Below are 60948 nucleotides of genomic sequence, written 5' to 3'. Positions count from 1 at the left end.
GGTGATGATACCATGAAGAAAAAGACCTAATGATAAAAAATATCATCGGTCGCATTGCCACCATTCATCATTACAGACAGTCATTACAAGGACAACTATGCTGAGAACTCCGTGATAATATTTTGATCATAACTGCGGCATATTATCTCCACCATGCTCAACAATCAAAAAGGACTTTGCTCCTTCGACGATAAACTTTACACCACGGATGGTATTCGCATACTCGCACGTGGATATTATCGCACGTCAAAGTAAGCCAGTAGAAAAGGGGCAACTGTTTTATCACGAAGTGAGCCTATCTATGTCAGAGCACGCATTTGTTCTGCGCTGGAGACAGCCAGTAGAAAGGGAGAACTCTCGATAACGCAGTAACCTCATAACTCAAGAGTAGGTATATCATGGGAGACACTCTTTTATCAACAAGTGATAACTGTGAGCCAGAACCATCTCTAGATCAGAGTGAAACAAAGCACCCATTTTGTTATGCGCTAGTCAGAACTCTCAGGAAAGAGGTGATCCAGAGACTTCACAACACACTAGTAAACAGACCATGTGGACACTCTCGCTCCCTCTTTGTATCACATAGTGATAAAAGTAAGCAAGAACCCTCATTTATAGCAAGTACTTGAGTGTGTCAGCTGCGTAAGAACACTGTTATAGATATACTATGAATACAGAGATAGTTCTGGTGGTTGGTATCCGTTAGTCCCGAGGGACAATGGAAATGCGCCCATGAGAGATGTCAAGGTTGGTGGTTGTTCAACGTCTGATATGACCTTGGAGCCCAACATGGGAACTGCAGTCCTTGCTGCACCTGCTGCATTTAAAGGTTGGTACTAGTGTGTGTTGGAGCTGCTTGTTTTTCCTCTGAGATCGCTTTCAATCAGCTAGCAAGCCTAGCGTGTCCTCGCCGGCTTTCATACCAGTGATATGAGCGTGTCGATAGCTGGACCTTTCTAGAGCATGCGCTTCCCAGGTGTTGACTTCGATGTCAAAGGCGTTCATGTCACGTTTGAAGAAACCCTTGAAGTGGATATGTGGCCGTCCGATCGACATTTTGCCAGAGACAAGGTTCGATTAAGAAGGTCTTTGAGATCTGTTCGTCTTCCATCCGACTTGCATGGCCCAGCCATCTGATGCGATGTTGGTGGAGGAGTTTGACATGCTGGGAATCGTGGCACGTTCAAGCACCTCGCTGTTTGTTACTAGATCGCGCCAGGTGATCCCGAGTATACATTGGAGGCATCGCATGTGAAGGAGGCTCAGTCTTTTATGTTGTACAGATTCCAGGTTTCACTGGCATACAGAAGAGTGGTTAGAACGCTGGCATGTTACCATGAAATCTTAGTGTTCAGGGCCAGCATGCTGTTGTTTCTTACTCTCTGCGACAACCTGGATACAGTTGTTATGCCTTTCCAATCCTCTTTTTGAGTTCAGCATCGAGCGAGAGGTGTTTGGTGGTTGATGGTATAAACGGGTCACGTGAACTGAATGACTCATAGTTGTTGATGATGATGCTTGGGAGGCCCGCGTTCATAGTCATCACGCTTTTCTTCTTTTCCTGTTGTCAGCCCAAACATATCGCATGCTTTAGCAAAGCATTTCATCAGGCGTTGTAGCTCAGATTCTGTATAAGTGGCTTGAGCAGTATCGTCTGCAAAGAGCATGTCCCGGATGTTTGCTTCAAGCAAGTTGGTCTTTTACTTAAATCGTGCCAGGTTAAACAGCATATCGTCTTAATCTGTGTGCAGGTAGATCCCTTCTACGGACGTCCCAAAGGCGTGCTGGTGCAGGTCAGCGTAGAAGATGACGAAGAGCGCGGGGACAAGCACTCAGCCCTGTTTCACTCCGCTGCGGATGTCGAAGGGGCCTGACATTTAGCTATCGTACTGCACTGTACCCTTCATGTCATCGTGAAATGAATGGATCATGAGTAGCAGCTTCAGATGGCATCCACCATTTGCCAGGATAGTGAAAATTCCGTCTTTGTTGACCAGATCAAACGCCTTCTTGAAGTCTATAAAGACCAAGAAGTTTGGTCTGTAATGTTCTCAGCATTTCTTTTTTAGTTCTGCCATAGTAGATTTCTCATTCAGTTCGGCCATGAGATGGAGGCTTTCAATGAGGGCATCGTTGGCCACGAGGTTCTCTCTGGAGTACAGTTCAGAGTAGTACTCCAACCAAGACTTCATCAGCTTGACATTGTCGTGGATGGCACTTTATATGTGGGACTCATTGCTTTCTTAATGCAATCATACATGCCACTGACGTTTTCGATATATACAGCTGACTTCGGCTGATGCTTCATTTTTCAGCACGACAGCGAGTGCTCGTAGTCACAGTCGGCGCTGTTGAAGGTACGGGTAAGACGTACACCCTTTATGGCAGACGTCTCGTAACGATCAAGTCCAGATATTGCTATTGTTTTGACACTTTATGCTGTGGTTATGGTGATGCTGAGGGTCTTGGACGAGCACATCTCTAGGACACGCTGCCCCTTCTCATTCCTCTTCCCAATGTCAAACTTGCCAAGACAGGAAGACCAAGAGTCATGTTTGGCATCCACCCTAGCTTTGAAGATGCCCAATAATATTGTTCTCTTCCTTAGGAATTATGTCGTTGAGCGAATCTAACGCGTCGTAGAACTCATCTTTGGTATCTGGTGTGACACTTAATGTGTTGAGCGTAAACGCTGATCATCTTTACAGGCCCGATTATGGTGTGGAGCGGAATGATAGCAGTCTTCCATGGTCTTGTTTATAAATTTTTATCATCCCCAGCAGAACTTTCATGACGGCGAATCCTACACCACATCCTCTGGCTTCGTAGGCGCTCTTTCCGTACCAGAAGAACATGTAGTTCTTTTCTCTGAGGGACCCGGAATCTTTCAACCGTGTCTCCTGTATCTTCATCGTCGATGATGAAATCTTTTGAACATCACTTATTGCCTGGAAATCATCTGAGAGCCCAATCAGCATGGTCTGGATATTCCTGGTACCTAGCAGAACGACTGCCAAATTAAGGTGACAAGGTTCGATTTCGTATATTGGCCCCTGCCATATTTTCTGAACTTAAGGCTATGCTGTTAGTTTTAAGCTATTATTGTTTACTAATTAAAGATATGGAAATAATTGTGAACTAGGTGTTTCGGGCTTGTGCTGTTCTTGAAATTGATGTCAGGTCTCACTGGAGAGTTTATCGGGTGAACTTTCATCCGACCATGTCCTATCGTAGAAAACGGAGAATAATTTTAAAGTGAAGATACTAATAAAAACAAACTAATAGTGGAATAAATGCACGTGATATTTTGACTGTGGTAGAATAATTCCTGATACATTTGGTGGCTTTTGTACAGAACCAACACTACTACAAACCCTTCAACTTGACTTTCATTTTTGGCCGAAAAGAACTATTTTCAATATTTCCTGTCACAAGGCAGGTAAAAGACTCAGTATGTGCCTTATGCATGAATAAAGTGCACTAGTACTAAAACAAATTATCATATTTAAAATCACCCTTCAACCATCTCGATGTTTACATATTTACTTCTATAGCAGATATACGTAACCACGTTCATTTGCAAACCCAAGTTACGCATTTGATCTCCAGTGCTAGTCTAGCTTTACAGGCAGTCACCAAGCGAGCCAACCCATTTTCAAGCCTAACTCAAAGTAAATCTAAACCTTATTACATATATATATATATATATATATATATATATATATATATATATATATATATATATATATATATATATATATATATTCTGTGTAATTTTATTAATGCTAGGCGTATGATAATTAGGTTCATGCCTTCTACCTTAAAAAATAGGGAGTTGTCAAAGTACGAAACTATCCAGTGAGACCTTAGACATGTACACCTTCAAGAGTTACTCTGCAGTATGTTGCTAGTGAAATATCAATAATCGGCTAAGAAGAAGACTCCCGTAGTTGTAAATGCAAGGGTTTGGGACATGTAGTATGTCTCAAAATCGGCTTGAATGTCAACTATTTTCAATTGCATCAGCCTGTTTAGTACCCACTGTTTTGCAGAATTTGCAATTTTAAAAAAGGTTTGTCTTTGCACTGTGACCCTTACATGGTGTCGAAAATGACCTTCATATATATGACAATTGCGGCTATAAATTTCGGTTGGCCTGAATAAACGTCTTCTGCCATTGACTTCTCTGATCAAGTGGATATTTGTTACGCTTTTTTATATCTAGGTATCTAAAAACAAGGACTATTTTGACCTCACTAGTGTATTTTATTTTCTATAATTTATTAACATCCACACTGGGAACCAATTCAAGAGTAATTTCCCTTTATTAAGAATTGTACAAAGACCAACAGCAACAACAAAATAGCTACTAAATGTGCTACCCGTGTCTTTTCAAGTAAAGTGAAATGACAACATATTTTTTTGCACGGTGTACTCTAACGTAAACTGATTTGTATTCTTTTTTTTCTCACGGCTAAAGCGAAGGCATGTGAAAACATCACACTCTCTCTCCCACTCACTTTCTCTCATATATGACATTACAATACAACATGACAGAACCATTACTTTACGTTCCTACATTTACATAGAAAATGTGTTTGTAAAACATTAAACATCAATTTGAAGCTATAATTGTTCATCTTCAGTTTTCCGTTAGTAGGTAAAAACTTGTTTTCTGTCAATAAATACGACATCAACAGTGCTCATACTCTCTCTATCTCTATCTCTCTCTCAAACACACACACACACACACACATACATATATATACATACACACAAATGCCACGCAGGCACACACAGAGAAACAGTGAATCTCACAAACATTTTTCCCTCTCTCTCTCTCATTTAGACAGATCCTCGATAGGAATTAAATAATCGCACGAGCTACCGTACCTGCCAGAGCGTATTGCGCCTGCACAAAAGTCAGGTGAAATTAAAGGAAATTTTGGAATCCTCGATTAATATGAGTAAACTCTGATATCTAATAAACAATTCCTAGTACAATATACGTAATTATATTTCGTATTGCAGACTTCCTTACACCATCCTCACCTCGAACTAACCCCACTGGATTCCGAATGTTTAAACTTTTTTTATAAGTCTAGCATACAGATCTCAGAAGAAATGTCAAAGTCAAAGATCCCTATCGCCATATACAAATTCAAGACTGTTTTTTTATTTATTTATTTTTTTAAATCCTGTACCCATAATATGTGGCATACAAACATTACAATAGCGATCATAATATTCTCACCAGGAGTCAAAATAATTAAAGGCATTATCTAGTAATTGTCAAAACCATTCCAAAGTTATTTCAAAACAAGCGTCTATGATCAATCGAGGTATGTGCGGGAAGGATAAGGTATTTTACTCAGACATCTAAGAGAAGAAATTGGTTCTGAGTACGGATAACAAAGGTGATACGGTACTTTACAGCGCTTGTCCAGGGATCATTGATGTAGTTTAAACAACATGAAAATTGATGATATATACTGCACACTCAATTTCACATCACTTCGTCAAGATATTAACCATGGCATGGTAATTCATTTGTGAAGTTGTGCTGTTAATAGCGGGTATGTAAATGTTCTTATTCCACGTGTTAGCGGAACATGATTGTGAAATTCTCTGTGGCAATGAAAATATTTGGATTTCCTTTGTAATTTGTTCTGATTGCTGTATAGGAGTCGGACCTCTACTATTTGCAATTTTCTTTCAACAAGGAATGTTGGTTCCAGGCACTGATGCTGTAATGAAACTTGCAGCAATGAATAGGCTTTGGTAGATTGTTACACTATATACTTTAATGATAACCTTTTCGTCTAAAATAAGGACTATTACTTACTTTCATTTAATGATTATTAGTGTCAGATGGTTAATGCCAAAATCAAACTATGCTTATTTTTATTTTGGCATCAACTTGTGTTATAATAGGCAGTGGTAAGAAGGTTGTGGATATGAGCGAAGATTAATCTCTTCAAAGAAACTAGTATAGGTAGCATACATAGGAACCTGCTCTTGTGAGCAATGATTTAAGTATAAAGGAGATAAATTGCAATTCCTAAGGATTAAGAGATATTAAATAATATACATATATATAATTTGACGTCTACAAATGTGAATGTAACCATATATATATATATATATATATATATATATATATATATATATATATAGATATATATATATATATATATATATATATATATATATATATATATATATATATATATATATAAAATCTGGTAGCATTTATATAAAAAAGAAATGTTTTAGTTGGTTCTGAGCACGGATGCTAAAACGTGATACCGTACTGTATAGCAGAGGTCCAGCAATCATTCGTGCAAGTAAAGCACATAATGAAGGAATAGTGTGAAATTTGTTGATTTATACAGCTCACTGGATTTCAAATATCCTAGTGAAGATGGTAAGAATAGTATGATAAAACTTCCGTCAAGATGTTTTGGCTCCCAGCGGGGATGTTATCATTCATGTTGTGAATGTCCGTATTATACATATTGCAGCACAATATTGGGAGTAAGACATGAATTTCAATGTAACAATAAAGATGTTTGTCATTTGTTCTGATAGTAGCATGGGAGTCTGACATGTACTATTTCTAGTTTTCTTTCAGCAAGTAATGTTGGTTGCAGATACGGATGCTATAAGGAAACTTAAAGTGATGAATTGACTTTGGTCACATTTTATCCTTTATACACTCTCATGACAACGTTTTCTTCTAAAATAAGGAATAGTACTAACTTTAATGTACTGGTGGTTGGCATCAGATGGTTAGTCTCCAAAACATAATATACTTATTTTTAGTTTGACATCAACTCGTGAAACAAAATGCAATGTTTTTTCTACATTTAAAGGTAAGCAATTTGAAGAGCTTTTACTATTGTGTCGTGAAGATCAAGTTTAAAAGCAAAAAGAAGAAATACATTGTTAATATAAAAGTAATGCAAAATGAAAACATTATAAATCAACAATGTTGTCGTCATTATGAATTCAATTATATATTCACTTCCCAATCAGGTAATTAGTAGAAACTTTCTGTCAGTTTTAAATAGATGTTGAACTAATTGCAGCCGATTCTATGTAAGTTTATCAGGACTTTTTCAATTTCTTTAAGGCAAATCAATAAGCAGGTAAAGGGTATTTTCTTAAATGTTGAATATGATATCTTTATATATGATGAAAGGGCCTACATCAAAAACATGCTCCCAATAGTTTTGCCATATGAATAATTGGGCAATGTTAATTTGTTTAACTTTAATCAGCAGTGTGGCCATGAATAGCAACTACACTACTACTACTACTGCTACTACTACTACTACTACTACTACTAATAATAATAATAATAATAGTAATAATAATAATAATAATAATAATAATAATCATAATAATAATATAAGTATAATCCAGAATAATGTCATACTTACCGGACTCAATATTGCTTCGACGCGGGGTTTAGGTATGGCCATTAGTTCCAAGCGCATTGGTTCTGAGCAGAGATATTTTGGTTCCTATTACGGATGTAAGCTACATAACCCTACTCGATAGGAAGGGTTTGTAACCGTAATGGTAAAGCTAAAAGTTAATTTGACGGATTGGATTCATGCGATCGTCGTCAGAGAGTTATAAGTTGTTGGTACGTTACTGTGTTTTGAATGTATATTTGTAGTTTTTCAGTCTTCTTGCGATCCTGAAGAGATTAAATACGCGTGAGAAAAGTCGACCCGAGCGGATGATTATGGTCACGCTAGCACTCCTCTTTTTGTTAAGTTATTTCATATCGTCAGAGATTTCGTCGTACTTTACTGATAAAACGTCAGACTCATGTGATTCTGCACATTCAGTGCAACGCTATTCCATTTTCATGCATTAACTCAATATGAATTTATGTTTCATAAATGGAAATAGTAGACTGGTACTTACATAATGTCAATAAATCCATTCAAATGCAACTTTCCCAGACTGTGTTCTCTGTAATAAGTGTACTTGTCTACAAGCAAAGTGTTGTTATCATACACAAAACCAACCAATCATTGCATGACAACAAGCTATGGTATTAAGTGTTGACCTTGTCTTGCAAGTTATAGGCGTGTTCTGACAAATACTACAATAAATATTCAAATCACCTTAGATACGTCATGGCTATTTCGTTCATCAGGCGTACTTGAGCAATAAACATGAATGATATACAGAAACAATCTGACAAATACAATTAGTTAAAAAATGACGTCAATGTTCCGTGCTGGCATCCATGAAAGTTACCTAAGTCCATGGGTTTATTTATCTGACTAGGTAATTACTCACATATGTATGTGCTTCCGTTTATTTGTTTTTTTGAACGTAGGTTTAATAATTTTAATTCTATTGTTACGATGTCTGCAGTGTGGCAATTTACAGTGACGTGTATCACTGAGTCATCATGCCGCATGCACGTAGCATAATGTCCCACCAGGTAATAGTATCCATACACCAAGCTGCCCAGTCCTAGCACTTAGCTCTGAATGTTGAGCGCAAATGCTAGTACCATTTGTTAAGCATACGTGACTAGTTGGCATAACATGCTACATATATATTGAATGTGGTACATTTATTACAAAAAAGTAAGATACTGCAAGTCTTTTGCTGTTTAAATATCACGCTATGAAAGATGGTAACTGTCTGTGAAGAAATACGCCAATTCAACCCTTCTGTGGGTCAATGGTAGTTCAATGTAAATGCTGTCAGAATATACTTTTTGATATGCATATAAACGTCCTTAGAACAAGAATGCATGGTTCCCCGTAGAATGGGATGAATGTGTAAGCTAACAGTAAATGTATATATATATATATATGCAAACTTGCAAAATATATTAAAACACCCGCTCACATAATGAACGTACCTAATTATACATGTGAAACCATAATAAACCTGCGAAACAAAAGAACTAATATTAAGGATTATGAAACAACTATGCATATATGAATATTTTCATCTAACCTTTTATTTGGTAAGTGTCTTGATGAATTATTCGGCTGCATCTTCTGGGAAAACATTTTCCACTTCTATCCATTTTACAAATCCTGTTTAGGATAAGTTTTACCACATTAAAATACATGAGTTTATTTCATACCAAAGATAAATATTATCGTACGTTTTCTACATACATTGTCACTTTACACATCATACAAACTCATTCATCTTTTACGAAATTGTATATTGTTTACTTATCAATTCGTGACTACTCATCATTTTCGCAAGGAGTACTATCCTTTGTTTCTTTCCTATTCAACAAAGCACATGTAAATAATTATTGCATCAAAGAGATTAAAACTGTATGGGTACATAACTGCGTATGCGTCACTGCTTTCACCAGATAAATTGATACTAATGAAAGCGTTTCAGGTGCTAGTCTTATGAATAAATCTAAATTTGTAAAACATGCAACTTTCTTAATCACAAAACACACTACAGCAATGTGTACTTGACTGAAACGTAATAATTAGTATTTCACCAATATTTTAACTACTCTACTGTATGTGTTACTGCTTCTTAAAGTTGAAGTATATACCAAGCGAAATTGTCAGCAACGAAATCATTCAAACTAACAACGGACAAAGACTAACACGCCTTCCATGATGAAGAAACGACTAACATGTAGCAGTGAAAATCAATAAAACTAATCGCACAAGATCATTGATGATACAAGAAAAGGTCCTATTAGTATGATCTTAATGATAAAGTGCAATTATTCGGGATATATATTAAAGTTATCTTCTGATATGTCCGTCACACGGTATCAGGTTAATTTACATATGATGTATTGCATTTGGAAATAATTACAGCCCTAGTACTTCGCTTCTCCACACTAAGAGCACACCTGCATTCACCGATGTCTAAAACGGAGGTGAATGTTCATATTTAGTCACGATGTTTTCTGTACCGTTGTGGGTAAACAGGTACAAAAAATATGTTATCGGCGAGTATTCATATTTCTTTTACTGAAAGGTCCATCATTGTGAAACTCATACATAAAGTAGGATTAATGAACGTTGATGCGTGGTGCCTTGAAACGCCTGGTTATATTAAGGATAGGTCAGTAAGGATCAATGCGGATATTAAAGTAAAATATACGCTCACAGTGCAAAATCGTTACTATGTGTTCAAGCAAAACGATTAATAATGTTTGTTTTACGTAAGAAATATAATACCAGGCTAAGATGATGATTTAAATATATATGGGTACTGTATCTGTAACGCACTTATAAGGGTGACACGATTCTATATTAGCTGTTTGTGTGTATGATTTTGATTTTTAACGTAGTTTTACCAATTTTTAAGTCATATCCCTACGATGTCTGCAGTGTAGCAGTATAGCGTTATCTAGCACTAGGAAAACAGACCTCAGACATTAACATGATGTCCCCCACATTCACATTATTCTGACACAAGGCCGGCTAATCCTAACACTTACCTCGTAATGCTATGCAACCAGCCAGGCTGCTGTTAGTACAATTGTTATGTCTTTCATGTGACTCGATCGGGGTTAGAACCCGCAATCTTCGTCATTCCGGACACTCTAACCACTGGGTGGACTGGATTAGCTGTTTGAGATAAATGCAACGTAAAGAAAAAAATGATAATGACATATTCAAAATACAACATAAATAAAAAATCCAATTATCTAATGATAAGACCTAATATGTCAACGTTTGATCTACAATAATGACAATGATCGTTCCTAAATTTTGTTTCTTCTGTAAGTATCGACTGGTGACAAATACGCTTATGTTATAATTGATGACATTCATAAGTCCTGCCTCAGGAGATGATACATGTAGAAGCCTGCTGTCTCAGGAGGTTGCACTGTTCAGTTTTCGAGCTTTGAGTTGAAGTTTCAGGGCACATAAACTAATATGGTGTTAATAGTAATTGATATACAAAAACAGTTATATATATATTGGTTACGAAATGGGGGAAAGATCATTAATTATATGTCATATAGTATTTTACTAGGTTTGTGAATCAGGCTTTCTATCCATGATTTAGTTCATAATTATGTCGTCAGAATAAGATGGGTTTATTGCTTATGAGACGTATGGTGAATAATTAATTTATTTTTTTTTTGACATTGCACAGTTCCGCTTTATTGTTTTCAGTTGAGGTTTTGTGGTACACAGACTAATTTTATGTTCATATTAATTGATATAGAAACAGTAGTGTATTGATTAAGAAATGGGAAATATGTCTTAAGAATAAATCTTGAGATATATTATGACAAATTAAATAAATATGTATTTATGTTGAGATGTCAAGATGACTTGCTGAAGTAGCATGTAGGCATATTTAAGACCTAAACCTGGTCAAAATCTTTGGGAAAATCATGTTCCTCAAAGGTGAACAATTCGAATACATCAAAGTAATTTGCAAACAGTTTGATATCTTACAAATTTAGGTAAAAGGAGGTGGTTTAAGTATGATATATTTCCATTCCTTTTCTTTTTTACGACACTTTGAATATAGTATTGCGTATATCTTTAGTATATATTTAGGACAAAATGAGAACTAACTACTTTTCTCAAGGACAATCCCATACAAACCTAAATGGGTTACCAGAATGGGTATCAAACCCACGACGTTTGCATTACTAGTCTGATGTTTTACCCGTTGAGTAAACGCTAGGTAAGTAGAGCCACCAGCATCTGAAGTATCGAAAACGGTTGCCTTTATGCGATACGCAAAGCAGCCTTATTCACATGTACCCCGTTCAACGGCACGTTTGTACATGGGAGGCAAAGATATAATGCAATAAATGACAAGACGAATGTATACCGACATGATGCAATTGCAATAGTAGAAGCACCTGTGTGTATAATATGCAAGGATTGACGTAGGTTAAAACTGAAATCAGGAATCTGTCTCTAAATAGACTCAAACTGAAATTGCATATGACACGGTTTCATTTGCGTATTGCTTTTTTTGTGATTAAATATTACGCTTTTCAAAGGAAATGCAAATTAACATGATTAACTATTATTCCAGAGTGGAAAATACGTTGCTTCTCCCTCAAAAAGAAACAACAACTTTACACATGAATACGTGTCATTCAGAAAACTGCATTGGTTTTGTAAATGCTGTTAGAAATTGTTTCTACGATACAAATTGTACATTAGTCTTCAATAATTCTAGTAACAACAGTTATATTTAACATTAGGTGTACAAGCTTTAGATTTCGCAGATACAATCTCTTTTTCATTAGTCACGGTAGAGAGACGAAACTAAAAGGTGGTGTGGACCGGAAGAAAATGAGACAGAGAAAAAGTAAGAGAGAGAGAGAAACATTCATCTCATTAAATGATAACATTTAAATATTTATTTGAAAGATTATAACTTGATGGAGCACATTTGAGACTTAGTACAGTACGGTATATGTACGTATGTATGCGTTGCATGGAAATTCGAATCCAACAAATACCATGCAATAGTTTGACTGTACATCTCGAATGAGAGCTGATTTCTAATTAAGCTTATGTGAAAAGATATTACATTTAAAACAAATACCTTATGCAAAACGAGTATTGTATTCAATTGTATTTTATCAATTTAAACGTTTCCAAGATTCCCGTGCTCAGAAAATCATAGCGAAAAGCATTTACTATGTAAGAAAAGTAAAAAAATTATAATAAAAATGTTTCAAGTTTAAAATTTTCTCAACACCCTATGATGGCTTCACAGATAACTCAAAAGACGTTCAGTTATCATTGTATTGTGTTTAATCCTTAAGCGTCGGTTTGAAGCTGATACATACCACCAACAGCAATACCATCCTTAATATATGATATCTTTTTTAAAATGTTGCACATTCCTCACATTCCAAATTTATAACAAATATTTTGTTTTACAAGTTTTGAGCTGAGGATCTGTTTTGATTTATTAAGCTAAACCTATCTGTAGACTGCAATCCATTGTCCTATAGTGTGGAACAATGTTGATCCTGAAATTGAAAATACGGTCGCTATGCATTTCTTTCCAAGAGAAAATGTTTATTTCGAATATGACCTAATCATAATTAAAGCAATATATCAGCTCAGTTTTGGATTTCTTTTGTCATATTTCACAGGGTTTGTTTAATATGAAAGATATTTTTTTTAATTTACAGTAGTAATTACCTTTATTGCTATTATCTGTCGATGTTGAAGCTTTCGTCTCTAAGTTTTGAAAGCGTGTCTGATAAATAAAATATAACCTTGAAGATTGAGAAAGACATTGCACATATATACTTTAGTTTTGACAGTTATGATTTAAATGGGAAAGGGTTTTTCAAAAATATTCGTAGTTGTTTTCTTTAATGTTTAGGCTCTCAAAATTATCACACTTTCTTCGGGAATGGTTAAATCAAACTTCACACTCTAAATATTATGATGTCTTTAAGTTCACATTTTTTATTCAAGTGCAAGGTACCGTATGCAATTGGGTATTTGCAAAATCAGCATCATGTTTTTTTTTTGTATGACCCCTATTTTCCATGATGCTGTATACAGTTAAAAATGTGATTCTTTGCAGCATTTCTAAATTTAGCTTGAAGCCATGGAAACACAGCAAAATGAATGATCAGAACAGGTATATACAAAAGGATGATACTTTCTTCCTTGAATCGGAATGATTGAATATTCTCCGAAATTAAGTAAATTACGTAGTAGTGGCTCCATTTCACGTAATATATTGAGATTCGTTTCATGCTGTGAACAGGTAAAATTCAAAGAGAGAGACAGAGATAGAGATAGAGATATAAACTGAGATATAAGGAAATATCCACCACTTTAAATTATCATATCTGTACCTTTTATCTTCAAATGTCTAGTCTTTATTAAATTGTCGCCTAATTTTTTGAATTAGTAGATTGCGCTAGATGTACTGATACATATATACATCTGACGGGAATTTGAATTTATCAAAAGTCCGACAATGCTTTGAGTGCACATGGCGAAAGAGTTCTGTCTTTCATTTATGTTTTGTGTTCAGATTCATCACATATAATGCAAATGATTACACTGTCTATAATATAATATTAGTTTATTTAATTTTGCTTTATAAATTTAAAAATGTCAGAGACTCCAAGTTGAAATATCATTGCGAACGGCAAGTATTATATAGGAGACGTAAACCTTTTATGTTAAAATATTTGGAACTTAATGTTTCCTCCTCATGCCATAATGATTTCTTACAACTATTCCCTCAAAATAATGACATATATCAACTACAGTTTGTCATTCCCGATTCATCCATTGGATGCTGAAATATAACTCTAACGTACATTTGAAATTTATATTATAATATCTTTTAATTACGTCTTGTATTCCTTATTGTACCAGGCTCATGGTTTATGTCTTATATAAGTTTTCAGATAAGAGTAATTTTGTTTTAAAGATGCATCTATCTATGGACTGTCCCATCGCATGTAACGATTTAGCTCCTTAAATTAAATATATGGTAGATATGCCTTTCTTTCCTAATGATTTCTCCAGATAAAATTAAAGCTTAATTTCTAAACGATATAACTTCAAACCCAAATATATCAGATCAAACTTAAATTTAATTTCAAATTTTGTTTGCAGTGGTTGAGTAAAATGCAGTATATTATGGGAACGTATGTATCAGTTTCTTTTGATGTGAAATTGTCATTAGTTGATAATTTCTTGGTTACATATTTAAATGCAGATTCCTGAAATGGGTTTGTTAATTTAGAAAACACTTTTTGAATGTGCTGATGTCTTATAAATTCTAATCAATGCTTCCAATGCAATGTACCGCGCTCAGTTTTTCAAAACCATGTCTAAAATTAGGTTTTAGTTCAAGTACCACATTCACGAGGAAGTTGTATAGTATCCTAAGGCCATGGTTCATTTTTATGATTAGATATGAAGTCTCCATGGAAACGTGGAAAAGGCGATGTTTTAAGCAAATATTTACAAACAATGATATTTTCTTGCTTAATCAACATGATGACTGTTCTCCAAAATTAATGACATGAAATAAAAGTTACTACATTATGCACAGACTATAAGGATGGAATAGTTATATGTGAAGAGTAAACTTGTGATCGTACAGTGTAATAGAAATACATTCAAATATATTCAAATTTACCAATCAGTATAAATTTTTGTTTTATGGATTGTTTCAATTACTGTCTGAATGAAAGATGAGAATTTGAAAATTAGAGACCACAACCAAAAAAATGTACGTGGCCCTTGTAGAAGAAAATTAATGTTATGTGTGCTCAACTCAAAATTTGTATCATATATAACCCATACATGTCGTGCAAGGAGGAATGTGAGATTTATTTACAAGATATTATAGATAAATGTTGGCATTGCTGTTGACACTATGTTTCAGCGCACAACAACGTTTAAGGAAGGAACACAGTGCGGTGGATAGATGAAAGTCTTTGGACTGAATATTCTGTCAAATCATGCTATTGTGCTGAGGGAATATTAGCCTTAAAATATTTAATTTCAAGGGATTGCGTTTCTTACATAATAGCTGCCTTTCCAAATGATTTTTTCAGCATGGTTTTCTTATAAACCTATAACATGATATTAAATAAAACAATCGTTTTGCTTAGGCTGTCTAACAGTCTGCTTTAAATATGAAATAGTTTCACATACGCTACATTAAAAGTCAACTCTCTTTCATCCTGGGCAATCAGACTATTGTAGGATGATTCAAAACGTCAAAAATATATGTTTCTTCCTCTCTTACGTTCTCTCTCACTCGCTTGCTTCCTGGTCTCTACCGTAAATAATGTAAACATAACCTAAAGCTTTCACTCATGTCAGATGCTAAATGTAAGTGTTGGCCATATGCTTATCGAAAACTAAGTTATAATTTGAATGGTATAGACAATTCCATACAAAATGTACAACAATAGTTGTTTTCTGTGTATGTACTATTCATGTCAAAAGTTGTATTAAATTGAGGGAGAAGAAAACATGACACCAAGCCAATGTATTCTTAACGCGCGTTAAGCAATACTTGTAATTGGCATTTCCGTTAACAATCACATGCTTTGGTCAAAGAAAATAGCAAATAGGTAACTTAAACCTCATGATACCCACATCAAATTTATTTAGAGGTAGTTTTCTATACGTCACTTGATTTCAATTGTATCATCTTCGACCCTATGATGTTATGCATAAAGGAGCTCCTATTATCTGAACTGCATAGTTTCGATCAAATTCTTCTTGACATTTATTGCAGGAAAGCATGCCACGTTATCACATGTAGGATCTAAAAACTCCAGTTAATATATATTTTTATGCCTTAGAGCCTAGTTTTGGGACCATTTACACAATATCATCTCTTCTTTACCGACCATATCAAAGAGTGGTTGTAAACTGAGTGCATGCAAATAAACCTGCTTTAATTATTGCATAATAGCTCAAATCGTGGTAGCTCAGTTCATATAGCTTTAGCTCAACCGGTAGAACGACATAATCGTAACTCACAGGTCGAGGATATAACACCCTCCTTGGTAACCCCAGATAGTCTGCATGGGTGTCTTTGGAAAGCGCGATTAGTCATCATTTTGTCCTCACGAAGTAGCCAATACTATATTCAAAGTGTCGACAAAAGGTTACAAAATCATTTTTCAAACCACAACGATCGACTTAAATTTGTAAGATTCAAAATATTTACAAATTACATGGTTATATTGTCATACAATACCCTGAGAATATTGCCTTTTCAAAATATATCGACCTAGCTTAGATCCTATTCATCCATTAATTCTACCTCAGCAAGTCAACTCAACGAACAGAAAAACAATCATTTTTTAAATTATCCAACATATCTCTCATAAGAGATAAACCCATATTTTTCTTACAAATAGTTATGTACTAAATCGTGGATGCATACAATTATTCTCAAACCAGGTAAAATACCATATGACATATTGGTAATGCTCTATCGCCACCTTCCTAATCAATGTATTGATGTTTGTATACCGATTAATAATGACATAATATTAATTAGATTTATTGCAACACAACCTCAATTAAAAACTGAAGAACTTAACTGTACAAACTCTAAAGACAGCAGTGTGCTAAATATCATTTCCTGAAAGCAGTAATTTTGAATGACATGATTTCTAACGGTAGTGTGTTTGTCATTGTGCAAAAAGTGAATAAGAAACAAAAGTTGAAAATGGTCATTGTTACTGGTCCAATGATTTCATGGAAGAAAATCTTTGAATTAGTTGGTCTTTCCAACTAATATTCTGAGTTGTCGTTAATTGTTTTACTGTCAATATTTCAAATGATTGTCTTCGTCGATTGCTATTCATATAAACAACATGGCAACAATTGACAACATGATAACCGTTAGAATTTTATTCCAAATTTGCATACCCCTATTACATAGCAAAACATTTGGAATGCTAGACAATGTGCCTAACTTCATCAATGTTATAGGTGCATATTATATTTCATTTAGAATATAAATTTTCTTTAACAAGGGCGACGTGACATTATTGCACAACAAACCAGTTAGTATTTCTAATTTTGCAGATTAGCATCTTATTTTTAACCAGTAATTTTTACAATTCGTAAGACACAAAATGTCACAGATTTGTAAAGTAAATATATTGAAGACAGTTTCTATTAATCTGCACGATTAAAATATTACTCCACACATATAAAAAGGAAATCATAATATGATCTGCATAATGGATCATCTATTAGGCTATGCATGTAATGTTGTATAACATTGCTTAGGCTGATGCAAGCAAGTAACAACGTTTTGTAAAGAAATGTTTTGAATATCACTTTCGCTAAGTTTTTATGGCTTAGAGCTGAATCTGTAGACCGTATCCATACAGTGTATTGCCCCATGACCTAATTATATCGGGTCATCAATTTGGGGATCGATGGGCATAACACTATATCTGATGTTAGACAGGCAAACACAAAAAACGCCAATAGTAGCAGAAACGTTGCCGGAAGCTTCGAAATCATCACTATATACAGAGAGAGAGTTTTAATTTAACAGATAAATTTAGGAACTTCCATTTAAGAAAAACAAAACATTTCCTCTTCTACAAACCATATTGCTGCACATGAAATTATATTTATTAATGGTTTCAACAAAGTGTATTTAAAAACTGACTTTTATAGGTTGTACAATAGAGATAAAATATGAACTAAATTACCATTTTAATAATTTCATGAAACAAGTAAAATGTCTGGGTGAAATAATAAACGGGATTTGACGAAGGGTATATAACTGTCTAAACTTATTATGAAGGGGATAAATGGCTACTTTGTGAGCACAAAATGGCATTTTATCAAAATTCTGGTAACCAAATAATCTCAGAAAATAAATCGATACTTACATGATTTCACAAGAATCATGGTCAGCGATGACACGCGTGTTAAGTGAATTTAATTCCTAACAAGCGGCGCTTTAGAAAGGACCTATTTATGAACACAAATACAGGTTTCCATCACCATACTCTGAAATTAGACTTTTACATTACACTTTGATACTCAATGATGGCCTTTGTTCTTCTTAGCTGCTTCATTTCTCATTTTGAATCTTTAATTTTCTTAATCTACGATCAACTGGAAAAGCATATAACAATATAACAAGATGGCAGCAGAGACTCCCCGATCATCGTAAGATGAAGTCCATTTAAAACAATATCGGACATGTAAATAACGTAATACAAGGATTATAATAGTCTGGCAACGTATCTCCGTCTATCCGTGCGTTGAACATATTTAGCTATTCGCCAAAATTATGAAATATTTGCAATATTCAGAATATATCATTCTAGTATGTCAATTTTCCCACCTCTGCAAGTTTATAAATTATCGTCTTGAGACATTAACTCCACAACAAAAACATACACATAGTTAAAAATATTCCATTGCAGAAATTTAAACATTGGAATGAGCACGAAGTATAACTTATGCATTAGAGTCTCCACGTCTACAAAAATATTTATTTATATTAATATTATGCATAATTACTATATTTTCGTTTCCGTCACATATTGACAAAAATAAAAAAGATTGAAGAAGAAACATAAATTAGAAGCAATCAATGTCACCCTTCCAAAGCTTTCATTCAAGAACAAACTTTAACATATACAGTCTTTCCACTAGAACGTTTGATGTGTCAATAATTTTAAATGGGAATATTTAAACGTTTAACTGAATCGATTTATTCCGACTTTAGCACCAAGACATCAAAGGACAACATGCTCATCTTAAGATGCATTGAATGTTAGTCTATACTGAACGGTCTCTGACGCATACCATAGCAGGTGAATTGCTAGACAAGTTTGGTAACTTCTAAAATAATAATTATCTTCTGCGAGAGACAGAGAAATGCAATGTTTAACAATCCTAATATTTTCTATAATTTCGAAATTGTCATCTTACATTTCGACAGTAAATACAAATTATTTTAAAAAAATTGATACGGATCGAACAATTTGAACATATTTGAACATATTGTATATCACACTGTAAGAGCTCAAGTTTACTCTTTACATATAAATATTTCATGCGTATATGTGATGCAAGATGGAGCAACTATTAGGTCATGCAATAAATTTCGGCGAACAATTCTCCTTTTCATTTAAGAAACAATTTGTCATCATTATCTAAATACTTTTATTTAACGTCGCTTTCGCTATGTTTCCATGGTGGATAGTTAAATCTGAAGACGACATATCCAATCACGGTTATGGTATCTCCGTTGATGTAAATTTAGAAGACATCAAAATATTCAGAACGTGTGCTTTAATTTAACGAACCCAGCTCAGAAACGTTTATAATAAAACAAAAGCAAGAAATGATTAACTAACATGCATTCATTTTTCTTATCTCGAAACCATACTGCTCGAGATGTTTCCGTAATATGTTGTTTTTCAACCAAGCGCTGTTGAAACAGAAGCTTGAAATCTACGCTGAGATCTAGTGGATTTATCTAGGTTTGAGCTGATATATTTTAGGAATTAAGATTTAGGTTTATCTAAAGTAAAATATTTTCATTTGGAAACAAATCTATAAATACCATATTTTTATTATAAGGATGAACATAATCCATAAGCTTGGCACTCTAAGAAATGGAAGGAGTATTTAAGAGAAGTAATGCGACGAAAGTTATATTGTCTGTTGAAGTTTTGTTTCAGCGCCTAATCGACGATTAAGGAAGGTACAAAATGCAATGGATATATGAAAACATTTTGAACGAAGTCATTATAGCGTGGTCGAAGAGTCATATGCTCGATACTCATTATGTCCAGCCCGGTTTTTCCTCGTCGGTGTGTATTTGGAAACGTCATTTGGTACCCATTTTCTCCTAATCATGTAGACAATGATATACTTAAAATTTCAACTACATCCCAAGGAGGTACCAGATAGATAGATAGATAGATAGATAGATAGATAGATAGATAGATCGATAGATAGATAGATATACTAACAATAATATAAAATGTTGGCCTACTTGATATAAAAACTAACTTTAACAAGCATTTTATAGACTTAGAGTCTTTGAAATCTCAATATTCATGAAGTAAAATCAATATTATGTAAATCTGGACTTGATCGTAATGTATAGTTAGGTCTCTTACAACACGTTGACCATCAAACTATTGTCAAACTTCTCGTAACTTCAAATTGTGCTGCGACGTATGCATACTCAAATATTACGCAATTATCTAAGTCTAGCAAATCGCGCCAACATGTACGTTTTAAACTATATTTCCATCTCTCTGTGTTTCCCTTCTTCCCCCTCCTCTCTCTCTCTTTCTCTTTTTTATTTCACCGTTCGCAATTCAAAATTGAATACTATCATCTTATACGTAATGATGTCCCTTTTACGTTTATTAATTATTATTGGGAGAACCTTTGTACTACCGGTTGAGCCATGAGAGTATCATCGTTTCATAAAAGATTATTCTGATCGTCCTGTTTACCATGTTGATAAGGATTATAGTTAACTTTGACGATGTTACAACAAATCATATCTCTACGCCACTGTCTTATTAAATGCATAAAGAATCACGTTTACGATGATCGAAAAAATGAACCTGATGTCAATCTTGCAAATAACTTATTGTGTGCTGTACTTCGCACTACCAACGTTAATGTAGATTTAAGAGATTTGTTTGGGAGACTTCCCCGTCAACGTAAAAGAAGAAAGAAGGAACTCAATAATCAACTTACTTTGAACTTAAAAACTCCAATTAAACTTTTAATTTCAAAATATTTCTTCTTACTGCTTTGTTTCTACACTGCAAACCATTAAACGCTTTAATGTGATGAATTCGAAAAGCTTAAGAGGGTAACAGCAAAGACACCAGAACATATTAGGGCTACAATGGCCTGACAACGTGCCTCAGTTTGGCATCCAATTATATAGATCCTGTATCCAGACACAAAATCTAAATCTTTAATATTGAAACAGTATACAATTCAAATGTACCACTTTTCCTACAACCTCATTTTTGAATCTTATTTTGTCACGAAAGTTACTATAAAAGTACAAATATATCTAGGAAAAGATATATGCATGTGTGTAGCTAATCATACACAATGAACAGAAATCATAACACCATGCGTAATTTCAAATTCTTTTGTTTAATCATAATTGTAAAACTCATTGTGGATACATAGTACACTTCAGACACATTATTAAAACAGTCTTAAAGAACATGTGAACCTTTCTTAATATCCAAATCTTCAAGATAATAACTTCGTAATTTCTAGATAGTAAAATAAAATTTAAAGCTACTAAATATTTCGGAAATATATTTCAAACTAAACAGAAATTGTCAAAAATTGAGTTTGAAATATAAAACTGGAATGATATATTTTTTGATTGGAAAGAAATGCATAAAGACTGTAAACTCAAATTCTGGATCAGAGTGGTTCTACATGATTGGCAAGCGGATAACAGTATATAGATTGATTTAGCTTAAGAAATAGGATACAGTGAGGAATGCGGCACATAATTAAAAGATATCACAGATTAAGGTTGCCATGGTTGTTTGGGTCATGTTTCAGCGACAAAGCGACTTTTGGTAGTACCAAAAAAATGTGGCTATGCGAAAGACTTTTGAGTGATTCATAGTGTAAACATGATTGCTTGTGGGGAACATATTAAACTTGAAATATTTTAATTTCAAAAGTTTCTTATATAATTACTGCCATTCGCGATGATTGTGTTACAACTGGAATATATGAAACGATTAAATGGAGAAAGTAAACTTAAATAAAACAATGTTTTCCCCAGTCTGTCTGACAATTTGCTTTCAATATAATAGTTTTTGCACAAAAGCTTTATTAGAAGACAGCTCGGTTTCAACATGAACAGTCAAAATATTGCAATTTGGCGTCACATATATATAGATACATATCGCAGTGTGCTAAGTCTCAAATTCGCGCCATCAAGCTATAATCTGTAAAGTTAATACTCAAATGTTATTACTGTTTGAGGCTGATCTCTCTCTCTCTCTCTCTCTCTCTCTCTCTCTCTCTCTCTCTCATCATGGCCACATCTTCCATAGATCCCAGCAAAACTAATAAAGAAACAAATTGGTACAGACAACTCAGAGCAAAATTTATAAAACCGACAGTTAACCAATATATTCTTCATTCACGTGAGGTAATAAACAATTTTGATCCATATGTCATTTGACAGGCATGTACTTTGATAAAAGACAACAAACACATGCGTACATGAAACCGCATGATACTCACACAGAGCTTGAATTTAGAGACAATTTCCTTTACATTACCTGTAAGATGTCATAACTTTAATCTTCGATGCAACGTAAAGATATAGCGCATTGTACTAAGTCTCAAATTCGTGACAAAATGTTTTAATATTTGAAAATAATATTCCGATGTTTTAGTCAAATAAGTACTCTCTATCTCTCTCAACGTGGCCACAGCGACATTTTCATCTCTCTACTTGACTAATGTATAACATATTGTGCCTGCGGAAAGTCATGCATACCAATAAGCCTGCTTTAATCATTGATAAAATTGACCGCTTCCGAAAATTCGTATCGTGGTATTGTAACTGGTACCGCTCTTACTCAACTGGTATACCGACAGACTGGCAGTGCAAGGTTCCTGGGTTTGATACCCGCCCTGGTAGTTCCGGTTAGTTTGCCCCCGTGTCCTTGGAAAAGACACCCAGTACCCATTTCGTCTTCAGGGTATAGAAAATAATATATTCAAAGTGTTGACAAAACGTAACGAAATCATATTTCAAACCAACAGTTATATAGTTAAGTTCACAAGATATGAAAATTTTGTTAATAACATTGATTTATTGACACATGTGTACTTTGCAAATCATGTAGCCACAGCAAGACCTCCAAGCGAGATAAAAACACATATTGATTAATTATTCATCACATTTGGTATTCGCAAAAAGCCCATTGTGATGTTGCAAAATTATTGTTTTAACTAAACCATGGATGTCTCAGATTATTCGCAGCCCACGTAAAATAGCCAATTACATTTAACATATGCTGTTGATCCTATTACATATTTAATATATCTCTGTCTGGATGTGAATTAATCTTAACATACATTTGTTTTCTGTGATGATAAGCGTCGGTTATCGACTTGAAACTGAACATTACAGCCTCCTCGTGAATCATCTCATGAAAGCAATAGCTATGAATGGCATGGTTTGTAACATTAACGTACCTGTCACCAGCCGAAGATTGAAAAAGAAACAAAGTTTAAAACTCATTGTCACCCTTCTACGTATTCCAATCAAGAACGAGCTTTAAAATGTTTAGTCTTTCCAACTGATATTTAGATTTTTAATCATTTTCATTGTGTTTGTTTCACCATGGACAGTTCAACTATTGTAGGATGTAACATAAATTCAAATATTTTGATGCGATTTTTACATTAAGTAAATATATATTTGTATCATAAGTCTCAAATTGACACCGTCATGTTATAAAAATTAAAAATTGAAGCTAGTATTCAGATGTTATCGTTTAATGAGTTTGATTTTCCTCTCACTTTTTCTCTGTGTCAGTCTGTGTGTGTCCCTCTCTCTTTCATTCTCTCTCTCTCTCTCTCTCTCTCTCTCTCTCTCTCTCAACCTGGTCACAGTCTTAATATATGATTTCAATGGTATACACAGCTCTGTACAAATTTTACAAGAGCAATGAAGCTTTTCGTTCTGCGTATATTATATTCATATAAAAGGTTGTATTAATTTCAGGGAGAAGCAAACACTACAATTAACCAATTTATTCTGCATCCACGTGCGATACGTAATAAGTTTAAATACCTTGTCATTTGAAAAGCATATATTTAGATCACAGGTAAAAACAAAAATACGTAAATGAAATGCATTATATTCACACTGCGTTTGAGTTTATTTCGAGGTAGTTTGCTACACATTACCTGGTTTATATGTTCTTTAACTTCATTCCTTGTATGCAATACATAAAGGACCTCTTATTTTCTGATCTACATAATGTCGGTCAACATTCCTCTTGTAAATTATTGCAGGCAATCATGATCTTTTATCACATGTACATTCAGAATCATCCAGTTCTTATCGGTTTCCAAAGGGCATTGAGATCATAACTACAATTACACGTTTTCTTTACCGCCCATATAAAAAGCAAACGGGTTTACGGGGTGCTTGCAAACTATCCTGCTTTAATTATTGCATCCAGAGAACCGCTTCAGATACTTCAGATCATGGCAGCTCGGCTGATAGAGATCGTGGGTTTGATATCCATCCTGATAACCCAGGCAAGTCTATATGGGTATGTCTTTGATAAAGGCAATTAGTCATGCTTATGCCCTCAATACATACACAATAATATAGTCAAAGTGTCGTCTAAACATCACGAAACCATATTTCACTTCTTATCTCTGTTCTTAAGTATTTACGGCACCACAATATTTGCAAATGACCTTGATTTATTGTTATAACTGAACTATGAAATTCCTGAGCTAATAGCAAAACAACCCCGCGAGAGAAGAAAAACATAGCAATTATTCATCACATCTCTCAATCACAAGGATCCAGGTGTATTCTTACAAATTTTGTTATGAACTAAATCATAAAATGTAATGCTTTAATTAAGTAAATGTCAAGAAAAATGTCGACCGAATTTTTTCAGATCAGACGCTAGGAGTGCCTTTATGCACAGCATACTCGGATAGAATTAAACTAAACTTGTAATCAGGCAATGTATAGGAAGCTCCCTCTAATTAACTGAAATAAAAAGTGAGTATCATGAGGTTTTATATGCGTATTTGTTTTGTTATTATGATTGGATGGTTTTGAAAGGACGTGAACATACAAAATTAATAATGATCGCACCTGAATGAAGAATATATTACTTTAGTGTAGTCTTTGATTCTCCCTCAAATTAACAATAACTTTAGATATGGATTGAGCACAAGCAGGTAAACAATTCATTGCTATTGTAAATTGTTTTAGGCGTAGTCTACACTATTCAACGATATATAAACGTCAGGATGTGTACGGGAACACTTATATTTAATATTAGGAGTGTACCGAAAATCGGCAAGGGGAATACAAATAGCACATACCGTAGTAGGGGCGCCAAAAAATTTAAGATATCCGGGTTTAAGTTTTGTGTGAACAGTAAAATTCAAAGAGAGAGAGAGAGGGAAAGACCAATACAGAATTAGACCGAGAGTAAAAAACGGAAATATCCATTTTAATAAACGATTAGTTCGCATATTTTGCTACAAGGATCTACTCTTTTTTACATGATGGCACGAATATTTATATTTAATACCTCGCGCTATTTGTCCTTATATATTTGTCTCATCGAAATTTGAATTTATGTAACGTCGGACGAAACTGATGGTCCATGTTGAAATAATTCTGACTCAATGAAGTTTTGCGTCCAGATTCGTTACATTTAAACCACGTGCAAGACAAGACTGCAAAGTTCGTGGGTTTGATACCCTCCTTGGCAACCAAGTCGGCTTTCAGTAAATCATGCATGTAGTAGCCTGCTGTCTCAGGAGCTTGTACTGTTTAGCTTAGAAATATTGTTTACGAAAAAAATAGTTGTTATGTGTTCATATTTCATTGGATAAAACATTTTTTCTTAATATTCTTTGCCACGTTCGCTCAGCCCGAGTTAGTAAATCGTGTATAAACTAAGGTATTATAACAAGCCTAGGCTTGATGTATAAACTTTACCGCAAGCTCGGTGTTAATCTCTTACGCAAGGTTACCGTTACCAGAGAGGAGAACCTGCATCTCAAATCGGTACAGGTGTTAGATCGCACGACTTACCACATATGTGTTACAGCTAAGTGCTAAGATCAGAGGATCCCTCGAGAGAACGGGGCCTGTTCTAAATCCGTCCCCACGCGGACTGAGAGCGAGAAGGACATTGTCCGCTAAGTTCATTGGATCTCGTTAAATAGACACCCAATCGGAATTTTGATAACAGTATCGATCTGAGTTATAACTTCTTACTAACAAGCAAACATTTAGTCTCCCTACAAAGATTGCCGAACAATATATGGTTACGCAGAGGAAGAAACTCGTAATGTGGCGGCAAAACTAAGGAGATTCTAAGAAAAGACAAAGGTTCGTAAAGGACAGTAAGTTACTGCTCGATTTTGCAAAATAATACGGCATTGTCATTGTAATTATGTTTAGCTTGTATAGTTAATTACTAGGGTAGTTTATTACGTAGAAATACCATGTGAATATTACAATTACAATTACAAGACATTGTTCGACTGTGTGTGTGTGTGTGTGATTTGGATTTGTAACGTAGCTTTAACAATTTTTCAGTCATATCACTACGATGTCTGCAGTGTGGTAGTTTATAATGATGCCTAGCACTGGGTCATCATGCCGCACACATGTAGCATGATATTCCACCCAGTCACATTATCCTGACACCATGCCTACCAGTCCTAACACTAACCCTAACCTCATAATAAGACATTATTCATTCTTTCTTCTAACGTTAGCTCTCACCCCGAGCCTATAAATGTACACCTCTTTTCTATCGATATTATTCCTTCAACTATTTATTAATGTATTCAACTATTTATTGTGTGAGCATTATGTGTCGTGCTTCTCTTTTGCTAAATAAAGCAATGTTTTTCCTATTAGAAAACATAGAGTTAACAATTAATATCATGTTTCAAAAGATTTATACCACTTTTCCAATTATCCTATTTTACAAACGAAAAGAACTAACTCGTAACGAAAATAATTATCCACCTTAGAATTATATCTTCCATTATTTGGCAAAATTAGACCGCTTGCATGGTCGTATACGTCAGTATGAATACAAATACGTCAGTATGAATGAACGTCTGTTGTTTATCCTCATTTTATGTTAACGTTCGTAAGCTTTGGCTAGATATGTACCTTCAGTCATTGAAAACAGCCTATGATTAATAGTTATTATTCACAAAGTAGAGATGAAAACTAAAATTCCCTTCCCGCAAAAATCCCCAAACAAATAAAGAACCACAAATCGAAACGAGGGTTATCTATACATTTAGACAATCGTCAAATATTACACAAATCTAGGTTTTATTAAGGAATGTTCAATAATATTCTAATTTATGAAAACAGTAAGCTGGATTGACCTGGAGTTGTTTTATTTTAAAAATGATAACAAAGTCCATATTTCATATATTTCTTAGCATCAGTGCATGTGTGAATATCTCCGAGAATATGTAAAGATCGGATGATGAATGGGATAAAAGACACTGTCCTGAGTTCTGAGTTTGACATTTGTTATTGTGTATCTGTGGAAACTAAATAAACATATGTTCCTTGCAAATTCAGACTTTCCATTTTATTGGAAACAAAGTAATGAGTGAATACGGCTTTAAATGTTGCTCATAACTGATATTGCTACCCCTGTAAATTTCATACAGTGTTACAATTAGTAACATAGAAAAACAGGCAGAGATTATTATTTCAAAGAGGATAATTGCCATACATAGCTAATCAGTACTTCGATCGCATGTATTAAGTAAAATTCTTTATCTGAAAAGCATGAATGATATGCTGATTTGTTTTAGGAGAAAGTGATTTGTAAAAAATAAATGGTAATTAGTTATTACGCGTTCTGCGCTATTCATGATATAATGAACAGTTCGTGTGGAGAAAAAAAGCAGAGAACGACATATAATATAGTGTCTTCGTAATCTAAAAGATGAATATTTTCATCAACAAACATCGATAGCATTATTCAGTGATGTGAATAATTAACAATGATTAACATTAGACGTAAACGAGGATTGATATTTTTTCTTTAACTTCAATGAATTTACGTTTGTCTTATGTGTGTGCATTTTTCATTAGATTGGAAACCTTTTTGTCTTAAATATTCCTCAATTAGTAAAAACGGATATGTGCTCTGTGACATAAATGATACACACGATGACTACTGTTTGCATTTATTATCATCTGAGTAATTATTTTCGTTTAGAGGTGACAATTTGACGAAATAATGCATGAGAATGAAATCTTAATAAAGGAGTATCCACTGTTAGAAACCTTATATTGACGTGTCATTATATATCAATAATAAAATAAGTACAATCTATAAAGAAATATTGATATGGGTGTGGGTTTCGACTTTGAAAGGTTTCAAACATTTTCAATTGAGATGTTTACGTGAAGTATTACGTGTGCATGTTAGATGGCTAGTTATGTCATGCTGGAATGGAAAACAGCAAAGAAATAACTAAACAGATTTGGTTCCATATATGTTTAATTAAATGGTATCAGAATGCTATTTTACACGAGATGTGTGAGCAGTTTGCTTTTGCTTGTATACTCAGTGCGTGGTTCAGTCAAGTACAACCACACTGAATATGCTTATTCATACCATTAAATACGTCCTTACAAAACATCTACTGTATGAACTGGTCTAGTTGTAACTATCGCTATCCTTAGATTTTAATTACAAGACGTTGAAACATGTTTGATTAAATTAACATTTTTAAGTCAAAATAACACAACATACACCGGATGCATCCAACAAGGTTCAGTCATAAACAAAAATGAATCTCACAAGATGGGCAAGATAGCAATCATTGGCAAGTTCGTATCTGACAGTATAGCTTACACCATGGAAGTGCACAAACTTAGTTTCACACCTCAGGAGTAATTATATGAATTTACGTGATAATGGTAACTGTAATACCAACCACGATGATTTGGCTTAATGGTTTGTAAGGATAAAACATATATTAACATCACAATTACAGGACATTGTTCGTTTTATCTTCTAACGTTAGCTATCACCCCGAGACTATATTTGTACACCTGTTTTCTACCGACATTATTTGTTCAACTATTTATGAATGTATGCAACTATGCACTGCATAAGCATTATGTATCGTACTTCTGTTTTGCACAATAAAAATTTATATTTTCGTATTAGCAAACCAGGAGTGAACCATTCATTTTATCTTTAAAAAAAGTTATAACTCTTTCCCAATTGTCCTATTTTACAAACGACAAGAAATAACTCGTAACGAAAGTAAATATCCATCTAAAAATATTATTTTCCATTATTTAGTAACATTAGACCGCATGCATGACCGTATCAATCAGCATGAAAGAACACTTATTATTCACATGTACATCAGTTTGTTCTCTCAATTACTAAACGTACTTAAGCTGTGACTAGATATCTACCTTCAAGCATTGAAACAGCCTATGATTAATAATTAATATTCAACAAGCATGGAAGAAAACTAACATTCCCACCCCTAAAAGATCCCCAAACATAGAACCACAAATCGAAGTGAAGGATAATTATACATTTAGACAATCGCCAAATATTACACAAAAATAGGAGTTATTAATTGATGTTCAATAAATTTCGTAGTTATCAAAACAGTAAGCTAAATTGACTTACAGTGTTGTTTTTTTTTCGAATGGTGGAAACAATGTCCATAGTTCAAATACTTAATTTGATAAGTCCATGTCTGAATATCTCCGAACAATGTGTAAAGATTTGATGATGAATGTGATAAAGGACACTGGCTTGAGTTTGACTTTTTGTATTGTGTGTCAGTGGAAATATAAAAGAAAAAACATATCTTGCGCTGTACGTTTCGACTTCACATTATATTGGAAACAAAGTAATGAGTGAATATAGATTTTGATGTTGCTTAGAAATGATATTGCGCCCCTTATACATTTCATACTGCGTCACAATTAGTAATATAATACAACAGACATGAATTAAGAGCAATAGCTAAAAATGATCGGATTCTTGTGATTAGTAAATTTAAATATATTTAAATGCAATTTTCAGTTCCACTACCCGGTTTCAATATTATTCTTCACAGTTAAAGTTAAAAACAGTCCTTCATATGCTATACATAATTTCACAATTACTATATTATGAAATTATATTTAAGGCGACATACAGTCTGCCGATTCAAGCCTCACCTTTTACTAAATACATGTTCAGTACATCCATTTTTTAGATGCCTTATGGCTAATTTAGGAGACATCATAACAAGTAACATCTCTACGCCTCATCCTGGCCATATCGATACATCATCCTGGTAAATATGAGAGTATGATGTTAAAACAGATTGAATGCGTGTATGAAAGATTGGACGTAATATATTTCATATCGTGAACCTCAGCTTCTAGACTCTGTTTGCCGTGTTTGTTTAAAATGCAGAAGGCTGTAGATGAAACCCAATAGTTGCTGGTTCGATTCGCACCCAAAGCAGCCTTGGTCGTTTATATTGGTTTGTTGTGCAGAGAAGGAAAAACATTTCTTGCACATGAAACAAAATAAAATATCATTTATTCGTTATGTTTCTCATCAGTAAGCAGATCACTTTTCTCTAATGACATAACGTTTGAACTGAATCACTTATGCCATTTGATAATTAGATGCTTCAGTTGTTGCTAGGTTTCAATTTTGAATATCTAAAACGTTTGACTTTATCATAACTACTGATTCAAGGAACATAACTAAAAAGTAAACGCGGTCATCTTAAAATGATGCGAATTTCAACCCATAGTGAAATATATCTATTACTTAGCATAACAGTTTCATTGCCTGGCAACCTGAATTACTTCACCAAGGTCACGTGTGCATCAGATAACTCAACCAGATAGTAATCATTTACTGCAGTGATTACTTACACTTTATTTTTTAACAACTCGGTCCCTTTTGTTACCTTTACATTTGTTGACCTACAGTCTGCCGATTCAAGCAAGAAAGCATCACCTTTTATTAACTACATGATCAGCACATCCTATGGACAGAGTTATGTGGCTTGGAGCTAATTTTGGAGATGCCATGTTAAATTACATCTCTACTCCTCAACCTGGCTATACCAACACATCATTCTGGTGTAACTGATGCATGCTGTTAAACGAGATTGAATGCGTGTATAAAAGTAAAAACATACGGTATTTCAGATCTTCAATCGCACTTGCTAGACTGTGTCTGCCGTGCTTGCTTAACAAGTAGATGGCTGGACAGGAAATCCAAGAGTTGCCGGTTCGATACTCACCACTATCAGACCTGGTTCGTTTATTTCGGCGTGTCGACATAATATAGTAAATCATCGATTAATAGTATCTTAAGAACGCAATAACAATATGGTTGAGCCCCCAGACGTGTACTTAAATTTGCAAGAGAGACAAATGTTGGCAAATTATATTTACTTATTAACACATTTCACCTGAGAGACACATGCCTATTCAAAATATATTCGAAATATCAACAAAGAAATCTGAATCCTCTTAAAATGATGTGAATTTGAATTGATTTTGACATATGTATGTATTACGTATAATAACATATTCATTGCCTGGCAATCGGCTTTACTTCAGCAAGGTCACGTGTATATCAGATAACTTTCCTAAACGTTTAATCATTTACTGCTGTGATTGCTTACAATGTTTTTATTAGAAATCTGTCTCTATTGTTGTCTCACTGTTTGCTGATCTTATTATCATCAAAACATTGAAAATAATTTTTTCTAATGAATCATACATTTACAAATTTATGAATGCATTTTTCAATTAAACTGCATGGTTTCAACATTACTCTTCACAGTTAATTTTTTAAACATAACTTAATCTGCTATACACAATGCCACACATACTATGTTATGAACTTAAATTTAGTTCGACATACAGTCTGCAACAAAACATTGGACTTTAATATATTATGATACATGAAATCACATCTGTACTCATCAGCCTGGGTATATCGATACGTCATGGCGTGAAGAGGATACGTCTCGTTAAAACAGATGAATTGTGTGCATTAAAGAAAATAAGTAAGCTGCTAGACTGTGTTTTCCGTAAAGGTCTGGACTCGAAACCCAAGTGTTGCAGATTCAATACATTCGAAAGCATCCCTGGTTGTTTATCCCTGTGTGTCCGTCGCAGGAGGTATTTCATTCTAATTTATTCGACATAATATAGTCAAAGATCTATTAATATTGTCTTAACAACGCAGCCACAACATGTGAACCCCCACATACCAGTATTTAAAAAGTATATTCATTTATTAAGACATTTCACCTGAAAGAAACATACCTATTTAAAATATATCGATCAATTTTAGTTACGTTTCTGCCTTGCAACCACCGTAACCTATCCATCCGATGATGTAATCATTAATTATTCTGAATGATTCTCACAAACAATCAGCACACGTTTCTGTTACCAAATAAATTATGATCTAAATAATATATACTTATAATCTTTTTCATTCCAGGTAACAAACATATTTCAAATGGTTAAAATGACTGGTGTCTAACGAGAACATATATTTCCCAAATGTGATAGTCAACATAATTATGCCGCTAAATCAATTAATGTTGACGTATCGTTGTTTTGTATATCAAGAATGCGTCCACAAGTCTCGGACACTGAACACTACAGACAAATCTTTTGATATAAAATATGACATGATTGGTAGCATTGGTGTATCTTATGATGTGTGAATTTCAGTCCATATGGAACTATCCATAAAACGTAGGACGACATTTAAATTTCCTGGCAACATTCATGACGTCATAAAAGCTGTTTATGCTTATCAGATCTCTCATCTAAATTAGTACTTATCTGCAACAGTATCACGTTAAATTAGTGTGCAACTTTCATGTCGTTATCATTAATTTTGCCGATTATAATTTTCTATCCATGAAATATAGTAGACAAATCAAAATAACGAAATCATAATGAATGGTCAACTAGAACATATTTGAATATATTATCCATTACCATCACATTCCTTCTACCGATTCATCAATGAAATTATCATCGTTTTGTAAACACCTGTTCTGAATATCATTTTTACTGCCTTGCCATTTCGTCAAGCTTAAATTGGTAATGTTATATCCAATCACACCTCTACACCACGGCTTTAGTATATCCATAAACCGCTTCCTGAATAAGGTGCAAGGGACTAAATTATGTTTCACTATTGCAAATAAACATTATACAAGACATCAACGAAATCAGAGAGTGTGTTTCAATTTAACTGATTTATTCATGTGCTTCCCTTTGAAAAGGAAACAAGAAATTATCAACTAATGATGATTACAGTTCTTAATCACCAAACTACAGTGCTACAGGAAAATACTTATTTATGTAAGTAATTATATTTCGTAATGATCCTAATTAGATATAAATGGAACATGGCTCATTATGCATTGTAGTGAAAAAACAAAATAGGAAAGACATTGCGTATCATTCAAGTTTGATGCAAACAAGTAATATATTTTCTACAATACCTTGAACACTAACTAACAAAGGGGATTCTAGTGATTAGTAACGATAAAAGGGGAATTCTAGTGATTAGTGAATTTAAAAATTATTTGAAGGCATTTTTCAATTATGGCCAGGTTACAATGTTACTTTTCACAGTTGTCGTTGAAACTAAAACTTCATATGCTGAACATACTTGAACAAATACTTCTTTATATACATCTATGTATGACAACATAACAGTATGCCGAATCAAGCATGAAAGCATCTCCGTTTACTAAATACATGTTCAGAACATCCATTGGAATAAGTTTATATGGCTTAGAGTTATTTTTGAAGATGCAATATCAAATTACATATTTACTCCTGAGCCTGGGTATATCGATTCATTATCCTGTTGAAACGGGTGAATGCAAGTAAACCAAATCTAATGCGAGCATGGACGTAAATAGACACGTTAATTCAGATATTGTCACTCAGCTGTTTGACTGCGTTAGCATTGATTGTTTTAAATCTTGTAAAGCCGACACGAAATCCAAGATACCTGATTCGATGAACACCAAAAGCATCCTTGGCCGTATATATCATTGTGTCCTGTGGAAAAGACACTTAATTCAGATGTTTCCGACATCATATAGACAACGATATGTTATTAGTGTATTAAATTTGCAATGCGTCTAAATATTAGCATGTTCGATTTATTTATTAAAATATTTCACCTGATAAATGCATGGCCATATTAAACTTATTGTCCACTTTTGATTACTTTTCTGCCTTGCTGTCACATGAAGATATTTCGACGCAAAATGTTTTTATAACTATTCTTCATTTTTTCCATGCACAAGCAGCACACAATGCTCTTTTATGGCATATGATTTTAACTAATACATATATACCTCTAATTTCTTCACAATTCAAATAAAATTCGGAAGACACATTTTCAAACTAACTAAGGAATATTTCAGCATTACCATATATTGAAGTGGAAAAGCTAATAGCTATTAATAGCTATCATTCACTGTAAGCAAACACTGTAAAATATATGGTTTCAGATCCATGTGCGAGCTAATTTACTGTAGTCATTGTGATTCCTTCCAATCTGGTAGAGAATAATGTATGCTAATACTAGTATATCGATAGAATTAGCTACGGACATCGAACCTATATTTATCTAACAACATACATAGCACAATAATACATGACCAAGTCGATGCCTGAAGAAATATCTATATGCAATGGTGGTACATTTGAAATGGATGGTCTCTTCCTATGATAGTTCGATTTTCAACCATATTTTAAAACTCGAATATCTAAAATGTTTGAATTCATCAATTTATACCTATTATATCACTTAATAACACTGGACTATATGCTCAACTTCAAACATGCAGTGAATTTCAATCCATTTTTACCTATCTCTATTAAGTAAAAAAAGAATTTAATTTCAGGGCAACTTGTATGACTTCATCGAGATCATGTGTGTATAAGATATATAAACCGGATGGTTAACCATCTATCGCAATGAACGCATACAATTTATATATAAACAACCCGTCTTAATACATGATAAGATTTATTTTTCAATCATTTTTTTGTTATGATTATATCAAATGTTTGCCTTCATCGATTGATACTTATTTAAACAAAATAAAAGCGAAAGACACAGTCATCATTAGAAGATGCAGTGAATTTCCATCAATATTGAACTTTCTATATCAAGTAACAAACCATTTGAATTACCTTTCAATGTGCCCGACATTATCAAGGTAATGTACATATAAGGTCTCAGGTTGAGAATATGAATTGTCTGATACAGGGACCAAATAAACGTAGTATGCATATTGTTACCTCTCTTTCGGCATATTATCATTCAGTTTTCATGTTATAAATTTAAAAGATGAGTAAAATTGCAAAATGATTGTGGTTGGTGAATTCGAATATAGATGACTACATTTTCCATATCAATGTTTTATTTCAAGTCTACATTTTTAGTTTGGAATATTATTTTCAATGGTCTGTTTGCTTTCATTTTTTTATATTTTTGTGTTTCTTTCAACATAGTGAGTATATTAAAGGTTTAATATGATCAACTTGAAAAGTGTCACATGAACATGTGAAGACGAAGTTCATCAAAAACCACATCGTGCCTATTAATAAGACAATCAGTGAAATTGTCAGGCTGCATGCCTTAATATATAATCATCTTATATGGATAAGATATCACGCCAAATCGTTACTCATGGAGTAATGTTTTCTGTGAAATGTTACTGTTTTTCAAGTGTAATACACATCAGAGCAGAGGAATAAACTCTTTATATTAGAAGGCTGACATGTTTTACACAATATCAGCTTTTTGCAATTACATTGTAGACAAATAACACATAATCGCAAAGCAAAGGGTGTCTCATCATTTGTTTTAAAATTAATTTATCCTAAACTTCAGATATTAACATTCAGGGCCTGATCAGGTCAAGTGTTGGGAGAAGCGTTTCTTAATTTCAAAAGTGCATTAACTTTCCTCGAAAGGGCACCAAAGCAAAAGTCGATGTGCTGTATACTCATAGTTTGCATGATACATAATAAACGTGGTCATATTTCAAGTGACGGATGATTCTACGTTTGTGTGTGTGAGTGCTTATGTTCGTTTCATTCTGCGGGGGGACTGAAAACCTAGGAACGTCCCCATGACCCGGATTTACATTCAATATTCAATGAAATGACTGTTTTCTCTCTCTCTCTCTCTCTCTCTCTCTCTCTTGCCCTCTCCTTTGCCACATTTTATCTCTCTACCGTTACCTGTGTAACATAGAATTTGTCTGCATAATCGAAAGCTTCCACTCTTACTATCAAATATGTGTCTTGCTCATATTTCACGAAAAATGATATACATTCTAAAATATATAGACAGCTTCATACGTAAAATCAAAATCACTGAAGCGTTCTCTAATTGTGCTGTATTTCTACAAAGGCTTTCCGTTGAAACTAAATATTCGACGTTACTACAAGTTTGCAAGAACGTTGTACTAAGGATAAAGCAACATAGTCATACAACTGTTTGGTAACGTAATTTGATGATCTCTCTGAAATGTTGAAATAACGTAGTTGTTAAACGTCATAATGTAGCATTTCTACAAAATTGTGACCAGAGTCAAAACCAATATTGATCAAAAATCCATATGACTTAATGCTGGCAAGAAAGCCCATAACTTAAACTTTACAAATATGTTAACTTTACCATCCATCTAAGAGAACTAGATATAGCAAGATTTTCAACAAGGCTACCGTGTGTATGTATGATCGGCAAACGTTTCATTTGAAACAAATTAGCATAACCAGTCATTTAACCAAAACAGTAGGAGTAGCTATTAGATTCAAGACACACTGGTTCACAAATCAAGCAAACTTATAAATTTCCACATTCTGAAGGCCGTGATTCATGATAACATTCACAAACTATTTCAAAGTAGCATATATAAAATTGCACTCTGCAACTTACAAAATTTGTTATAATGCTGTCTAGATAACCTGAACATGACAGATAGTAAGGATAATGAAAAAACAAGAAAGAAGTATAGTGGAAAAAAGAAATCAGTTAAAAAATATTTTACTATCTCTTTATTTGTATGTTGATTTGAAGTTTTATTTAAAGATGAAAAATCAAATTCGGTTTCCTCTCTTGCAAAGTCAACATGTGTATTTTGCTGCCCAGGCTCCTGCAAATTAAGAATAACATATTAATGCTTAAACAATGTTCTATTCAAATATTCAAGTCAACTAGTGTAATGCTACTGTTTTCAATGTAATTTATGTCTTACTTTCGAAGAATTCAAGATATGTTTTGTTATATGCATATTAAATTTATACTCTCTAGCACAGCACATATTTCATTCTTATCCAAAGATGTATACTACACTACACATGGGATGTAGTAATCCTTTTCTCAAAATAGTAAAATCAGTTATAATCAACAATAAATAGGGTTGTAGTAACAATTCATGTGACTTGTTCCATGTACTTATTTCCGTTAAGATGATTCAAAACAATTATTTAAAAAAAGGAAGTTTATAAACTGATATTTCATCCTAGTTCTACAAAAATCTGACATGTGCAAACAAAGCGTGACGTCACGTTATGAACACTTGTTGTAAACAAAGGCTCAGTTGGTATCGTCATCCAAATTAATCCGTACCAGTTTGAACCCTGTATTTCCAATACCGAACAATCCGAAGTTGCAGATGAAGATGACGAAGAAGAAAGACAGGATAGATTGACGGACAATTCATGGTAATTGTTTTCTAAATATGTCTACGGCCTAAGTTACGATAAATATGTGTATCCGACGATATTGACAGTCTCCTGTTCCTTTACAAATTTGGATTTTTTCTCACCTGTAATAAAGGCTGCACAAGTGTATAGCATTTCATGGGCAGAGACGTATCAATACGTTGATAAGTAAAAGGTACATCGGATCACAGTTGTAAGCTTTGAAAACCTGTGAACAAGTTGATATGATTTAGAAGTACTTAAGATTTCTAGGAAAGGAGGTCCGCTTTTTTCACAACTATTGAAATAGGCAGGATATTACCCTCATAACATTAAAATTGAATTCATATTATGTATTCTGTATTATAAGTTAAAATTTCGAATTTCTTATATGTATGATACTAGTTGATTTTGATAAACTATGAAATAAACCTTTTCTGTCTGTGGTAAGCATCTTCTTGCAACTTCTATTTTCTTTCATATCTAATGTAAATTTACAGTGTTGTACTAAACGTTTTATCTGTTCCTGACTTTAGTCAGTTTTTGTCATTGTACTGTGCTACTGATGTGTTCATAAATATGAGATTAAATTTGACAAGCAGAGCACAATGCATTAAAGAAGAAAACTCTATTTTACGTGTAAATGTGGACATTGTTTGGTAATGCCTACAGCAAGGGAATGTGTATGTTGTTGTGACATACACAAGGTCACAAGTATCCGCAATGAATATCAGGAGATACAGTGTATAGCACACCATTCAGGGTTCACTGCAGTTTGTCTCGACATCCATGTTTTAAAAGTTGCATACTACCAGTATAGACAACAATTTGGAGAACATCCAGAACAAGAAAATGAGTAAGTAAAATATTGGAGTAATTTTTCATCTTCTTTTGTTTTCATAACTTTTGCTTTCATGATGTATGCATGACAGCATAGTATCGGGGTTATTAATACAGCAAATAAATTAACCACTTTTTCAAGTCATTTTATGACATCTTGTTGGATTGAACCCATGTTCTGGAGGCCTACACTGTATAACCTTTATACCAGTGATACCGATGAATCATGTCAAAAAACAACACATATACAGGTACAAAATTTTTTTCTTTTATTTCATTTTTGTGTCGCAAAATAAGATGGTCATATATATATATATATATATATATATATATATATATATATATATATATATATATATATATATATGCATGCATAGATTATACTGGAATCATTTAACTTTACTGGTATACAAAATAAAGATAAATCACACTGGCTCACTACTAATACTATCTACTAAAACTTTTGATTTCCAAATGTTATCTAATGCATAATGCATATTTTATTTCAACTCAATTTTCAAATTATTATTTCAGAAGACATCGGTATACAGCATATAGACAATTTGCTCTGTGGTGTTGGCACTTCTTGGGCAAGGAAGTGAGGGTCATCATTCTATCATGTGTTCTTCAGAGGATCCGTACTGCCTTTCCTGATCAAAACCTGAACTACACTGGCTTTCATGATGATGACAGCAATTAAACATGCTAACAAGATTTTGAGTAACAATATCCTTGTTAGGCCTCTCATGCAGACTACATAATGGTGGTGATACATCTACCATAAGTTTTACTCCTTCAGCATTCATGTGAGACACCTGTCCAATTGTGAATGCTGTTTTCATCAGACATTTGACATAATCTGCAAATTAAATTTAATATGCATTGTATTGTACAAGCCAAAAACTGCAACCTTTTGTTGAAGTTAATACATGAATTAAAAGTATTTGTCTTTACAATTGTTTGTATATTTTTACTATTTTACCACAGGGAAAATTCATGACCTTTCAAATTAAAGGAGTGTCAACTTTAACAAATATTTTGCCTTTACTGTTTGAATTTAATAATTAAAAAAATAATATAGGTACATACACTTGGTACAACAGTATTTATATTTTCTAAGTGGTATAAGCATTCATGTTCATTTATTACTAATGTATATTCTTGCCATATGTTGAGTCGACAAGGATTTTCCTGACAGTATATTCTCCTTTCTTGTACTTTGGACACAGTATTATATATCTGGCTCTCACATCCTTAGTGCATGCTTTATCTCCTTGACTTTTTCATTAAAATGTAATGCAGCTAGCTAAAGCCTATTTCAAAGTAAATAAAGATGCAAAATACAGTATATCATTCTATCAGAATACAGATAATTTATTTGTATAAATACTTTATTTGCAAATATTCCAAAACACTAAAAACTGTTATACAATTTTACATGGTAGGATGTCAAAAGATCAGATCTTGATATCTATGATTTAATTTGAATATGAATATACTGGACTATAAATAAAACACTGAAAAACCTGAATCAGAATTTTTGTGTGTGCAATAATTTAAGCTTTACCATGAAAGCATTCCATGATAGGAGAAACCAGTCATCTTGGGTGCAAATTAATAGATCACAGAGTTGTATCCCTGAAGCTTGTTGTCCAGATGACAGCATTGGTACAGATTTTTTCATTTGTCTGCTGTCACAATCTCTTCAAGCTTGTCAAATACTTTAGATCCTATAGGTTATAAAATATATTCACCAAAGCTTGGTTTTATGCTATCTTGCATGAAAATAAAGTGTGCACTAACAAAATAATATCTAAATTCAATAAATTACTAGACCAATACAGTTAAATCAAAGTCACATACCTATATGACATGTGCTCCATCAGATGCTTTTGCATACCAAATATCATTGATCAATAAGAAATAAATCTACTAATTGAAAAACGTGATGGACTTAAATGATTGTTGCCAAGATACGCCAGAAAATATGTTGAACATGATATCACCACCACTGAAAAAAATCATAATACAATATTGTATAATTTCTACTACATTTTGTGTTATTCAGATTTGTATTCATTGCGGATGGGAATAAACCTCGTCACGTTTGTAAATATCTATATGTAATCTGATTCACACATACGTAATCTGATTCACACATTTGTCCGACAATGAAAAATATATGTAGGCCTTCTAAATCTACCAGTAGAAAGATTTTTTTATTCACATGGTCATACAAAATTGAAGGCAACATGAAAATTGTGATTATTTATCCACTGTTTATATCTCAGTTCTTGATTGATTAGATATTTAATGCATTTGTTTTGAAAACTATGTAAAAACGTTCTATAGGGTAGAAATGTAAATGTTACAGTGACTTATCTGTTGAATATCATATATATAATATTTTACATGTCATTAAAAACTCACCCTTGCAACTTCTCTATTTGAATAGCCCCATCTTACTTTCTTTGGTGGTGACACTTAACAAGTTACTAACCCTGATGGTGACAACATTTCAAGCCTACACAGTTGATGCTTTGGTGTTGAAGTTTCTGATACGTTTGCAGTTACCTTGGCTTGGTTGTCAGTTTCCTTCACTCAGTGGAATGACGGAGCAGCAGCATCGTTGAGTTTGACTTTCTTTTGGTGTCCTACCCATATGCTCAACATCAAATTTATACCTAAATGGGAAGCATTCTGGTGTGAACTGAAAGGAGTAGAGCCTAGAGGGCAGAAAACTCCGTCGGACCATCCCAGTTTGCTCTTTAGATTGTAGCAAAATCTGTCCACCTGCGACGAAGTGCTTGGTCTTTCGGAAAGGAATGCATGGAAAACCCATCAGCATTTGGATTCCAACAATCTGCTCTAACTCACCTGACCCCGCTGCCCTGGCTTGTACCTCCACGATCTCCTCTTGGTATGAGTGTGATAATAAAACTTTTCAAACTAGCTAATATGGAACGGAACAAGTGCTTTGTTTATGTTTCGATAGAAACGGAAGTAATGTGTGTGTTCAAAACATGACGTCAGGCGATCTACACACTCCGGAAATTACCGAGCGATAAAATTGGTCCGATGTGTATTATTTTCGAAAACACACCAGAGCGTATTTCTCAGTTATTCTAGCGAATTTTTTCACCGGGGTTTTTTATACCGCTTCCAGAATTGATTTTCTATTCAAATAATATTGAATTGTATTTACGTTATATACACTGGTATGGCACTTTAAGTTTTAAAGCTAAGCGCATTCGCAATAGAAACGTTAACTCGAAGGATTTGATTAAGTAAATTTACACATGCCCAATATTATTTACAACCTGCCACTCACCTCCCATCCCGTTTATCAATTACTGCTTTCTTAATACGAGTCAGATAAAGGTATTAGAAATACGTAAAACAATTGTTTCGGTCTATGTATAGACTGAACATGTTGGTCGATGGAACACACTTTCTTTGGTTAGAAATGGAATCGCCTCACGGTATGGAGTTTACATTGGCACGATTGTGTCAACGACAGCAGAACAATCGGCCATGATAAAATATCTGTATCACAATATAAATGTTACTTATTGTAATCAATAATGCGAATTATATATCAATTAATCAATTTTCTTACCTTGACAGTAAACAATAGCAGATACTTAATGGCCTCAAAAATAAATTGTATACTGCCAGTACAAGAAGAACTACAAACTTCGGTTCGTATGTTCGTAATAATAAACGCTGACTAATGCACTATATTCTAACACAAATGGCAGTTTTCTTTCAGTTATTCGTTTAATAATTAAAACGATAAAAAAACGACCAGAGTAAAGTTAAACACGACATTGTTACAACGTAAAACGTTACATATTAACTTTGTCAAAAAACAACACAATCACGTACTGTTATGGTCAATGCATATATGTGCCATTGTACGTCACAATATTACTAAAGTTATGCTAATTTCGAATGTTTTAGAAGCTTTGCCTGAGCTTTATTTGCCGACGTAATCAAAAACACAATCTTATACCAACGTTGTGAAAAACATGTATTTTACATGGTTATTGCCACATCATTAAATGTTGACGAAAGAAAGAACACTATGTATTTATGATTGAAAATGTATCTCATATTCAAGCGGACCATTATTTTGTCTTAGAAAGTTTAATATGAATTGAATGATAGACTCCTTAAACTATTCTCAAACCAATTAAAATATATGACAAATAATAATCAGTTTATTACTGTTTCTGTATTAGTGAATATCAGAATACCTGTATTTTCTATAACAAAACAAACAAAAAAAACCCTCAAAACTACGATAGTAAAATGTACATCATCCGAGACAATAGGCTACTACATGAATCATTTGATGATGGCTGGTATGAAAGATGACATGACCGGCAGCATTCGTCTACTTTTCAACCATTAGAAGTTTGTAGAAGATACAAATTGTAAAAGCGGTCCATGTTAATCATCCAAGGTTTTATTTACGAACAAACGTTCAATATTTATTTATTCCTCTTGGTAATTGTATTTCCTAATTTAATTTATTGTATGTTTCAATCTCTCACGTTTTAGACTTCATCAATTGCATTAAATTAAAACCAATTGTAGCAGCATAAGAGCAAAGGAAAACATGATCGTCTTACGATGAAGTAAAGTTCAATCTATATTGCCCCATATCTGTCGAGTAAAGAACTATTTGATTTGCTTAGCAACGTGTCTGACTTCATCGGGTTGTATGTATTTAATAATGTGACGTCCAAAGTAGTAACAGTTTAATGCAGTGACCACATACAATTAAAAATAAAATCTGAACCATGCTCTTTGTTATCTCTTTGTTCGCTGATTACAATATTAATTTCATCAAATAAATTAGACAATATGTATAAAACCATCACAGTACTGACTAGAACAGTCGAACATATTTGACTGTATTTTCCATTACATTACTCAATTTCTCCTTTACTCTTTAAACTAACCTACTGACGCACCTACAACGTAATTCACTTAATTTTGGATGCCATTCCGTCAGCAGATTCAATCAAGAGGGTATCATTGTTTTGCAGATGTTAGTTCATGTTAGTAGCTGAGCTGTGTTTCTGTGGCTTCAAGCCAAAATAGATTAGGTTATGTCAAATACATATGTGCTCTCCCGCCTCTATATATATATATATATATATATATATATATATATATATATATATATATATATATATATATATATATATATATATATATATATAATAAGCTTACACACAAGCAGCGTCAAGAATTAACAGAGGACAAACGTGAACTACAAACGTTAGTGCAAGTACTAAAAAGTGGCGAATGCTATTATGGACAAAAATACAACCATAACGAACATATTACTTACAATTTGTGTATAATTATTAACCACACATACATAATCTGTAATGAGGAGAGAACATTATGAACAATTCAGGTAAACAAATCAATGGTATGGGATAGAACTTATGCATGTAAATTTTTGAAATTTGTCCAATACCAAACAGATTCTATAGTAAAATTATTTGTATGTACATTAAGCAGAAAACATAATATCTATTGAATTGAAACTGAATATCTATAGTTATTAACATTACAAAATCTATAATCATAATCTTTTTTATTGTATTAACTTGACATAAAATATAAGACGCATAAAACAATCTAACAAGCACATATAAGCATCCAAGGCGACTATAAAAGGAATCATTGTAATTTCTCATGCTATGCAATAGACCTTATTCGTATTTCTTTCCAGAAACTCTTAGGACGTGAGTTGTACAGCTGGACAATAATATATAAACAAAGCATATACGCCATGATGTTATATTGCACTTAATATACCCATTTGATGGAAGCGTTACAACAGAATATATGCAAGTGAAAATGGACACTCTACTTGTAACTTGCTGACCTTAGTTAATTGTCCTCACTTCTGCAAAGCCGTTGTGCCCGACACTCATACGAATTACCCAATGGTCCCTTTTATTTAAACTTTGAAAATATATTTAAATGCTGCCTTCAAGCTTTAAATTTACAGATGAATACTGAAATTTGACAGATTCGTCATTGATTTTGGTAATTAACTTTTTGATTGCTTTTAAAAGATTTTTAAAATATTTAGTTGATTAAGATCTTTAAAGTACATTCAACAATTGTTGTACATGCCATAACTGTAAACCCTTTAAATATTCCCATCAGACAATTACACTTTAGTTTACTATATTTTCAAACTATTGAAATATGATACATTTATATCACCTGTCGCTAAAGGAAACATGCCAAATAACTATAAGGTTTATAAGGCGGTCAAAGACTGATGGATCTTATTATAGAAATTCCCAGAGGAGAGAGCCAGAAAATAGGTGTGCCGCTTATAAAAGGTCGCCAAATAGCGACATAGGTCCCGATTTGCACCAGACAGAATTGTTATAAGCAAATCACATTGTTCTTGAATTCAAATAACACCAATTTCTGTCAGACACTGCATAAGCAGTAGGTCAAGTGGTCAATAATTTTTGCATACACTAAGAGAAACACAAAGACTCAAGTACGAAGTTTTACAGGATTATTATTGTAGGGTTTAACGCCATATACATGGATAGGATCGTAGAAAGTACAAAGGTTCACAGAGATCACTTAAGCTTAATGATAAAATGTGGAAGCCTTGCACCAAGATGATTGTTGTTTTAGTTATTATTGTTGTAAGGTTTGACGCCATTTTTCAGCACAAGGTACATGGCGGCCAGTATATAGGATGGAGGACGAACCCGCGAAATCCTCGGAAATAACCCCCGATCCACGAGAAGCTACCTGAAAGCTTTCTCACATACCCACAATGGCCGAACCTGAGACTCGAACCCACGAGGTCATGATAAGGAAGTGATCCGTAACGGTGGGCGCCTTAGACCATTGGGTCATTCGGGGCCCCTCAACAGGAGTGTGTTGTACACTACATTAAGCTACATTTTAGAAAGGTGAAAAACTGAAGATAGCGATTCAAAAGTAATTTGTCGACATGCATATGATGATATGATGATTAGCGTGTACCATGATTATTCATCAAAAACTGCTGGCTTATTACACTCACAAAATGTTTCATTCAGTACATTAAGCTGAAAGGCAAAAAGGGCAATAAATCTAAAACTTCTGAAACAATTGAAACTAACGTGAGTTGTTTATATATATATATATATATATATATATATATATATATATATATATATATATATATATATATATATATATATGCGTGTGTGCGTGATGATGACCGTAATGTTGTCAATGCATAGACTAACTGCACAGATCCTGGGAGATGGGATATTTGACCATACTATTCGTTAGGTATTATGGCATTCCATCAATAAAGGTGGGACTGGATATTTCAACTAGATTGAATCATACACTGTTAAAAAATGAAAGAGCGATGCCTCGAAGAAAACATCCCGGAAAAATGTGACTTCTCGACAAGCGCATTTGTGTATTTACCAATGGCATTGCAAAGCATGCGAGACTAGCTGAGCCAACGAGTTCCCGATATTGAAATATGGACCGACAGACAGACATACACTAGGAATAGAATATACTCTAAGCCCAGAGATATAAGAAGCATTAGATGCATTAGGTTTTACTGTTCAGTAAAAATGTCGAATCATCCAAGTTTTTTATATTTTTAACAACAACCTTAATATTTGTTTTCAGTTTAATTAGGAATTTTGACATTCTTTCGAACATATGTTTTCGTTAAATAGCATAACGATATTTACACAAAACCGCATGATACTTTAAGTAAATTCAAAATTGTCTGAATGATTCCTTTACACTAATAATTTTTCCGTTTTACACATCAAAGCTGTTTTAAAAAATTCAATGCTAATCTATTTTTAAATAGAGTAACTACCACGTGATACACTTCAATTCGGATCATAGTGACTTCGCCCATTCATAGCCAAAGCATCAAGATTAATAGCTATGTGTCAAATATCAGTGCGTTTCGTCTTTATATGAAGTGGAGCTAAATGTACCCTAGCGTAATCTTCACTCCACCCTTGTTGTAGTTATTTGCGTACTAGTGAAAAGGATATAAACTAAAATGCCTGTCATAATTCATGCAAATATCGAAAGAAGGTGAGGTCACGTCGTATCTCCTTGAGTGATCAGCTTCTAATTATTCTCAATTTTTCAAATTTTTATTTTCGCTGGTGTAGATTAATCCTCCGTATACTTGCTTTTATTTTTAAAAGCATCAACGAATGCTGTCAGCATTTTAGACTTCAGTCTATCTGAGCGAGATATTAAGAGGATATAAGAATGACGTTGATTAACAATTTTAAAAATCGGTCATTTTAAATTGTTAAAAAGTGACATGTTTAAATGAATTACCATACAATAGTTTGTAAACCTGATATTCCGAATTCATTATCAATACAGTTGCATGATGGGACAATGAATATACAATGGTTTGTAAACCTGATATCCCGAATTCATTATCAATACAGTTGCATGATGGGACGATGAATATACAATAGTTTGTAAACCTGATATCCCGAATTCATTATCAATACAGTTGCATGATGGGACAATGAATATACAATGGTTTGTAAACTTGATATCCCGAATTCATTATCAATACAGTTGAATGATGGGACAATGAATATACAATAGTTTGAATATCCATTAAGGGTGATAAATGTTCATATTGTGTCGAAAATTTAAAAACCAAAATGATCATTTGAAAATAATTAAATTATTCACACACACACACACACACACACACACACACACAGGAAACAATTTCAAAAAAGGAGTAATGAAATATTTCGTGATCGGTGAAATACTGTGTCTGCAAGTCGACACTTGATGGTCAAGAAGGAACGAGTTTCATAATTTCTCGCCATTGATAGAGCATATTTATTCATCAGAAAAGTTTAAACTTATTTTACTTGCTAAGCAGTAATACTTTCTGTGCCTTTGTGAATTTTCATTTTGAGAAACTAGATTTGGGAACGTTATCATAAATTATATCTTAATGCTTTGGTTGGGTGGAATCAGTTCTCTAATTGCAAATAGGGCATATCCATTTAGACGAATGGTTGAAAGTTGCGTACATTCAATCTTAGAATACTACATTCAAGTAGATACATACGACTTTAAGCGTAAGCGGTCCAGTGACTTTCAAACCATATCGACGCTATCGCTGAAATGTGCTGATAAATGACACCTGTTGATCATATAATCTAATATCAGTTCTCTCTCTCTCTCTCTCTCTCTCTCTCTCTGCATTGTATCGTTACGTTGCCACTGCATCATTATTCCTAAAATAACACACTATGAGCGGAGAGCCATGTTCTTTAGCCTTCTAAACCCTTTCGATAGTCCCCTTCCCAAAACGTTAACTTCATTTTCTATTTTATACTGTTTATGCATTCACCCCTATCAACAAATAATAAGGAAATGCTAACTTTAATCGGGAGAAATTAAATGAGGATTGATAACAGAAAAAGGACCTATTATTCACACAGATACAACACACACACACACACACACACATATATATATATATATATATATATATATATATATGTGTATATGTATATTCTTATTTCTATGTTTTGTGCTAGTCTATTGGCCTATTTAAAATTGAATCATATTTACAATAAACCCCCTTGCCAACGTCTATTGTACGATACATTTGACATAAGGACTAATGTTTCAACGCCTGAAGCGATATAAATGCTTATGTTATATTTCACTTGCCCTCTTTTCACCTTTATTATTCCCTTAAATCTGCCATGGTAGGCCGACCACATGATACTTTTTTCTGCGATACAGATATTTTTCTAAATATGTGTGGGTATACAGTTCTGTGTTGCAATTGAAGTATGCTACAGTAAACTGTAAATTAAATCCTGATATAGCAAGGTTCACGAATCATCCAATAAACCTTGGTAGAAAATAGACGAAAAATGAAAGTAAAACTAAATGCCGACATGAAAGAATGAATGAACCTGAATAGTTGTATGTGCACAAGACATACCGCTTGGGATTGTTTATATGAACGGAACAATGATAGAATTGCAATACAACAACAGCTTCGGTTCCTTTGTGTTCACTTAATACTTATTTACTCTTGATCCTGATACAAATTAATATATTCTTATATAAACGTCGCGAAGACAATGACAACAAGGTAGTATGTTAATTCCCAGTTTCTAATGTTTTTGTTCAATTGTAACTGACAATATCGTTTGATCTTCTGTGTTTTTATCAGCTCAATCAAAGTTTAAAGTCACCGTACACTTGTCTACCTGACAGGTACGCACATTGAACAAAAGAATTATATATATATATATATATATAGTGAGAGAGAGAGTGGGAGATATAAAATTACAAATATAAACAAAGTAGAACTGAAATTGCTATTGCTGGATTCTATATGAGAGCACTCTGTAATACTAGGCATAATGTGACAGAAATACAAATGCTATTATCATACAGGTTAAGGAATGTTTTAATTCGTACTCTACGGAGATTCGAAGCGAGGTCAGCGAATAAATGTCACCTATCGCCTTGCCTGTACATATTAGTTCTGTTTGGGACACATTTGTAATTCGCTATAACTAATTCTACATACCTTGACCTCTGACGTACGAATCCTGAATGACTGTGTTCTTCGATGACAATTAAGTACTCGGTCGACATGCGATTGCGTCTGTTACGCACAAGTGCCTATACCACCGACTTTGTGGCACATATATATATATATATATATATATATATATATATATATATATATATATATATATATATATAGAGAGAGAGAGAGAGAGAGAGAGAGAGAGAGAGAGAGAGAGAGAGATATTGATCATGACAGAGAGATAGAGCAGGCGAGAGAGATTCGTTTTTATTTGCTTGTTTACAATCGCCATTATAGAGAAACCGAGAATAAATACAAATACATTGATTATTATTGTTATTATTATTATTATTACTTGCCATTCACATTTAATATCAAAGGTATAAATTCCGTTCAATTAGCAAACCGATGGAAACTTCATGGTATTACAAATTCAATAACTTTTTATTTCTGAACACTCATGATCTAACCGATATTTGTCGGTATATACACATACTTCATGAAAGTTTATATGCATAAAAAAGCACGTGAGCTCCGGCATTTTGTGGATCTGCATGCTCCAAAATATTATTCTTTTCACTGAAACTTAGCTTTCATTATCAAGCAATCCCCGCCAACTAAACACATGTAGCCTATATTTTATCTTTCGCAATTTATTCTATACTGGTCCTCATTCTTCCAAATAATTGGCACACGGAGTCATTCAGGTCCGTGGATTAAACTATCAGCATGACTGGTTTCAAAATCACTAGACCGACGGAATATTCTGAATTTATATTATGATGAAAAACGTTAATACCCTTCATATAGACGTAGGTGTGTTCATTTCCGTTGTAGCCATCTATGCGTGTCCAAGTTTCCGTCTGTACGAATTTGTCAAGATATTTTCGTTTCCTTTTCAATTGGGGGATGGGATTATAACACAAATCAAATTAAAAATCAATCGTATTTTAGTTGTTTGTATTTCTAAATATCACAGCGAATGTGTGTGTTTGTGTATGTGTGTGTGTGTGTGTGTGTGTGCGTGTGTGTGTCATTGCATGTGTGATTACATTACAATCAATTTTGTAAATCACACCCTATATGACATAACAAGAAAGGGCTTTTTATTGTAATTATCGGACATAGTATCAAGTACATATATGCATTTGAGAGAAAAGTAGTATAGTCATATCTTCCAAAGCAGATTAAAAAGCTGAGGTTGATTTAAATGACACACAAAATGGATGCCAGTCTAGATTATATTTCCACTTTTATACATCAGACTTATATATACACAGTAGTGCGCATGCGAGAGAGAGAGAGAGAGAGAGAGAGAGTGAGAAACAGACAGACATACAGACAGAGAGACAGAGAGAGATATAACGTCTTTTTTCTTGACAAATAATCAATAATTACCTTTTGTTTTACGATACGAACAAAAACCAGAATTTAAAGGAAATCAATAGAAAATCTATAGGAGAACACATAATACAAGCTACCTCCAGGTTGCTTTTCTCTTTTATTATATATGATGTTTAAAGTATTTCAACATATTTACATTAATTGCTTACCTTTGCATATTATTTATCACTATATGTCTAGGGGTGTGCTGATGTGCCGTTAAAGCATACATACATACACACATACATACATACATCCGCACATAACACATCCATACATCCCCACATACATACCTACATTGCACAGTTGTTATCGTACTTTGCCATAATTCACACGTCTGCTTCCAAAGTGTTTGTTGTCATCGCCGATTTGATGGAAACTGCTAGCATGCACGACTTCGAAGGGATAACCGCGAGACATGTGTAATTTGTTATTGGTTTTTTGAAAAAAAATATATTTACGAATCAGCATTGTTTCACCAAAGAATAACATATTGATCTCTACAACTAATTGCTGGTGGCCTAGTGGTTAGAGAATCCGTCCCGGCCGAGTCAAAGACTTAGAAAAATAGTACTAACAGCTGCCTCGCTTAGCGCTCAGCATTAAGAGGTTAGTGTTAGGAATGGTCGTCTTGGTGTCAGGATAATGTGACTGGGTAGGACATCGTGCTTCATGTATGCGGCATGATGCCCCAGTGCTAGACATCACTTTAAACTGCCCAACTGCAATCATCGTAGCGATATGACTGAAAAATTGTTAAAGCTACGTTAAAAATCCAGATCACACACACACACACACACACTAATTATTGCTTTTAATTTACATTTCCAATAACCCTACATCCAAAATCAATCGCTGAGATCCATTAATGTGGAGCAACGTCTTTAGTTTATAACATTTAGTTATGTTCTATATAGGTTTGCAGGTGCATTGCATTATAATCCGTGATAAATATAAATTACCTACTGAACAATTATATATAAAATGTCGCGCGAACGTTAACAACCGGAACCATACATTATTTTAACACACATATAAATATACGACTTATACATCATTTTGACACACAGACTAAATATGCGACTTATAAATTATTTTAACACACGTACTAAGTATACGACGTATAAATTATTTTAACACACAAGCTAAATATACGACTTAAAATTATTTTAACACACATACTACATATACTGCTTATAAATTGTTTTAACACACGTACTACATATACGACTTGCATATAATCTAGATGCCGTATAAAACAAAATTGCTCACATCATATTGTACCACACTTGTCAAAATGTCAATTTATATAATAACACGAAGTAGTATTTTAAATGTTTGTATGTGCTCATTTACAGACACAATTATTTGCGTACAAAGGTGATGACAAAACCTTACCTTCTTTTGCATTCCGAAATCTTCACAATGATTCTTATTCTGCATGAAAAACGAATTGGAAGTATGCACGTCCCCATTCCTATGATTAGAATGAATTTGTTGTACAAACCAAGTCACTATCTTCGCAGATAAGCACAGGATCATTGATGGTAACGTGTCTCTCTATAATGCATGTCAATTAGATAATAACACTATGGAAGAAACTTCTCCACTTCTCATCTGATATATATATATATATATATATATATATATATATATATCGAATCAACACTGATATATTTAGCTATTTCTATACTGTCTTCCTTGTCCACAGGTATATAAAGTCCGCACGAGTAGTCGCTCTTATAACAGTAAGGCATATTTAATGTCTTTCAGAGCTAATTCATTCATCATCACTTACATACAATTAATATTCTGCCAACGATATTTGTTCGAATTATATGTGAATTATATGGATTATTTTTAACTTGGCTTTTCTTGATTATTTTAGTTTTATTTTTGCATCAGTAAAATAAAAAAATAAAAGGTTTTATAAAAAACAGCTTTCCATGTTGGAGCTGGTAACATTACTACTCTGATATCACTTTGTATTTATTACCTTTACTAATGGAGAAACAAACAAAATACGTCGAATATAAGAACGAGAGGTTGAGAACAAAGAAAATGGAGAAATGGACTACATATACCGACTGGGATAGAGTAATGATGAGAGTCCAGGAATAAAAGTCAAAGGAAAAAAATCAAAGGAAAAAGTAACGGGAAATTATACAAATTATAACAAAATTTAATAAAACAAAATATGTATATCGAGAATTTTTGGAACAGTTATTTTATAAGTTATTATTCATCATTAAATTTTGTAGTTTATACTATTGTTATAATCATATCAATTTTTGTATACACTTATTGTGTAATCATCATAGTATAACTGGTTTATGTTATAAAGCATTACTGTTTACATTTAACATATCTCAAAATGAAATAATGAAAATATATTACTACATTAATAATAATGAAATAATAAAAATATATTACTAAATTAATAATAATGAAATAATAACATTAAATTACTTAACTCCTGGCCTATTTTACATGTCCTCAGACAGACTTAGTTATTTTGACTTTGGTATCTGTTTATGACTTTTCGTCATGTGCTTTTGTTCTTGTTATTTTACTCTTGTGATAATTTTTACACACATAAAACTGAATCTTTTATTCACTACTTTTTAAGTGCGACTTTTTTCTGTGTTGGATGGGGAGATGGTAATGACAATAGCGGTAGTGCGTCCTTTCAGTTTCCCCACGCCGAACCGCATGAAAGAGTTTTAAAACAACGAAAATTTTAAATATCCTCTTCCGGTAAGTAACAAAACGACCCCATTAAATGTTGTCAAGTGATACTGGTGTTACACAAATATTAAGACTTTCTTGAGCTGCATTAACAATTTTAAATTAATTTTTGGTTGGAGTAAACACGTTCTACCTTTCTACCTCTTGGCAGTAACAAACATGTGCTGTCTTATATTTTGTTGATTTTGCAGTGCATTTGCAATGATTTTCATCGTTCATCTTCTAGTTATTACGTTGGTGAAACAGATTTAACCGAACAGAACTAATATAATACTTGTATGACATATTGAAAGAGGCCTGTTACACATATGGAAACAGTGTTTTATTATACATACATATATACATACATACATACATACATACATACATACATACATACATACATACACGGTGTATATACTTGAACTATATAATGAATAATCATGAGAGACAAATTGAAAACTTTAGATAAAATGTAAACATTGTCTGATTGGATTAGATAATTCACCCTGAATCGAGGTAAATCAATTGCACATTGACAAAAAATGAAAATCCCCTTCCTCGTTTGTCACCGAAACAAGTACGTGTATGCGAATCACATAGGCTGTTATGGTGATTTGCGTAGATTTCCTGGATTACTACCAGGGTAATAAAGTTTGTTTAATTTAATCTGAATAATAACTGGTACACATATATTCTTTATCAGCCTTTTCTTCTAGTCTCAGGCGCGTCGCAAACTGACAAGAAAACAAGTGCTTCGTACATGGAGTTGGGGAGGTTGGGGTGGAGTTGGGTTAATACGTGCAGGGACAATTTGAAATGGCATTTACAGCTTAAAATTTATAATTTTCACTAACTCTCTTTTTGTAGGTATCTCGCTGACACATTATCCCATCGAAAATCAAACCTCTAAATTTGCAATTAAATAAAACGCAAAACATAATATGAGGAATACTGAAATATTTATACACAAGTATGTGCGATACATCGAGGTGTTTCTTTTTAATAATGGGGTGTAATGAAGGTATATTTTTATCAAACTGTAAGATATACACTTACTTTGCATCGTTTTCTTGAGCTTTGTTATTAATAATTTTGTAATACCTGAATGATTCCTGGCAAATATAATTCCAACTGATATCGGGAAGTAGTATATACATGTAATATATAACCAAATAATAGCAGTACTATCATTTTTCTTCTCTCCCATTGTCAAATCTTATTGTTTTGAACCGTTACGATCTAATAACGCGGGTAGGCAATGGACATTCTTATTTTTGTTATGAAGAAGAAACAAACCATTTAATCAAGAATATCTCTCTCTCTCTCTCTCTCTCTCTCTCTCTTCTTTTCATAACGAACATCGTAATGTTACTTTTAAATCCCTTCCTCTCTCCATCTGACTCTGATTTATCCATGTTATTGTGTCATCTATCTTTAGTAATAGTTTTCTTCTTCTTCTTCGTCTTCTTATTATTGTTATTATTACTGCATAGGGGTACTTCCATTTTAATGACTAAATCATGTATAACCTGTTGATGATGCCCATGATAAAACGACACTTATTATTATTATTGTTGTTATTATTGTTATTATTATTATTATTATTAGTAGTAGTAGTAGTAGTAACCATATGATTAGTAGTATGGCTATGACTTTTCTTTTTCGTCTTCTTCTTCTTCTTCTTCTTCTTATTATTATTATTAGCAACGACAGTAGTTGATGATTACTAAATTATTATAATCCTCCCACCACCACCCCCAAAAATGCCGCTGGAGCTTTATACTTCTATAACAAAATATCCATCTGTTAAACTTACTGCAATGCTGGACTTCGATTTTGTTGAACAGCTGTTACAATGACAAGCCAGCGCAGAAATAGCGCGTATACGTTTGTCTGTTTTTCAATGGGAGAGAAGAAAATTAACGAAATATATAAATATATTTGTAAATGAAGATGTGATCAATAATGTGCAGGCACAAAAATCAATAAACGAAAGAAATGCTATTTGACGAGATATTTTCCATGCGTACAAACGACAACAAAAAATCCGTTTCAAGATAACAAATGAAAACAATTCAAGGGAGGTAACATGCATACAGTTATGTAAGACAATATTATAGTGCCTGGATTTGTCTACCTAAATAGCAAACACGGCCCGTACTTAAGCACTGCTTGGTTAGTCATGTATAGTTTGAAGATATTATAGTGCCTGGAGATGTCTACCTCTATAAACAAAATAGCCGGGTATTACACTTTATGGTTCACTATATATTTTGATAAATAAACGAGGAATTATATGCCATCAAAGACATGTAAATAAATTTTTCGGTCTCATAAAATAAAGAGGAGAATTTTTTAAAAAAATCGATGAAAATATTTGTAAATGCAATTGTAGTCAAGACGGTTTTGAGACAAACTTGCGTAAACCCGAGAAATTATGTTGAGTTTTTGTTGTTGTTGTTGTTGTTGTAATTGTGTAATTGTTGCTTCTGGCAAGCTTCTCACATATCCAACTTGGCCAAACCCGAGACTCGAACCCATGCAGATAATGGTGAGACGGCAGTGATCAGTAAAGACGAACGTTATGAATCACAACTGTGACAAGTTTAAAACATCAACAACATATCATCGATAGTAGTGAATGGGGACACCATAGGGACAATGGGACTTATCATTAAAAACACCCCATGGGACGATATAGGGACTATGTAAATTTAACATGGGGAAAAATCGTGGGACGATATAGGGACAAGGGGAATTTAACATGGGAGAAAAAAAGCAATTCTAGGGACAAGGGGAATTGAACATGGGAATAGAGTTTGGGCTTGTCTAGGGACAAGGGGAATTTAACATGGGAGAAAAAAACTACTTTAGGGACAAGGGGAATTTAACATGGGATTGTTTATTTAAAAAATGAAATAAAAAAGGGGTTGGCAATAGAAAGTCAATCTTTTTTCGAGACCTATGAGTGGCCCTGAAAAGGGCCTTTGGTTTCATCATCATCTTCTTCTTTTATTTCCTCCACTTCTGTAGCCATCTTCTAACTTTTGCCATTATTCCTGTCTTCTTCTTCTTTATTTCTGATTCAGGCATCCAGTCAGGATGACCTATCGCTCGGAATTTCTCCTGTATTCGTATCCAGTTATTGTTGAGTTTCTCAAAGCTTTCTTTTCTCTTTCTGTTTTCTTCTTCTTTTGTTTCCTTAGTCCACTTTTCTTTGATGTTCTTTACCTCTTCCGTCATCACTTTCCTCATTACTTCTTCCGTTTTTGTCAGCTGGTCCAACCCCCATTTTACGTATCGCCACTCCGTCCAATTCAATATCTTTTCTAAGAAGCACCTGACTTCGATGACATTTTCAAGTGCTTCCTTTAAACTTCCCACTCTTACATAAGGCGGGTCAATCAATCCTCTCAGTCTCTTTTCCTCTTCTTCCATCATTCCTGTTATTAAATTATTAAAACAGTCAAGACACTTTTCTACTTTGAATTCTTTCTCTATCTTTTCCATGACAAACGTAACATCTACTATCCAATAATAAATGCCTATCAAATGATTCAGTAATGCTGTTGCTACCACCATTTTCTTTGTCTTTATTCCGTGGAATGGGTTCTAATGGCTAAAACTGTTAGCTTTATAGTTAAAGCGCGGACGTGATGGAAAACATCCCTCAAAACAAAATTCATATTACCTAGATCATTACTTAAAACGCGCGGACGTGAAGGAAAACATCCCTCCTTTTCTCATTTTATATGAACAGCAATAAACAAACCCCTAATCTACTATCCACACACGCAAAACATTAAAATGAAACCCTAATCTACAATTCACATGAACCAACTTAAGCTCTTACATAACCCAATAATCTACTATCCACACAAACGTACGTGAGCGCTTACAAACAGACACACACACACACATAAAAACACACACTCACACAAATAAAAAGAGTCAGTGTTTATATTCACACTACTCTACATACACACATTGGCAAATCGATTGTTATTTCTTTTCTAAAGGTTTGGGTAGCCCTGAAAAGGGCTGTTTGTTTTTTTTAACTCCAGTGACACCTGGTTAATGATGGCACCTTCCAGGCCTGGCACCACACACACATCTTCTTCCCCAGTCTCCTTTTACCTTTTTTCTTGGGAGTGCAGAGGCGGGATAAGTGGCTTCAGAATCCCAATTTTCTGTCTCTGGGATTCTGAAATTTCCTCTCTCCTTTTCCTCCTCTTCTTTTTTTCTTCTTTCCTCCTCCTCTTTCCAGTTCATTTAGTATGCGCCTGACATATTCCAGGTGCATCTGGAGTTCTAGAAGCTTTACAATTCTGGTATTCATTGTCTTGTTAACGAATGAACAGGGTAGCTAGACTGCCCAGCGATTTTCAATTTATAGTGAAAGCGCGGACGTGATGGAAAACATCCCTTAAAACAAAATTGATATTACCTAGATCAGGACCAAACAAACGCGCGGACCTAAAAGAAACACTCACTTTTTTATACTACCCATTACTAATTTAAAAATTTTCATTAATCACTTCAATATACTATCCACATACGCAAAGAAATCAAACCCCAAATCTACTCTCCTCACACGTCAAACAGCAAAAGAAAGCATGATCATGATCTACTATCCCCACTAACTTACGTGAGCGCTTACAAACACACACACACACACACACACACACACACATAAAAAGAACACACTCACACAAATAAAAAGAGTCAGTGTTTATATTCACACTACTCTACATACACACATTGGCAAATGGATTACTATTTCTTTTCTAGAGTATTGGGTAATCCTGAAAAGGGCTGGTTTTTTTTTTTTGTTTGCTATGGCAATCTTTTAGTTTCTAAGAATGCGACGTCCTCTGAGGATAGACTTTCTGACGATAGGTCTGTTTCTTCGGAAAGAGAAGAAGAACTCTTTGGTGTCGATACGACAATCGACAAAGCCTCTGTCAGGTTCAGGTTGCTGCTGCTGCTGCTGCTGCTGTTGTTGCTGTTGCTGATGTCTCTGAAGTCTGTACTTCTCTGTCCATTCTTCTTTCTCCCTGTTCACTTCTTCTCTGAAGAGCTCTTCTATCAGGTCTTCAGTGACTTTTAACATTCTCACATTCCCTATCTCTTCTGGCTTCTGTATCAGACTGTGTCTGACCCTATGCAAATTCACGTAGGCTTCGTTTAGCTTAGCTAGTTTGGAACACATCTTCGTAAAAGGATGAGTCGACAATGGATGGTTAGACTCGAGGCTACCCCGGTTCTTAAAGTCAAAGCGCGGACTTGAAGGAAAACATCCCTCTACGGTTTTCGAGCCGGAACGATCAATGAGTGTCATGAGAGAGATAGAGAGAAGTCAAAGAGCATGAATCAACATTCTTATAGCCAAACAAAAGACAAAGGCATTTTTTTTCAAAACACAACATTTTTTTATTCAAAATCACTTAACACTAACCAACAACTCTAACATTTTTAACAATAATCCAACAATATAACATCAAACATTTTTTCAAATCACAAACATTTTTTTCAATTTACACATTATTTTGGACAGGGCTGACAACGTTGTGAATGAAATTGTGATTTCCACTGTTGGAAGTCATTAGGCCATTGATGGACACTACGTTTCCTAGCTTGAGACAAAAGATAAGCATAATGGTCACAAAACCATCGATCTACTTTCACATCATTTCTAGAAGAAGAACGAGGATCAAAATGAGTCACTAAATGTTCTAAGGAATAGCCCAGGCTGCGATGATGCAGAAAATACACACAGTACTGTCCGCACACCAAGGAATCTGTTCCTTGTAATTTCACATTATTGAATCGGGTGGTCTGAGCATTTCTTCTCATAAAGTCAATAATATCGTCTTCCAAAGAGGGCAATCCGTACGAATCGAAATATTCCACACATCCTTCTTGAGGAAAGAAAACGGCTACCCGGTGGGTTCCTGGGAGATGACTGTCGTCCGTGTTGATCTCGTAAGCTAGATGGTCTTGAGGTTTGCGATGAGGGAGTTCATCTTTAGCACAGACGACAGGATTCCAAGAAGCCGTATGCGAACTGTGGTTCAAAAGGTAATAAAGTTCCCAGGTATCCATTGATTTGTGTGTTTTCTTCTTCATAGGTAATAATAAGTCATCAATTCGATCCTGACTTTTTGCTTGAAAATGTCTGACAAATAACCGTTTCTTCGTTTCGTCTCCTCACTCTGATTCAGGAGGGCTTCGATACGATGGATCTCTTGAGTGGTTAATGGTGGACAAGAATGTTCACGCAAGTCTTTATACCACTGATGCAACACGACTTCGTCCGAGATGAGACTCCAAGCTTCGTCCAGATACTCGTCCAATTTTTCTTCTTGACTCAACCTCAGACATTTATCATGTTGAATTTGGCTGGAATGATCGTTGTGACACCCATTGCAATCTTCCTTGATCAATTCCTTAATTGTATCTCCCAGGACTGTAGCAAAACAGCCGACTAAATGTGCTTCTTGTTCTGGCCATCGGGACTTCATCATTATGACTTCTTCGTCTTTGTCTTGGGGTTATCCATTCATGGTCTCCTCACATTCCATGTCCAAAGTTTCTCCACTAGGTAAAGAGGAATAACAGTCTTCCATGGCTTCTAATAGTCTGGAATTACTTCTCTCAAACTGTTGATTTCTATCGTATTGTCAAAGGTTTTTCATTGTAGGTTCCGTTGAAGGCTGAATTCTTGACGATGCCAAATATTAAACGCTTGGGTAGCTGTCCTTGGAACAGATGATCTTCGATCAAGGATCGCTGTCCAGCAGGAATAGTGAACGTTTCCGCTTCCACAGGACGTATCGGATACGTGGCGGTCGTTCTGCTCAATGTGTGACTGATGTCGTTTCCCACTTTAGGCAACACTTCCACACGACGCACGTAGAGCCTGGCTTCTTGGAAGATGGTTTTGTACTCGTTAGCATGGGCCATCAAATGGAAAGCGGCACTGCTACGATTCAGTCTTAGGCAAATATCCACACCGTTCAGCAAATACTTTTCTTGTAACCACATGTCTAAATGCAAACGATCCATCAATTCTAAACTACGTCCTTGCAGAATTTTATTTCTACTTGTGTTAAACCCCACATTGTGATCATCGTTATCTTCTGTCAGGGCTGTGTCGTTAAACGTGTTCTCACCCGCTGTGTCAGGTTTCCATACCACGCATACAGATGAGTATTCTTGGCTTCTTTTCCGTACGTCAAGAGATTTTCCATGTGCGCTTGTTAAGGGAAAGTATCCATGCTGCTGCTGTCCAGTTTGTTATTCAAGTA

The 60948-nt window shown here is 34.0% G+C and overlaps 1 pseudogene; it reads left to right on the top strand.

Moving 5' to 3' along the window:
• Positions 1-732: 732 nt before the first annotated feature.
• Positions 733-39848, top strand: LOC149795811 (uncharacterized; annotated as a pseudogene).
• Positions 39849-60948: the final 21100 nt, after the last annotated feature.

The sequence above is a fragment of the Sinohyriopsis cumingii genome, chromosome 7 (assembly GCF_028554795.1).
Source record: "Sinohyriopsis cumingii isolate HCF-2022 chromosome 7, ASM2855479v2, whole genome shotgun sequence".
Taxonomy (NCBI): Eukaryota; Metazoa; Mollusca; class Bivalvia; order Unionida; family Unionidae; genus Sinohyriopsis; species Sinohyriopsis cumingii.
Note: the sequence above shows the minus strand (reverse complement) of the source record. Positions and strands in the feature narration are given on the sequence as shown.